General features: G+C 44.2%; 4 protein-coding genes across 4 annotated transcripts; all 4 read left to right on the forward strand.

Annotated features, from left to right (window-relative positions):
* The first annotated feature begins 17,580 nt into the window (after positions 1-17,580).
* Positions 17,581-18,364, forward strand: LOC134987939 (interferon kappa-like). Its single transcript, XM_063950518.1, has 3 exons — positions 17,581-17,722; positions 17,863-17,946; positions 18,169-18,364. The coding sequence occupies exons 1-3, from the start codon at positions 17,606-17,608 to the stop codon at positions 18,277-18,279; spliced, it is 312 nt and encodes a 103-aa protein (XP_063806588.1). The 5' UTR covers positions 17,581-17,605; the 3' UTR covers positions 18,280-18,364.
* Positions 18,365-19,387: 1,023 nt separating this feature from the next.
* Positions 19,388-23,017, forward strand: LOC135029569 (uncharacterized). The gene is made up of 5 exons (XM_063953862.1): positions 19,388-19,576; positions 21,905-22,000; positions 22,240-22,389; positions 22,530-22,613; positions 22,836-23,017. Exons 1-5 carry the CDS (start codon positions 19,388-19,390, stop codon positions 22,944-22,946), a joined length of 630 nt encoding a protein of 209 aa, XP_063809932.1. The 3' UTR covers positions 22,947-23,017.
* A 1,049-nt stretch (positions 23,018-24,066) lies between these two features.
* LOC135029585 (uncharacterized) lies at positions 24,067-27,751 on the forward strand. Its single transcript, XM_063953863.1, has 5 exons — positions 24,067-24,255; positions 26,587-26,682; positions 26,922-27,071; positions 27,212-27,295; positions 27,518-27,751. Exons 1-5 carry the CDS (start codon positions 24,067-24,069, stop codon positions 27,626-27,628), a joined length of 630 nt encoding a protein of 209 aa, XP_063809933.1. The 3' UTR covers positions 27,629-27,751.
* A 997-nt stretch (positions 27,752-28,748) lies between these two features.
* On the forward strand, positions 28,749-32,524 carry LOC135029601 (uncharacterized). The gene is made up of 5 exons (XM_063953865.1): positions 28,749-28,937; positions 31,266-31,361; positions 31,601-31,750; positions 31,891-31,974; positions 32,197-32,524. The coding sequence occupies exons 1-5, from the start codon at positions 28,749-28,751 to the stop codon at positions 32,305-32,307; spliced, it is 630 nt and encodes a 209-aa protein (XP_063809935.1). The 3' UTR covers positions 32,308-32,524.
* The last annotated feature ends 39,565 nt before the right edge of the window (positions 32,525-72,089 follow it).

Raw genomic sequence — 72,089 nt, forward strand, 5'->3', positions numbered from 1 at the left:
CGACGACGAGCGATGCGTGGCCCCACAGGTCATTAATGACCTTCGGTCTCTGCCGTGCATAAAGCTCAATTTGAACGCATAGTCCAAAGCTGCATACTCCAGCCGGCTGCAGCATGACGTCACTGTGCGATATCACTAGCGATATCACACATTGTATATGCCTGATGTCGGGTGGCCCGGCCCGGGAGGGGAAACACTAGGTGATGTCGCTCACCGAGCACATGGCCTAGTGTGTACCCACCTTTAGAGTAATAACATTAGGCGCTAAGGACACACTGTCACTAACATTCTGAGGGGGGTAATGTCATATCTTATACACTTTGCTCATTTATCTTTGTATTTTTCTGTTCAGAGCTCCAGCTGGAAACCTCCACAAACCACTGAGTGCGATACATCCGAGTTTTCTGCTTACAGATCGGACAGAAGATCCCTTTTCAATGTCTCACAGGTGTGTTGTGTTTCATCACCAGTCGTGCTGTGTAAGTTAGGGTGCACAGCTCATTTTGTATAAAACACACAATGATAAATAGATGATTAATGCTATACTTTATGAGTAAGAATCAGATACAGTCTCATTTTTATCTAATCTCTTCATATAATAAAGAGCAGCTAGAGCAGCATGAATGTTCCTGTATGTCACCTACTGTACTATACATTTTATTATATAGATGTACATCTGACTTTCAGGTGGATGATGCAGGAATCATTATTGGAGTCGTTATGATCCAAAGCTTTGGATTCTTTTGCTGCCATAACCAAGGACCTTACAGCAGCCAGCAACAATGTGAGAAGATAAAGAGCCTGTTACATGAGATGACCGGGCTGCTACATGACTGTGTAAGTGTAAACGTCACTTAGCTTCCTCATTGGGTTTCTTACATAAGATATATTTACTCCCTATTAATCTGATTTGCACCAGAACTTAGTGATCACTTCACCGCAATAATCTATGTATATATTTCTTGTACTTTGTATAGAAGCCAGAAAACATCAATAGATATCCTCAAAGAAAGAAGATAGAAGATCACTTCTCCAACCTCTTGATCTTTTTGAAAAATAAGGTAAGTTTTGGGCATGTTATGGGAGTTGTAACTTAACTCAAACACCAGCATAGTACATCTACCTTTATAAGTGGCTTATACTACAGTATAATAAGGTACTAGGCGGAGATGTCAGTCCAAGTGAGCACATCTCCACAGCCACCCAGCATGTGAGAGACTGACACCTATCACAGTTGTTACTTCACTGTTACACTCTAACCTGATTCTTATCCTGTTTACTAGAACTATACAGACTGCGCCTGGGGAATGGTTAACATTGAAATCAGGAGAATCCTTTTTTATATTTCAACATTCTACAAGAACGTGATGATCCACTGCAGCGCCACAAGCTGAACCAAAAACAACATGCCACCAACGAACAACAATCAATGACAAACAACAAGCCACCAACAAACAGCAAGAAGCTGGGAAACAAGAAAATGACAATGTCAAACAAGAAGACAAAAAAGAAGGTGGCTACTACATCATCATCATCATCATCATCATCATCATCATCATCATCATATTCTTCATTGTCTTCATCATCTTCTTTGCCATCTTAATCTTCAACATTTTCTTCTTCACCTTCTTCTTTGTCAATGATGAAGAAACTGACGAAGAAGAAGAATATACTACCACCATTACATTATTTGGTTCCTCTTTAGCCCTTCCCATTGAAGGCTTGGCAAAACATATGAAATAAATAAAAATAATATACTTTCTGCCTTATTTGAGATACATGTTGGTTTCAAGTCTCATTTGTCATAAGTATTTTTCCACACATGATTGCCTCGATATTTTACTTTCATTTATTTCAAATTCAAACACCGACATTTATAGTAGATGCTCTCACGGACATTAGCTTATTGTTTAGCATTGGCTTTTTTCTGCCCATGGCCCAGAGTTGGCATTTTTTCATATAAATATTTCTCCCAAATGTTACAAAGGGTCCTCTTGGGAGGACCCTTTATAAAGAAAATGGGTATCTGTTGGTGCAAACTCAGGGCCATGCTATTATTGGAAGCACCGTTTTAGAATGAGATGCAGAATTGGGAAGTATTCCTTAAATCCCGACTTTACGGGCTTGCTAGTCTATAGTGGAGGGAATGCTTTACTGACGATCCATTATCATTTTCTGGTCTAGCCCCATGCACACTCTCATGGTGATGAAATCAATCAGTAAGGAGGCCAGTGCGTAGCTCTTCTAGCCGACAGTCTCCCTGCAGGTTCATACTCTCCGAAGTTATCACAGTGTGAAATGAAACTTATTGATGACAGAATCCTGCTAAGTATACTTATTCCTACACATTATATTCATTTGGTTGTAGACAGCAAAACCCAGAATAAGAAAGCATTATCATTTTCAAGTACAGATCTGCCCATATTTTTGCCCATATTTTTAAAGCGCCAATCATTTGCAAGGCAAAACTAGGTTGGTTTCGCCTTGTAAATGCCATTTTAAAAATACGGGCAGACTCGCACAATGTCCTGCACCTCCGGCAGCTCGCAGGCTATTACATGTAGCCCAAAGTGTGGATGTTATTCAGCTCATTTTCAAACCCTGAGGTCTTCTACTTCATGGGATTGCTACCAGCAAGCTTCCAAAACTCTGCTCAGTGACATTGTAGCCCCAGCCCAGCTGATTGTGTGCAGGATCTCACCTGCTAGGCAGGTGCAGCGTCACTGTCTGTGTGGGCAGATCAGCGAAGGAAACGTTTTCCCTCCCCTGTATTTCAGCAGAGATACGGAAGGCTTGCTCCCTATACCCATCAGCTGTTGCTAGGTGGCAATCCTTTTCCCTAGGACACAGAAAGCTTTCAGATCATAGATTCCTGCAAACTACACTAAATAACTGCTAAGAAATAAAATGAGACCATAAATTCGCGTGTCATTCATTTACTGAGCTGATTTGTTTTGGGAGTCATGAAGTTTTTCCTATTTAATTACACTCGTGTGGAACGTGCAGCGTATATAAAGAGAGCACCAGTGACTGTCCTCTGATATTGTATTAGGAGTGAGTATTCATTTAATGTGCATGGTTCACAACATAGAGCCTGGGACACTTGTTCTGCATTGCTGCATAAAGACTACACCTGAACATTGTTCTAGGTGCATGCAGCCAGCACTAGTGCTGTGTCAATCACAACCTCATGCTGTATAGTGGGCCACCATTTGATATTTATGTCTCTATATGCAAGAAATCATTCAGCTGATGGAGTGTTATTACACTTTTCTTTTGGCTGACTTGTTTGTTTCTTGCTATGAAAACGTCTTCTCCTTTGCATGGGTTATGGATGTTATTAGTTTAATAGGCAGCAAATGCTTCCAGCAACCTATTGTGTACAGAAGCATGTTTCAGCTATTTGCATAATTATCTTCTTCCACCTTGTGTGGGATTTGCTGCAGACCAGGGAATAGGCGGAGCTCAGGCACATTGGTGAGGCTTTCTTTCTAAAGAAGCCCCAGCTCACCGAGAGCCTCTGTGGCTCATTAGGTTATGCCTCCTACCTTGTGTGTGGGAGTCCCAGGTTCGATTCCCATGTAGGGAAGACAACGTTTTACTTATGACATGGTGACAGCAGACGCTGGAAACAGGTAACGCGCAAGTATTAAGCTCAGAGCAATTGTAAAAAGACATCGCTCTGCACAAAAAAATACACTACTAACGTCCTGCTAGAAAGATGAGTTATAGAAGCCAGGAGAAGCAATTGTATCTTTGCTGTACTAATACAGGGAATCTCTCAGCAACTTAGTTATAATGGCTGATAGGATTTACATAGTCTGTGTATTTCTCATCAGCCTGGGATTACACAATGCCTGCAACCTACCAAAGAGAGATGTCGTGACACAGCTCTCTAAAACTCTCCTGAGCATGGTGGGTTCCTCAGCATATCATTTGATAGAATTTGTCTCTTCTGCACATATTATATTACACAAGTAAAATGATCGTGAAAAAGCAGTTTGCCCACATGTAACAGCAGAACGATTCTACTCACCCATGTAGCCTACAGAATACCCCAATCCTGAATCTGGTCCTTCATCAAAATTCAAACAGGTCTAGTTACAGCCTCCCACCTCTAACCCACCTGAGGCTTCAGCAGCAAGACGTCAGCATTTTCAGATAGTATTTGAAAAAAAGAGAGAACTCTATTTAAATATATGAAAGGACAAAGCTATATAATGTAACTAATATAGGGAGGGGTGATCAGAGTTGAGGGGAGTAAAATGCAGCAGATCTCCCACTTTACGGGGGCTTCCTCCATGCCACGGGCACGCCACACCTGTTCCTAGTGGTGCCATCTTTCTGGTGATGGTTTCAGAAATATAGGCACACACAGAAGATAGCAAAGGCTCTGACACAGTGCTATCTCCTGTGCTGGAGCTATCTTTCCAAAGACAGACTCCCCCCCAACAGCAATATGGAGGGAGCATGCAGAGAGGGTACCGTGGTGAATCTGTCCTGGGTGCACCACACACCCTGCTCACATTATAGATATACCTACAGAACAATAGAATGATGTGTGTAAAACCATCAGCCCATCTACAAAGCTCTCCTCTGACTCTTAAGGTGCCTATACACTTAGCAATATAGTAAACTATGTCACTCACTTTCACACTCCTAGGCGATAGCTTACTATATCGCTCAGTGTGTACGCTGCCGACGACGAGCGATGCGTGGCCCCACAGGTCATTAATGACCTTCGGTCTCTGCCGTGCATAAAGCTCAATTTGAACGCATAGTCCAAAGCTGCATACTCCAGCCGGCTGCAGCATGACGTCACTGTGCGATATCACTAGCGATATCACACATTGTATATGCCTGATGTCGGGTGGCCCGGCCCGGGAGGGGAAACACTAGGTGATGTCGCTCACCGAGCACATGGCCTAGTGTGTACCCACCTTTAGAGTAATAACATTAGGCGCTAAGGACACACTGTCACTAACATTCTGAGGGGGGTAATGTCATATCTTATACACTTTGCTCATTTATCTTTGTATTTTTCTGTTCAGAGCTCCAGCTGGAAACCTCCACAAACCACTGAGTGCGATACATCCGAGTTTTCTGCTTACAGATCGGACAGAAGATCCCTTTTCAATGTCTCACAGGTGTGTTGTGTTTCATCACCAGTCGTGCTGTGTAAGTTAGGGTGCACAGCTCATTTTGTATAAAACACACAATGATAAATAGATGATTAATGCTATACTTTATGAGTAAGAATCAGATACAGTCTCATTTTTATCTAATCTCTTCATATAATAAAGAGCAGCTAGAGCAGCATGAATGTTCCTGTATGTCATAGAGATGAGCGCCTGAAATTTTTCGGGTTTTGTGTTTTGGTTTTGGGTTCGGTTCCGCGGCCGTGTTTTGGGTTCGAACGCGTTTTGGCAAAACCTCACCGAATTTTTTTTGTCGGATTCGGGTGTGTTTTGGATTCGGGTGTTTTTTTCAAAAAACACTAAAAAACAGCTTAAATCATAGAATTTGGGGGTCATTTTGATCCCAAAGTATTATTAACCTCAAAAACCATAATTTACACTCATTTTCAGTCTATTCTGAATACCTCACACCTCACAATATTATTTTTAGTCCTAAAATTTGCACCGAGGTCGCTGTGTGAGTAAGATAAGCGACCCTAGTGGCCGACACAAACACCGGGCCCATCTAGGAGTGGCACTGCAGTGTCACGCAGGATGTCCCTTCCAAAAAACCCTCCCCAAACAGCACATGACGCAAAGAAAAAAAGAGGCGCAATGAGGTAGCTGTGTGAGTAAGATTAGCGACCCTAGTGGCCGACACAAACACCGGGCCCATCTAGGAGTGGCACTGCAGTGTCACGCAGGATGGCCCTTCCAAAAAACCCTCCCCAAACAGCACATGACGCAAAGAAAAAAAGAGGCGCAATGAGGTAGCTGTGTGAGTAAGATTAGCGACCCTAGTGGCCGACACAAACACCGGGCCCATCTAGGAGTGGCACTGCAGTGTCACGCAGGATGTCCCTTCCAAAAAACCCTCCCCAAACAGCACATGACGCAAAGAAAAAAAGAGGCGCAATGAGGTAGCTGTGTGAGTAAGATTAGCGACCCTAGTGGCCGACACAAACACCGGGCCCATCTAGGAGTGTCACTGCAGTGTCACGCAGGATGGCCCTTCCAAAAAACCCTCCCCAAACAGCACATGACGCAAAGAAAAAAAGAGGCGCAATGAGGTAGCTGTGTGAGTAAGATTAGCGACCCTAGTGGCCGACACAAACACCGGGCCCATCTAGGAGTGGCACTGCAGTGTCACGCAGGATGTCCCTTCCAAAAAACCCTCCCCAAACAGCACATGACGCAAAGAAAAAAAGAGGCGCAATGAGGTAGCTGTGTGAGTAAGATTAGCGACCCTAGTGGCCGACACAAACACCGGGCCCATCTAGGAGTGGCACTGCAGTGTCACGCAGGATGTCCCTTCCAAAAAACCCTCCCCAAACAGCACATGACGCAAAGAAAAAAAGAGGCGCAATGAGGTAGCTGACTGTGTGAGTAAGATTAGCGACCCTAGTGGCCGACACAAACACCGGGCCCATCTAGGAGTGGCACTGCAGTGTCACGCAGGATGTCCCTTCCAAAAAACCCTCCCCAATCAGCACATGATGCAAAGAAAAAGAAAAGAAAAAAGAGGTGCAAGATGGAATTGTCCTTGGGCCCTCCCACCCACCCTTATGTTGTATAAACAAAACAGGACATGCACACTTTAACCAACCCATCATTTCAGTGACAGGGTCTGCCACACGACTGTGACTGATATGACGGGTTGGTTTGGACCCCCCCCAAAAAAGAAGCAATTAATCTCTCCTTGCACAAACTGGCTCTACAGAGGCAAGATGTCCACCTCATCTTCACCCTCCGATATATCACCGTGTACATCCCCCTCCTCACAGATTATCAATTCGTCCCCACTGGAATCCACCATCTCAGCTCCCTGTGTACTTTGTGGAGGCAATTGCTGCTGGTCAATGTCTCCGCGGAGGAATTAATTATAATTCATTTTAATGAACATCATCTTCTCCACATTTTCTGGATGTAACCTCGTACGCCGATTGCTGACAAGGTGAGCGGCGGCACTAAACACTCTTTCGGAGTACACACTTGTGGGAGGGCAACTTAGGTAGAATAAAGCCAGTTTGTGCAAGGGCCTCCAAATTGCCTCTTTTTCCTGCCAGTATAAGTACGGACTGTGTGACGTGCCTACTTGGATGCGGTCACTCATATAATCCTCCACCATTCTATCAATGTTGAGAGAATCATATGCAGTGACAGTAGACGACATGTCCGTAATCGTTGTCAGGTCCTTCAGTCCGGACCAGATGTCAGCATCAGCAGTCGCTCCAGACTGCCCTGCATCACCGCCAGCGGGTGGGCTCGGAATTCTGAGCCTTTTCCTCGCACCCCCAGTTGCGGGAGAATGTGAAGGAGGAGATGTTGACAGGTCGCGTTCCGCTTGACTTGACAATTTTGTCACCAGCAGGTCTTTCAACCCCAGCAGACCTGTGTCTGCCGGAAAGAGAGATCCAAGGTAGGCTTTAAATCTAGGATCGAGCACGGTGGCCAAAATGTAGTGCTCTGATTTCAACAGATTGACCACCCGTGAATCCTTGTTAAGCGAATTAAGGGCTGCATCCACAAGTCCCACATGCCTAGCGGAATCGCTCCCTTTTAGCTCCTTCTTCAATGCCTCCAGCTTCTTCTGCAAAAGCCTGATGAGGGGAATGACCTGACTCAGGCTGGCAGTGTCTGAACTGACTTCACGTGTGGCAAGTTCAAAGGGCATCAGAACCTTGCACAACGTTGAAATCATTCTCCACTGCACTTGAGACAGGTGCATTCCACCTCCTATATCGTGCTCAATTGTATAGGCTTGAATGGCCTTTTGCTGCTCCTCCAACCTCTGAAGCATATAGAGGGTTGAATTCCACCTCGTTACCACTTCTTGCTTCAGATGATGGCAGGGCAGGTTCAGTAGTTTTTGGTGGTGCTCCAGTCTTCTGTACGTGGTGCCTGTACGCCGAAAGTGTCCCGCAATTTTTCTGGCCACCGACAGCATCTCTTGCACGCCCCTGTCGTTTTTTAAAAAATTCTGCACCACCAAATTCAAGGTATGTGCAAAACATGGGACGTGCTGGAATTTGCCCATATTTAATGCACACACAATATTGCTGGCGTTGTCCGATGCCACAAATCCACAGGAGAGTCCAATTGGGGTAAGCCATTCCGCGATGATCTTCCTCAGTTGCCGTAAGAGGTTTTCAGCTGTGTGCGTATTCTGGAAAGCGGTGATACAAAGCGTAGCCTGCCTAGGAAAGAGTTGGCGTTTGCGAGATGCTGCTACTGGTGCCGCCGCTGCTGTTCTTGCGGCGGGAGTCCATACATCTACCCAGTGGGCTGTCACAGTCATATAGTCCTGACCCTGCCCTGCTCCACTTGTCCACATGTCCGTGGTTAAGTGGACATTGGGTACAACTGCATTTTTTAGGACACTGGTGAGTCTTTTTCTGACGTCCGTGTACATTCTCGGTATCGCCTGCCTAGAGAAGTGGAACCTAGATGGTATTTGGTAACGGGGGCACACTGCCTCAATAAATTGTCTAGTTCCCTGTGAACTAACGGCGGATACCGGACGCACGTCTAACACCAACATAGTTGTCAAGGCCTCAGTTATCCGCTTTGCAGTAGGATGACTGCTGTGATATTTCATCTTCCTCGCAAAGGACTGTTGAACAGTCAATTGCTTACTGGAAGTAGTACAAGTGGGCTTACGACTTCCCCTCTGGGATGACCATCGACTCCCAGCGGCAACAACAGCAGCGCCAGCAGCAGTAGGCGTTACACGCAAGGATGCATCGGAGGAATCCCAGGCAGGAGAGGACTCGTCAGAATTGCCAGTGACATGGCCTGCAGGACTATTGGCATTCCTGGGGAAGGAGGAAATTGACACTGAGGGAGTTGGTGGGGTGGTTTGCGTGAGCTTGGTTACAAGAGGAAGGGATTTACTGGTCAGTGGACTGCTTCCGCTGTCACCCAAAGTTTTTGAACTTGTCACTGACTTATTATGAATGCGCTGCAGGTGACGTATAAGGGAGGATGTTCCGAGGTGGTTAACGTCCTTACCCCTACTTATTACAGCTTGACAAAGGGAACACACGGCTTGACACCTGTTGTCCGCATTTCTGGTGAAATACCTCCACACCGAAGAGCTGATTTTTTTGGTATTTTCACCTGGCATGTCAACGGCCATATTCCTCCCACGGACAACAGGTGTCTCCCCGGGTGCCTGACTTAAACAAACCACCTCACCATCAGAATCCTCCTGGTCAATTTCCTCCCCAGCGCCAGCAACACCCATATCCTCCTCATCCTGGTGTACTTCAACACTGACATCTTCAATCTGACTATCAGGAACTGGACTGCGGGTGCTCCTTCCAGCACTTGCAGGGGGCGTGCAAATGGTGGAAGGCGCATGCTCTTCACGTCCAGTGTTGGGAAGGTCAGGCATCGCAACCGACACAATTGGACTCTCCTTGTGGATTTGGGATTTCGAAGAATGCACAGTTCTTTGCTGTGCTGCTTTTGCCAGCTTGAGTCTTTTCATTTTTCTAGCGAGAGGCTGAGTGCTTCCATCCTCATGTGAAGCTGAACCACTAGCCATGAACATAGGCCAGGGCCTCAGCCGTTCCTTGCCACTCCGTGTGGTAAATGGCATATTGGCAAGTTTACGCTTCTCCTCCGACAATTTTATTTTAGGTTTTGGAGTCCTTTTTTTTCTGATATTTGATGTTTTGGATTTGACATGCTCTGTACTATGACATTGGGCATCGGCCTTGGCAGACGACGTTGCTGGCATTTCATCGTCTCGGCCATGACTAGTGGCAGCAGCTTCAGCACGAGGTGGAAGTGGATCTTGATCTTTCCCTAATTTTGGAACCTCATCATTTTTGTTCTCCATATTTTAATAGGCACAACTAAAAGGCACCTCAGGTAAACAATGGAGATGGATACTAGTATACAATTATGGACTGCCTGCCGACTGCAGACACAGAGGTAGCCACAGCCGTGAACTACCGTACTGTACTGTGTCTGCAGCTAATATAGACTGGTTGATAAAGAGAAGATGTCTATGTAACTATGTATGTATAAAGAAGACTGAAAAAAATCCACGGTTAGGTGGTATACAATTATGGACGGACTGCCTGCCGAGTGCAGACACAGAGGTAGCCACAGCCGTGAACTACCGTACTGTACTGTGTCTGCAGCTAATATAGACTGGTTGATAAAGAGAAGATGTCTATGTAACTATGTATGTATAAAGAAGAATGAAAAAAATCCACGGTTAGGTGGTATTACAATTATGGACGGACTGCCTGCCGAGTGCAGAGACACAGAGGTAGCCACAGCCGTGAACTACCGTACTGTGTCTGCTGCGACTGGATGATAAATGATATAAAAAATATATATATATCACTACTGCAGCCGGACAGGTATATATTATATATTATATAATGACGGACCTGCTGGACACTGTCTGTCAGCAGAATGAGTTTTATTTTTATAGAATAAAAAAAAAACACACAAGTGAAGTCACACGACGAGTGTTTAACTTTTTCAGGCAATCACAATATAAGTATACTACTAACTATACTGGTGGTCAGTGTGGTCAGGTCACTGGTCAGTCACACTGGCAGTGGCACTCCTGCAGCAAAAGTGTGCACTGTTTAATTTTAATATAATATGTACTCCTGGCTCCTGCTATAACCTATAACTGGCACTGCAGTAGTGCTCCCCAGTCTCCCCCACAATTATAAGCTGTGTGAGCTGAGCAGTCAGACAGATATATAATATATATAGATGATGCAGCACACTGGCCTGAGCCTGAGCAGTGCACACAGATATGGTATGTGACTGACTGAGTCACTGTGTGTATCGCTTTTTTCAGGCAGAGAACGGATATATTAAATAAACTGCACTGTGTGTCTGGTGGTCACTCACTATATAATATATTATGTACTCCTGGCTCCTGCTATAACCTATAACTGGCACTGCAGTAGTGCTCCCCAGTCTCCCCCACAATTATAAGCTGTGTGAGCTGAGCAGTCAGACAGATATATATAATATTATATATAGATAATAGATGATGCAGCACACTGGCCTGAGCCTGAGCAGTGCACACAGATATGGTATGTGACTGACTGAGTCACTGTGTGTATCGCTTTTTTCAGGCAGAGAACGGATATATTAAATAAACTGCACTGTGTGTCTGGTGGTCACTCACTATATAATATATTATGTACTCCTGGCTCCTGCTATAACCTATAACTGGCACTGCAGTAGTGCTCCCCAGTCTCCCCCACAATTATAAGCTGTGTGAGCTGAGCAGTCAGACAGATATATATAATATTATATATAGATAATAGATGATGCAGCACACTGGCCTGAGCCTGAGCAGTGCACACAGATATGGTATGTGACTGACTGAGTCACTGTGTGTATCGCTTTTTTCAGGCAGAGAACGGATATATTAAATAAACTGCACTGTGTGTCTGGTGGTCACTCACTATATAATATATTATGTACTCCTGGCTCCTGCTATAACCTATAACTGGCACTGCAGTAGTGCTCCCCAGTCTCCCCCACAATTATAAGCTGTGTGAGCTGAGCAGTCAGACAGATATATATAATATTATATATAGATAATAGATGATGCAGCACACTGGCCTGAGCCTGAGCAGTGCACACAGATATGGTATGTGACTGACTGAGTCACTGTGTGTATCGCTTTTTTCAGGCAGAGAACGGATATATTAAATAAACTGCACTGTGTGTCTGGTGGTCACTCACTATATAATATATTATGTACTCCTGGCTCCTGCTATAACCTATAACTGGCACTGCAGTAGTGCTCCCCAGTCTCCCCCACAATTATAAGCTGTGTGAGCTGAGCAGTCAGACAGATATATATAATATTATATATAGATAATAGATGATGCAGCACACTGGCCTGAGCCTGAGCAGTGCACACAGATATGGTATGTGACTGACTGAGTCACTGTGTGTATCGCTTTTTTCAGGCAGAGAACGGATATATAAAATAAACTGCACTGTGTGTCTGGTGGTCACTCACTATATAATATATTATGTACTCCTGGCTCCTGCTATAACCTATAGCTGGCACTGCAGTAGTGCTCCCCAGTCTCCCCCACAATTATAAGCTGTGTGAGCTGAGCAGTCAGACAGATATATATAATATTATATATAGATAATAGATGATGCAGCACACTGGCCTGAGCCTGAGCAGTGCACACAGATATGGTATGTGACTGAGTCACTGTGTGCTGTGTATCGCTTTTTTCAGGCAGAGAACGGATTATAAAGTAAACTGCACTGTCCTCACTAGTAAACTCTCTCCACTCAGTCTCTACACTTCTACAGTAACAGTACTCCTCCTAGTCAGCTCCTGTAAATCTCTCTCAGTCTCTTATAATCTAAATGGAGAGGACGCCAGCCACGTCCTCTCCCTATCAATCTCAATGCACGTGTGAAAATGGCGGCGACGCGCGGCTCCTTATATAGAATCCGAGTCTCGCGATAGAATCCGAGCCTCGCGAGAATCCGACAGCGTCATGATGACGTTCGGGCGCGCTCGGGTTAACCGAGCAAGGCGGGAAGATCCGAGTCGCTCGGACCCGTGAAAAAAAACATGAAGTTCTGGCGGGTTCGGATTCAGAGAAACCGAACCCGCTCATCTCTAGTATGTCACCTACTGTACTATACATTTTATTATATAGATGTACATCTGACTTTCAGGTGGATGATGCAGGAATCATTATTGGAGTCGTTATGATCCAAAGCTTTGGATTCTTTTGCTGCCATAACCAAGGACCTTACAGCAGCCAGCAACAATGTGAGAAGATAAAGAGCCTGTTACATGAGATGACCGGGCTGCTACATGACTGTGTAAGTGTAAACGTCACTTATCTTCCTCATTGGGTTTCTTGCATAAGATATATTTACTCCCTATTAATCTGATTTGCACCAGAACTTAGTGATCACTTCACCGCAATAATCTATGTATATATTTCTTGTACTTTGTATAGAAGCCAGAAAACATCAATAGATATCCCCAAAGAAAGAAGATAGAAGATCACTTCTCCAACCTCTTGATCTTTTTGAAAAATAAGGTAAGTTTTGGGCATGTTATGGGAGTTGTAACTTAACTCAAACACCAGCATAGTACATCTACCTTTATAAGTGGCTTATACTACAGTATAATAAGGTACTAGGCGGAGATGTCAGTCCAAGTGAGCACATCTCCACAGCCACCCAGCATGTGAGAGACTGACACCTATCACAGTTGTTACTTCACTGTTACACTCTAACCTGATTCTTATCCTGTTTACTAGAACTATACAGACTGCGCCTGGGGAATGGTTAACATTGAAATCAGGAGAATCCTTTTTTATATTTCAACATTCTACAAGAACGTGATGATCCACTGCAGCGCCACAAGCTGAACCAAAAACAACATGCCACCAACGAACAACAATCAATGACAAACAACAAGCCACCAACAAACAGCAAGAAGCTGGGAAACAAGAAAATGATGATGTCAAACAAGAAGACAAAAAAGAAGGTGGCTACTACATCATCATCATCATCATCATCATCATCATCATCATCATATTCTTCATTGTCTTCATCATCTTCTTTGCCATCTTAATCTTCAACATTTTCTTCTTCACCTTCTTCTTTGTCAATGATGAAGAAACTGACGAAGAAGAAGAATATGCTACCACCATTACATTATTTGGTTCCTCTTTAGCCCTTCCCATTGAAGGCTTGGCAAAACATATGAAATAAATAAAAATAATATACTTTCTGCCTTATTTGAGATACATGTTGGTTTCAAGTCTCATTTGTCGTAAGTATTTTTCCACACATGATTGCCTCGATATTTTACTTTCATTTATTTCAAATTCAAACACCGACATTTATAGTAGATGCTCTCACGGACATTAGCTTATTGTTTAGCATTGGCTTTTTTCTGCCCATGGCCCAGAGTTGGCATTTTTTCATATAAATATTTCTCCCAAATGTTACAAAGGGTCCTCTTGGGAGGACCCTTTATAAAGAAAATGGGTATCTGTTGGTGCAAACTCAGGGCCATGCTATTATTGGAAGCACCGTTTTAGAATGAGATGCAGAATTGGGAAGTATTCCTTAAATCCCGACTTTACGGGCTTGCTAGTCTATAGTGGAGGGAATGCTTTACTGACGATCCATTATCATTTTCTGGTCTAGCCCCATGCACACTCTCATGGTGATGAAATCAATCAGTAAGGAGGCCAGTGCGTAGCTCTTCTAGCCGACAGTCTCCCTGCAGGTTCATACTCTCCGAAGTTATCACAGTGTGAAATGAAACTTATTGATGACAGAATCCTGCTAAGTATACTTATTCCTACACATTGTATTCATTTGGTTGTAGACAGCAAAACCCAGAATAAGAAAGCATTATCATTTTCAAGTACAGATCTGCCCATATTTTTGCCCATATTTTTAAAGCGACAATCATTTGCAAGGCAAAACTAGGTTGGTTTCGCCTTGTAAATGCCATTTTAAAAATACGGGCAGACTCGCACAATGTCCTGCACCTCCGGCAGCTCGCAGGCTATTACATGTAGCCCAAAGTGTGGATGTTATTCAGCTCATTTTCAAACCCTGAGGTCTTCTACTTCATGGGATTGCTACCAGCAAGCTTCCAAAACTCTGCTCAGTGACATTGTAGCCCCAGCCCAGCTGATTGTGTGCAGGATCTCACCTGCTAGGCAGGTGCAGCGTCACTGTCTGTGTGGGCAGATCAGCGAAGGAAACGTTTTCCCTCCCCTGTATTTCAGCAGAGATACGGGAGGCTTGCTCCCTATACCCATCAGCTGTTGCTAGGTGGCAATCCTTTTCCCTAGGACACAGAAAGCTTTCAGATCATAGATTCCTGCAAACTACACTAAATAACTGCTAAGAAATAAAATGAGACCATAAATTCACGTGTCATTCATTTACTGAGCTGATTTGTTTTGGGAGTCATGAAGTTTTTCCTATTTAATTTCACACGTGTGGAATGTGCAGCGTATATAAAGAGAGCACCAGTGACTGTCCTCTGATATTGTATTAGGAGTGAGTATTCATTTAATGTGCATGGTTCACAACATAGAGCCTGGGACACTTGTTCTGCATTGCTGCATAAAGACTACACCTGAACATTGTTCTAGTGCTGTGTCAATCACAACCTCATGCTGTATAGTGAGCCACCATTTGATATTTATGTCTCTATATGCAAGAAATCATTCAGCTGATGGAGTGTTATTACACTTTTCTTTTGGCTGACTTGTTGGTTCTTCATTTTGTTTCTTGCTATGAAAACGTCTTCTCCTTTGCATGGGTTATGGATGTTATTAGTTTAATAGGCAGCAAATGCTTCCAGCAACCTATTGTGTACAGAAGCATGTTTCAGCTATTTGCATAATTATCTTCTTCCACCTTGTGTGGGATTTGCTGCAGACCAGGGAATAGGCGGAGCTCAGGCACATTGGTGAGGCTTTCTTTCTAAAGAAGCCCCTGCTCACCGAGAGCCTCTGTGGCTCATTAGGTTATGCCTCCTACCTTGTGTGTGGGAGTCCCAGGTTCGATTCCCATGTAGGGAAGACAACGTTTTACTTATGACATGGTGACAGCAGACGCTGGGTACAGGTAACGCGCAAGTATTAAGCTTAGAGCAATTGTAAAAAGACATCGCTCTGCACAAAAAAATACACTACTAACGTCCTGCTAGAAAGATGAGTTATAGAAGCCAGGAGAAGCAGTTGTATCTTTGCTGTACTAATACAGGGAATCTCTCAGCAACTTACTTATAATGGCTGATAAGATTTACATAGTCTGTGTATTTCTCATCAGCCTGGGATTACACAATGCCTGCAACCTACCAAAGAGAGATGTCGTGACACAGCTCTCTAAAACTCTCCTGAGCATGGTGGGTTCCTCAGCATATCATTTGATAGAATTTGTCTCTTCTGCACATATTATATTACACAAGTAAAATGATCGTGCAAAAGCAGTTTGCCCACATGTAACAGCAGAACGATTCTACTCACCCATGTAGCCTACAGAATACCCCAATCCTGAATCTGGTCCTTCATCAAAATTCATACAGGTCTAGTTACAGCCGCCCACCCCTAACCCACCTGAGGCTTCAGCAGCAAGACGTCAGCATTTTCAGATAAGTTTTTAAAAAAAGAGAGAACTCTATTTAAATATATGAAAGGACAAAGCTATATAATGTAACTAATATAGGGAGGGGTGATCAGAGTTGAGGGGAGTAAAATGCAGCAGATCTCCCACTTTACGGGGGCTTCCTCCATGCCACGGGCACGCCACACCTGTTCCTAGTGGTGCCATCTTTCTGGTGATGGTTTCAGAAATATAGGCACACACAGAAGATAGCATAGGCTCTGACACAGTGCTATCTCCTGTGCTGGAGCTATCTTTCCAAAGACAGACTCCCCCCAACAGCAATATGGAGGGAGCATGCAGAGAGGGTACCGTGGTGAATCTGTCCTGGGTGCACCACACACCCTGCTCACATTATAGATATACCTACAGAACAATAGAATGATGTGTGTAAAACCATCAGCCCATCTACAAAGCTCTCCTCTGACTCTTAAGGAGCCTACACACTTAGCAATATAGTAAACTATGTCACTCACTTTCACACTCCTAGGCGATAGCTTACTATATCGCTCAGTGTGTACGCTGCCGACGACGAGCGATGCGTGGCCCCACAGGTCATTAATGACCTTCGGTCTCTGACGTGCATAAAGCTCAATTTGAACGCATAGTCCAAAGCTGCATACTCCAGCCGGCTGCAGCATGATGTCACTGTGCGATATCACTAGCGATATCACACATTGTATATGCCTGATGTCAGGTGGCCCGGCCCGGGAGGGGAAACACTAGGTGATGTCGCTCACCGAGCACATGGCCTAGTGTGTACCCACTACCCACCTTTAGAGTAATAACATTAGGCGCTAAGGACACACTGTCACTAACATTCTGAGGGGGGTAATGTCATATCTTATACACTTTGCTCATTTATCTTTGTATTTTTCTGTTCAGAGCTCCAGCTGGAAACCTCCACAAACCACTGAGTGCGATACATCCGAGTTTTCTGCTTACAGATCGGACAGAAGATCCCTTTTCAATGTCTCACAGGTGTGTTGTGTTTCATCACCAGTCGTGCTGTGTAAGTTAGGGTGCACAGCTCATTTTGTATAAAACACACAATGATAAATAGATGATTAATGCTATACTTTATGAGTAAGAATCAGATACAGTCTCATTTTTATCTAATCTCTTCATATAATAAAGAGCAGCTAGAGCAGCATGAATGTTCCTGTATGTCACATACTGTTCTATACATTTTATTATATAGATGTACATCTGACTTTCAGGTGGATGATGCAGGAATCATTATTGGAGTCGTTATGATCCAAAGCTTTGGATTCTTTTGCTGCCATAACCAAGGACCTTACAGCAGCCAGCAACAATGTGAGAAGATAAAGAGCCTGTTACATGAGATGACCGGGCTGCTACATGACTGTGTAAGTGTAAATGTCACTTATCTTCCTCATTGGGTTTCTTGCATAAGATATATTTACTCCCTATTAATCTGATTTGCACCAGAACTTAGTGATCACTTCACCACAATCATTTATGTATATATTTCTTGTACTTTGTATAGAAGCCAGAAAACATCAATAGATATCCCCAAAGAAAGAAGATAGAAGATCACTTCTCCAACCTCTTGATCTTTTTGAAAAATAAGGTAAGTTTTGGGCATGTTATGGGAGTTGTAACTTAACTCAAACACCAGCATAGTACATCTACCTTTATAAGTGGCTTATACTACAGTATAATAAGGTACTAGGCGGAGATGTCAGTCCAAGTGAGCACATCTCCACAGCCACCCAGCATGTGAGAGACTGACACCTATCACAGTTGTTACTTCACTGTTACACTCTAACCTGATTCTTATCCTGTTTACTAGAACTATACAGACTGCGCCTGGGGAATGGTTAACATTGAAATCAGGAGAATCCTTTTTTATATTTCAACATTCTACAAGAACGTGATGATCCACTGCAGCGCCACAAGCTGAACCAAAAACAACATGCCACCAACGAACAACAATCAATGACAAACAACAAGCCACCAACAAACAGCAAGAAGCTGGGAAACAAGAAAATGACGATGTCAAACAAGAAGACAAAAAAGAAGGTGGCTACTACATCATCATCATCATCATCATATTCTTCATTGTCTTCATCATCTTCTTTGCCATCTTAATCTTCAACATTTTCTTCTTCACCTTCTTCTTTGTCAATGATGAAGAAACTGACGAAGAAGAAGAATATGCTACCACCATTACATTATTTGGTTCCTCTTTAGCCCTTCCCATTGAAGGCTTGGCAAAACATATGAAATAAATAAAAAGAATATACTTTCTGCCTTATTTGAGATACATGTTGGTTTCAAGTCTCATTTGTCATAAGTATTTTTCCACACATGATTGCCTCGATATTTTACTTTCATTTATTTCAAATTCAAACACCGACATTTATAGTAGATGCTCTCACGGACATTAGCTTATTGTTTAGCATTGGCTTTTTTCTGCCCATGGCCCAGAGTTGGCATTTTTTCATATAAATATTTCTCCCAAATGTTACAAAGGGTCCTCTTGGGAGGACCCTTTATAAAGAAAATGGGTATCTGTTGGTGCAAACTCAGGGCCATGCTATTATTGGAAGCACCGTTTTAGAATGAGATGCAGAATTGGGAAGTATTCCTTAAATCCCGACTTTACGGGCTTGCTAGTCTATAGTGGAGGGAATGCTTTACTGACGATCCATTATCATTTTCTGGTCTAGCCCCATGCACACTCTCATGGTGATGAAATCAATCAGTAAGGAGGCCAGTGCGTAGCTCTTCTAGCCGACAGTCTCCCTGCAGGTTCATACTCTCCGAAGTTATCACAGTGTGAAATGAAACTTATTGATGACAGAATCCTGCTAAGTATACTTATTCCTACACATTGTATTCATTTGGTTGTAGACAGCAAAACCCAGAATAAGAAAGCATTATCATTTTCAAGTACAGATCTGCCCATATTTTTGCCCATATTTTTAAAGCGCCAATCATTTGCAAGGCAAAACTAGGTTGGTTTCGCCTTGTAAATGCCATTTTAAAAATACGGGCAGACTCGCACAATGTCCTGCACCTCCGGCAGCTCGCAGGCTATTACATGTAGCCCAAAGTGTGGATGTTATTCAGCTCATTTTCAAACCCTGAGGTCTTCTACTTCATGGGATTGCTACCAGCAAGCTTCCAAAACTCTGCTCAGTGACATTGTAGCCCCAGCCCAGCTGATTGTGTGCAGGATCTCACCTGCTAGGCAGGTGCAGCGTCACTGTCTGTGTGGGCAGATCAGCGAAGGAAACGTTTTCCCTCCCCTGTATTTCAGCAGAGATACGGGAGGCTTGCTCCCTATACCCATCAGCTGTTGCTAGGTGGCAATCCTTTTCCCTAGGACACAGAAAGCTTTCAGATCATAGATTCCTGCAAACTACACTAAATAACTGCTAAGAAATAAAATGAGACCATAAATTCGCGTGTCATTCATTTACTGAGCTGATTTGTTTTGGGAGTCATGAAGTTTTTCCTATTTAATTACACTCGTGTGGAATGTGCAGCATATATAAAGAGAGCACCAGTGACTGTCCTCTTATATTGTATTAGGAGTGAGTATTCATTTAATGTGCATGGTTCACAACATAGAGCCTGGGACACTTGTTCTGCATTGCTGCATAAAGACTACACCTGAACATTGATCTAGGTGCATGCAGCCAGCACTAGTGCTGTGTCAATCACAACCTCATGTTATATAGTAAGCCACCATTGATGTCTCTATATGCAAGAAATCATTCAGATGATGGAGTGTTATTACACTTTTCTTTTGGCTGACTTGTTTGTTTCTTGCTATGAAAACGTCTTCTCCTTTGCATGGGTTATGGATGTTATTAGTTTAATAGGCAGCAAATGCTTCCAGCAACCTATTGTGTACAGAAGCATGTTTCAGCTATTTGCATAATTATCTTCCGTCTTGTGTGGGATTTGCTGCAGACCAGGGAATAGGCGGAGCTCAGGCACATTGGTGAGGCTTTCTTTCTAAAGAAGCCCCAGCTCACCGAGAGCCTCTGTGGCTCATTAGGTTATGCCTCCTACCTTGTGTGTGGGAGTCCCAGGTTCGATTCCCATGTAGGGAAGACAACGTTTTACTTATGACATGGTGACAGCAGACGCTGGATACAGGTAACGCGCAAGTATTAAGCTTAGAGCAATTGTAAAAAGACATCGCTCTGCACAAAAAAATACACTACTAACGTCCTGCTAGAAAGATGAGTTATAGAAGCCAGGAGAAGCAATTGTATCTTTGCTGTACTAATACAGGGAATCTCTCAGCAACTTAGTTATAATGGCTGATAGGATTTACATAGTCTGTGTATTTCTCATCAGCCTGGGATTAGACAATGCCTGCAACCTACCAAAGAGAGATGTCGTGACACAGCTCTCTAAAACTCTCCTGAGCATGGTGGGTTCCTCAGCATATCATTTGATAGAATTTATCTCTTCTGCACATATTATATTACACAAGTAAAATGATCGTGCAAAAGCAGTTTGCCCACATGTAACAGCAGAACGATTCTACTCACCCATGTAGCCTACAGAATACCCCAATCCTGAATCTGGTCCTTCATCAAAATTCATACAGGTCTAGTTACAGCCGCCCACCCCTAACCCACCTGAGGCTTCAGCAGCAAGACGTCAGCATTTTCAGATAAGATTTGAAAAAAAGAGAGAACTCTATTTAAATATATGAAAGGACAAAGCTATATAATGTAACTAATATAAGGAGGGGTGATCAGAGTTGAGGGGAGTAAAATGCAGCAGATCTCCCACTTTACGGGGGCTTCCTCCATGCCACGGGCACGCCACACCTGTTCCTAGTGGTGCCATCTTTCTGGTGATGGTTTCAGAAATATAGGCACACACAGAAGATAGCAAAGGCTCTGACACAGTGCTATCTCCTGTGCTGGAGCTATCTTTCCAAAGACAGACTCCCCCCAACAGCAATATGGAGGGAGCATGCAGAGAGGGTACCGTGGTGAATCTGTCCTGGGTGCACCACACACCCTGCTCACATTATAGATATACCTACAGAACAATAGAATGATGTGTGTAAAACCATCAGCCCATCTACAAAGCTCTCCTCTGACTCTTAAGGTGCCTACACACTTAGCAATATAGTAAACTATGTCACTCACTTTCACACTCCTAGGCGATAGCTTACTATATCGCTCAGTGTGTATGCTGCCGACGACGAGCGATGCGTGGCCCCACAGGTCATTAATGACCTTCGGTCTCTGACGTGCATAAAGCTCAATTTGAACGCATAGTCCAAAGCTGCATACTCCAGCCGGCTGCAGCATGACGTCACTGTGCGATATCACTAGCGATATCACACATTGTATATGCCTGATGTCGGGTGGCCCGGCCCGAGAGGGGAAACACTAGGCGATGTCGCTCACCGAGCACATGACCTAGTGTGTACCCACCTTTAGAGTAATAGCATTAGGCGCTAAGGACACACTGTCACTAACATTCTGAGGGGGGTAATGTCATATCTTATACACTTTGCTCATTTATCTTTGTATTTTTCTGTTCAGAGCTCCAGCTGGAAACCTCCACAAACCACTGAGTGCGATACATCCGAGTTTTCTGCTTACAGATCGGACAGAAGATCCCTTTTCAATGTCTCACAGGTGTGTTGTGTTTCATCACCAGTCGTGCTGTGTAAGTTAGGGTGCACAGCTCATTTTGTATAAAACACACAATGATAAATAGATGATTAATGCTATTCTTTATGAGTAAGAATCAGATACAGTCTCATTTCTATCTAATCTCTTCATATAATAAAGAGCAGCTAGAGCAGCATGAATGTTCCTGTATGTCACATACTGTTCTATACATTTTATTATATAGATGTACATCTGACTTTCAGGTGGATGATGCAGGAATCATTATTGGAGTCGTTATGATCCAAAGCTTTGGATTCTTTTGCTGCCATAACCAAGGACCTTACAGCAGCCAGCAACAATGTGAGAAGATAAAGAGCCTGTTACATGAGATGACCGGGCTGCTACATGACTGTGTAAGTGTAAACGTCACTTAGCTTCCTCATTGGGTTTCTTGCACAAGCTATATTTACTCCCTATTAATCTGATTTGCACCAGAACTTAGTGATCACTTCACCGCAATTATTTATGTATATATTTCTTGTACTTTGTATAGAAGCCAGAAAACATCAATAGATATCCCCAAAGAAAGAAGATAGAAGATCACTTCTCCAACCTCTTGATCTTTTTGAAAAATAAGGTAAGTTTTGTGCATGTTATGGGAGTTGTAACTTAACTCAAACACTAGCATAGTACATCTACCTTTATAAGTGGCTTATACTACAGTATAATAAGGTACTAGGCGGAGATGTCAGTCCAAGTGAGCACATCTCCACAGCCACCCAGCATCTGAGAGACTGACACCTATCACAGTTGTTACTTCACTTTTACACTCTAACCTGATTCTTATCCTGTTTACTAGAACTATACAGACTGCGCCTGGGGAATGGTTAACATTGAAATCAGGAGAATCCTTTTTTATATTTCAACATTCTACAAGAACGTGATGATCCACTGCAGCGCCACAAGCTGAACCAAAAACAACATGCCACCAACGAACAACAATCAATGACAAACAACAAGCCACCAACAAACAGCAAGAAGCTGGGAAACAAGAAAATTACGATGTCAAACAAGAAGACAAAAAAGAAGGTGGCTACTACATCATCATCATCATCATCATCATCATCATCATATTCTTCATTGTCTTCATCATCTTCTTTGCCATCTTAATCTTCAACATTTTCTCCTTCACCTTCTTCTTTGTCAATGATGAAGAAACTGACGAAGAAGAAGAATATGCTACCACCATTACATTATTTGGTTCCTCTTTAGCCCTTCCCATTGAAGGCTTGGCAAAACATATGAAATAAATAAAAATAATATACTTTCTGCCTTATTTGAGATACATGTTGGTTTCAAGTCTCATTTGTCATAAGTATTTTTCCACACATGATTGCCTCGATATTTTACTTTCATTTATTTCAAATTCAAACACAGACATTTATAGTAGATGCTCTCACGGGCATTAGCTTATTGTTTAGCATTGGCTTTTTTCTGCCCATGGCCCAGAGTTGGCATTTTTTCATATAAATATTTCTCCCAAGTGTTACAAAGGGTCCTCTTGGGAGGACCCTTTATAAAGAAAATGGGTATCTGTTGGTGCAAACCCAGGGCCATGCTATTATTGGAAGCACCGTTTTAGAATGAGATGCAGAATTGGGAAGTATTCCTTAAATCCCGACTTTACGGGCTTGCTAGTCTATAGTGGAGGGAATGCTTTACTGACGATCCATTATCATTTTCTGTTCTAGCCCCATGCACACTCTCATGGTGATGAAAGCTATCAGTAAGGAGGCCAGTGCGTAGCTCTTCTAGCCGACAGTCTCCCTGCAGGTTCATACTCTCCGAAGTTATCACAGTGTGAAATGAAACTTATTGATGACAGAATCCTGCTAAGTATACTTATTCCTACACATTGTATTCATTTGGTTGTAGACAGCAAAACCCAGAATAAGAAAGCATTATCATTTTCAAGTAGAGATCTGCCCATATTTTTGCCCATATTTTTAAAGCGCCAATCATTTGCAAGGCAAAACTAGGTTGGTTTCGCCTTGTAAATGCCATTTTAAAAATACGGGCAGACTCGCACAATGTCCTGCACCTCCGGCAGCTCGCAGGCTGTTACATGTAGCCCAAAGTGTGGATGTTATTCAGCTCATTTTCAAACCCTGAGGTCTTCTACTTCATGGGATTGCTACCAGCAAGCTTCCAAAACTCTGCTCAGTGACATTGTAGCCCCAGCCCAGCTGATTGTGTGCAGGATCTCACCTGCTAGGCAGGTGCAGCGTCACTGTCTGTGTGGGCAGATCAGTGAAGGAAACGTTTTCCCTCCCCTGTATTTCAGCGGAGATACGGGAGGCTTGCTCCCTATACCCATCAGCTTTTGCTAGGTGGCAATCCTTTTCCCTAGGACACAGAAAGCTTTCAGATCATAGATTCCTGCAAACTACACTAAATAACTGCTAAGAAATAAAATGAGACCATAAATTCGCGTGTCATTCATTTACTGAGCTGATTTGTTTTGGGAGTCATGAAGTTTTTCCTATTTAATTACACTCGTGTGGAATGTGCAGCATATATAAAGAGAGCACCAGTGACTGTCCTCTTATATTGTATTAGGAGTGAGTATTCATTTAATGTGCATGGTTCACAACATAGAGCCTGGGACACTTGTTCTGCATTGCTGCATAAAGACTACACCTGAACATTGATCTAGGTGCATGCAGCCAGCACTAGTGCTGTGTCAATCACAACCTCATGTTATATAGTAAGCCACCATTGATGTCTCTATATGCAAGAAATCATTCAGCTGATGGAGTGTTATTACACTTTTCTTTTGGCTGACTTGTTTGTTTCTTGCTATGAAAACGTCTTCTCCTTTGCATGGGTTATGGATGTTATTAGTTTAATAGGCAGCAAATGCTTCCAGCAACCTATTGTGTACAGAAGCATGTTTCAGCTATTTGCATAATTATCTTCTTCCACCTTGTGTGGGATTTGCTGCAGACCAGGGAATAGGCGGAGCTCAGGCACATTGGTGAGGCTTTCTTTCTAAAGAAGCCCCAGCTCACCGAGAGCCTCTGTGGCTCATTAGGTTATGCCTCCTACCTTGTGTGTGGGAGTCCCAGGTTCGATTCCCATGTAGGGAAGACAACGTTTTACTTATGACATGGTGACAGCAGACGCTGGATACAGGTAACGCGCAAGTATTAAGCTTAGAGCAATTGTAAAAAGACATCGCTCTGCACAAAAAAATACACTACTAACGTCCTGCTAGAAAGATGAGTTATAGAAGCCAGGAGAAGCAATTGTATCTTTGCTGTACTAATACAGGGAATCTCTCAGCAACTTAGTTATAATGGCTGATAGGATTTACATAGTCTGTGTATTTCTCATCAGCCTGGGATTAGACAATGCCTGCAACCTACCAAAGAGAGATGTCGTGACACAGCTCTCTAAAACTCTCCTGAGCATGGTGGGTTCCTCAGCATATCATTTGATAGAATTTATCTCTTCTGCACATATTATATTACACAAGTAAAATGATCGTGCAAAAGCAGTTTGCCCACATGTAACAGCAGAACGATTCTACTCACCCATGTAGCCTACAGAATACCCCAATCCTGAATCTGGTCCTTCATCAAAATTCATACAGGTCTAGTTACAGCCGCCCACCCCTAACCCACCTGAGGCTTCAGCAGCAAGACGTCAGCATTTTCAGATAAGATTTGAAAAAAAGAGAGAACTCTATTTAAATATATGAAAGGACAAAGCTATATAATGTAACTAATATAAGGAGGGGTGATCAGAGTTGAGGGGAGTAAAATGCAGCAGATCTCCCACTTTACGGGGGCTTCCTCCATGCCACGGGCACGCCACACCTGTTCCTAGTGGTGCCATCTTTCTGGTGATGGTTTCAGAAATATAGGCACACACAGAAGATAGCAAAGGCTCTGACACAGTGCTATCTCCTGTGCTGGAGCTATCTTTCCAAAGACAGACTCCCCCCAACAGCAATATGGAGGGAGCATGCAGAGAGGGTACCGTGGTGAATCTGTCCTGGGTGCACCACACACCCTGCTCACATTATAGATATACCTACAGAACAATAGAATGATGTGTGTAAAACCATCAGCCCATCTACAAAGCTCTCCTCTGACTCTTAAGGTGCCTACACACTTAGCAATATAGTAAACTATGTCACTCACTTTCACACTCCTAGGCGATAGCTTACTATATCGCTCAGTGTGTATGCTGCCGACGACGAGCGATGCGTGGCCCCACAGGTCATTAATGACCTTCGGTCTCTGACGTGCATAAAGCTCAATTTGAACGCATAGTCCAAAGCTGCATACTCCAGCCGGCTGCAGCATGACGTCACTGTGCGATATCACTAGCGATATCACACATTGTATATGCCTGATGTCGGGTGGCCCGGCCCGAGAGGGGAAACACTAGGCGATGTCGCTCACCGAGCACATGACCTAGTGTGTACCCACCTTTAGAGTAATAGCATTAGGCGCTAAGGACACACTGTCACTAACATTCTGAGGGGGGTAATGTCATATCTTATACACTTTGCTCATTTATCTTTGTATTTTTCTGTTCAGAGCTCCAGCTGGAAACCTCCACAAACCACTGAGTGCGATACATCCGAGTTTTCTGCTTACAGATCGGACAGAAGATCCCTTTTCAATGTCTCACAGGTGTGTTGTGTTTCATCACCAGTCGTGCTGTGTAAGTTAGGGTGCACAGCTCATTTTGTATAAAACACACAATGATAAATAGATGATTAATGCTATTCTTTATGAGTAAGAATCAGATACAGTCTCATTTCTATCTAATCTCTTCATATAATAAAGAGCAGCTAGAGCAGCATGAATGTTCCTGTATGTCACATACTGTTCTATACATTTTATTATATAGATGTACATCTGACTTTCAGGTGGATGATGCAGGAATCATTATTGGAGTCGTTATGATCCAAAGCTTTGGATTCTTTTGCTGCCATAACCAAGGACCTTACAGCAGCCAGCAACAATGTGAGAAGATAAAGAGCCTGTTACATGAGATGACCGGGCTGCTACATGACTGTGTAAGTGTAAACGTCACTTAGCTTCCTCATTGGGTTTCTTGCACAAGATATATTTACTCCCTATTAATCTGATTTGCACCAGAACTTAGTGATCACTTCACCGCAATAATTTATGTATATATTTCTTGTACTTTGTATAGAAGCCAGAAAACATCAATAGATATCCCCAAAGAAAGAAGATAGAAGATCACTTCTCCAACCTCTTGATCTTTTTGAAAAATAAGGTAAGTTTTGTGCATGTTATGGGAGTTGTAACTTAACTCAAACACTAGCATAGTACATCTACCTTTATAAGTGGCTTATACTACAGTATAATAAGGTACTAGGCGGAGATGTCAGTCCAAGTGAGCACATCTCCACAGCCACCCAGCATCTGAGAGACTGACACCTATCACAGTTGTTACTTCACTTTTACACTCTAACCTGATTCTTATCCTGTTTACTAGAACTATACAGACTGCGCCTGGGGAATGGTTAACATTGAAATCAGGAGAATCCTTTTTTATATTTCAACATTCTACAAGAACGTGATGATCCACTGCAGCGCCACAAGCTGAACCAAAAACAACATGCCACCAACGAACAACAATCAATGACAAACAACAAGCCACCAACAAACAGCAAGAAGCTGGGAAACAAGAAAATGACGATGTCAAACAAGAAGACAAAAAAGAAGGTGGCTACTACATCATCATCATCATCATCATCATCATCATCATATTCTTCATTGTCTTCATCATCTTCTTTGCCATCTTAATCTTCAACATTTTCTCCTTCACCTTCTTCTTTGTCAATGATGAAGAAACTGACGAAGAAGAAGAATATGCTACCACCATTACATTATTTGGTTCCTCTTTAGCCCTTCCCATTGAAGGCTTGGCAAAACATATGAAATAAATAAAAATAATATACTTTCTGCCTTATTTGAGATACATGTTGGTTTCAAGTCTCATTTGTCATAAGTATTTTTCCACACATGATTGCCTCGATATTTTACTTTCATTTATTTCAAATTCAAACACAGACATTTATAGTAGATGCTCTCACGGGCATTAGCTTATTGTTTAGCATTGGCTTTTTTCTGCCCATGGCCCAGAGTTGGCATTTTTTCATATAAATATTTCTCCCAAGTGTTACAAAGGGTCCTCTTGGGAGGACCCTTTATAAAGAAAATGGGTATCTGTTGGTGCAAACCCAGGGCCATGCTATTATTGGAAGCACCGTTTTAGAATGAGATGCAGAATTGGGAAGTATTCCTTAAATCCCGACTTTACGGGCTTGCTAGTCTATAGTGGAGGGAATGCTTTACTGACGATCCATTATCATTTTCTGTTCTAGCCCCATGCACACTCTCATGGTGATGAAAGCTATCAGTAAGGAGGCCAGTGCGTAGCTCTTCTAGCCGACAGTCTCCCTGCAGGTTCATACTCTCCGAAGTTATCACAGTGTGAAATGAAACTTATTGATGACAGAATCCTGCTAAGTATACTTATTCCTACACATTGTATTCATTTGGTTGTAGACAGCAAAACCCAGAATAAGAAAGCATTATCATTTTCAAGTAGAGATCTGCCCATATTTTTGCCCATATTTTTAAAGCGCCAATCATTTGCAAGGCAAAACTAGGTTGGTTTCGCCTTGTAAATGCCATTTTAAAAATACGGGCAGACTCGCACAATGTCCTGCACCTCCGGCAGCTCGCAGGCTGTTACATGTAGCCCAAAGTGTGGATGTTATTCAGCTCATTTTCAAACCCTGAGGTCTTCTACTTCATGGGATTGCTACCAGCAAGCTTCCAAAACTCTGCTCAGTGACATTGTAGCCCCAGCCCAGCTGATTGTGTGCAGGATCTCACCTGCTAGGCAGGTGCAGCGTCACTGTCTGTGTGGGCAGATCAGTGAAGGAAACGTTTTCCCTCCCCTGTATTTCAGCGGAGATACGGGAGGCTTGCTCCCTATACCCATCAGCTTTTGCTAGGTGGCAATCCTTTTCCCTAGGACACAGAAAGCTTTCAGATCATAGATTCCTGCAAACTACACTAAATAACTGCTAAGAAATAAAATGAGACCATAAATTCGCGTGTCATTCATTTACTGAGCTGATTTGTTTTGGGAGTCATGAAGTTTTTCCTATTTAATTACACTCGTGTGGAATGTGCAGCATATATAAAGAGAGCACCAGTGACTGTCCTCTTATATTGTATTAGGAGTGAGTATTCATTTAATGTGCATGGTTCACAACATAGAGCCTGGGACACTTGTTCTGCATTGCTGCATAAAGACTACACCTGAACATTGATCTAGGTGCATGCAGCCAGCACTAGTGCTGTGTCAATCACAACCTCATGTTATATAGTAAGCCACCATTGATGTCTCTATATGCAAGAAATCATTCAGATGATGGAGTGTTATTACACTTTTCTTTTGGCTGACTTGTTTGTTTCTTGCTATGAAAACGTCTTCTCCTTTGCATGGGTTATGGATGTTATTAGTTTAATAGGCAGCAAATGCTTCCAGCAACCTATTGTGTACAGAAGCATGTTTCAGCTATTTGCATAATTATCTTCCGTCTTGTGTGGGATTTGCTGCAGACCAGGGAATAGGCGGAGCTCAGGCACATTGGTGAGGCTTTCTTTCTAAAGAAGCCCCAGCTCACCGAGAGCCTCTGTGGCTCATTAGGTTATGCCTCCTACCTTGTGTGTGGGAGTCCCAGGTTCGATTCCCATGTAGGGAAGACAACGTTTTACTTATGACATGGTGACAGCAGACGCTGGATACAGGTAACGCGCAAGTATTAAGCTTAGAGCAATTGTAAAAAGACATCGCTCTGCACAAAAAAATACACTACTAACGTCCTGCTAGAAAGATGAGTTATAGAAGCCAGGAGAAGCAATTGTATCTTTGCTGTACTAATACAGGGAATCTCTCAGCAACTTAGTTATAATGGCTGATAGGATTTACATAGTCTGTGTATTTCTCATCAGCCTGGGATTAGACAATGCCTGCAACCTACCAAAGAGAGATGTCGTGACACAGCTCTCTAAAACTCTCCTGAGCATGGTGGGTTCCTCAGCATATCATTTGATAGAATTTATCTCTTCTGCACATATTATATTACACAAGTAAAATGATCGTGCAAAAGCAGTTTGCCCACATGTAACAGCAGAACGATTCTACTCACCCATGTAGCCTACAGAATACCCCAATCCTGAATCTGGTCCTTCATCAAAATTCATACAGGTCTAGTTACAGCCGCCCACCCCTAACCCACCTGAGGCTTCAGCAGCAAGACGTCAGCATTTTCAGATAAGATTTGAAAAAAAGAGAGAACTCTATTTAAATATATGAAAGGACAAAGCTATATAATGTAACTAATATAAGGAGGGGTGATCAGAGTTGAGGGGAGTAAAATGCAGCAGATCTCCCACTTTACGGGGGCTTCCTCCATGCCACGGGCACGCCACACCTGTTCCTAGTGGTGCCATCTTTCTGGTGATGGTTTCAGAAATATAGGCACACACAGAAGATAGCAAAGGCTCTGACACAGTGCTATCTCCTGTGCTGGAGCTATCTTTCCAAAGACAGACTCCCCCCAACAGCAATATGGAGGGAGCATGCAGAGAGGGTACCGTGGTGAATCTGTCCTGGGTGCACCACACACCCTGCTCACATTATAGATATACCTACAGAACAATAGAATGATGTGTGTAAAACCATCAGCCCATCTACAAAGCTCTCCTCTGATTCTTAAGGTGCCTACACACTTAGCAATATAGTAAACTATGTCACTCACTTTCACACTCCTAGGCGATAGCTTACTATATCGCTCAGTGTGTATGCTGCCGACGACGAGCGATGCGTGGCCCCACAGGTCATTAATGACCTTCGGTCTCTGACGTGCATAAAGCTCAATTTGAACGCATAGTCCAAAGCTGCATACTCCAGCCGGCTGCAGCATGACGTCACTGTGCGATATCACTAGCGATATCACACATTGTATATGCCTGATGTCGGGTGGCCCGGCCCGAGAGGGGAAACACTAGGCGATGTCGCTCACCGAGCACATGACCTAGTGTGTACCCACCTTTAGAGTAATAGCATTAGGCGCTAAGGACACACTGTCACTAACATTCTGAGGGGGGTAATGTCATATCTTATACACTTTGCTCATTTATCTTTGTATTTTTCTGTTCAGAGCTCCAGCTGGAAACCTCCACAAACCACTGAGTGCGATACATCCGAGTTTTCTGCTTACAGATCGGACAGAAGATCCCTTTTCAATGTCTCACAGGTGTGTTGTGTTTCATCACCAGTCGTGCTGTGTAAGTTAGGGTGCACAGCTCATTTTGTATAAAACACACAATGATAAATAGATGATTAATGCTATTCTTTATGAGTAAGAATCAGATACAGTCTCATTTCTATCTAATCTCTTCATATAATAAAGAGCAGCTAGAGCAGCATGAATGTTCCTGTATGTCACATACTGTTCTATACATTTTATTATATAGATGTACATCTGACTTTCAGGTGGATGATGCAGGAATCATTATTGGAGTCGTTATGATCCAAAGCTTTGGATTCTTTTGCTGCCATAACCAAGGACCTTACAGCAGCCAGCAACAATGTGAGAAGATAAAGAGCCTGTTACATGAGATGACCGGGCTGCTACATGACTGTGTAAGTGTAAACGTCACTTAGCTTCCTCATTGGGTTTCTTGCACAAGATATATTTACTCCCTATTAATCTGATTTGCACCAGAACTTAGTGATCACTTCACCGCAATAATTTATGTATATATTTCTTGTACTTTGTATAGAAGCCAGAAAACATCAATAGATATCCCCAAAGAAAGAAGATAGAAGATCACTTCTCCAACCTCTTGATCTTTTTGAAAAATAAGGTAAGTTTTGTGCATGTTATGGGAGTTGTAACTTAACTCAAACACTAGCATAGTACATCTACCTTTATAAGTGGCTTATACTACAGTATAATAAGGTACTAGGCAGAGATGTCAGTCCAAGTGAGCACATCTCCACAGCCACCCAGCATCTGAGAGACTGACACCTATCACAGTTGTTACTTCACTTTTACACTCTAACCTGATTCTTATCCTGTTTACTAGAACTATACAGACTGCGCCTGGGGAATGGTTAACATTGAAATCAGGAGAATCCTTTTTTATATTTCAACATTCTACAAGAACGTGATGATCCACTGCAGCGCCACAAGCTGAACCAAAAACAACATGCCACCAACGAACAACAATCAATGACAAACAACAAGCCACCAACAAACAGCAAGAAGCTGGGAAACAAGAAAATGACGATGTCAAACAAGAAGACAAAAAAGAAGGTGGCTACTACATCATCATCATCATCATCATCATCATCATCATCATCATCATCATCATATTCTTCATTGTCTTCATCATCTTCTTTGCCATCTTAATCTTCAACATTTTCTCCTTCACCTTCTTCTTTGTCAATGATGAAGAAACTGACGAAGAATAAGAATATGCTACCACCATTACATTATTTGGTTCCTCTTTAGCCCTTCCCATTGAAGGCTTGGCAAAACATATGAAATAAATAAAAATAATATACTTTCTGCCTTATTTGAGATACATGTTGGTTTCAAGTCTCATTTGTCATAAGTATTTTTCCACACATGATTGCCTCGATATTTTACTTTCATTTATTTCAAATTCAAACACAGACATTTATAGTAGATGCTCTCACGGGCATTAGCTTATTGTTTAGCATTGGCTTTTTTCTGCCCATGGCCCAGAGTTGGCATTTTTTCATATAAATATTTCTCCCAAGTGTTACAAAGGGTCCTCTTGGGAGGACCCTTTATAAAGAAAATGGGCATCTGTTGGTGCAAACCCAGGGCCATGCTATTATTGGAAGCACCGTTTTAGAATGAGATGCAGAATTGGGAAGTATTCCTTAAATCCCGACTTTACGGGCTTGCTAGTCTATAGTGGAGGGAATGCTTTACTGACGATCCATTATCATTTTCTGTTCTAGCCCCATGCACACTCTCATGGTGATGAAAGCTATCAGTAAGGAGGCCAGTGCGTAGCTCTTCTAGCCGACAGTCTCCCTGCAGGTTCATACTCTCCGAAGTTATCACAGTGTGAAATGAAACTTATTGATGACAGAATCCTGCTAAGTATACTTATTCCTACACATTGTATTCATTTGGTTGTAGACAGCAAAACCCAGAATAAGAAAGCATTATCATTTTCAAGTAGAGATCTGCCCATATTTTTGCCCATATTTTTAAAGCGCCAATCATTTGCAAGGCAAAACTAGGTTGGTTTCGCCTTGTAAATGCCATTTTAAAAATACGGGCAGACTCGCACAATGTCCTGCACCTCCGGCAGCTCGCAGGCTGTTACATGTAGCCCAAAGTGTGGATGTTATTCAGCTCATTTTCAAACCCTGAGGTCTTCTACTTCATGGGATTGCTACCAGCAAGCTTCCAAAACTCTGCTCAGTGACATTGTAGCCCCAGCCCAGCTGATTGTGTGCAGGATCTCACCTGCTAGGCAGGTGCAGCGTCACTGTCTGTGTGGGCAGATCAGTGAAGGAAACGTTTTCCCTCCCCTGTATTTCAGCGGAGATACGGGAGGCTTGCTCCCTATACCCATCAGCTTTTGCTAGGTGGCAATCCTTTTCCCTAGGACACAGAAAGCTTTCAGATCATAGATTCCTGCAAACTACACTAAATAACTGCTAAGAAATAAAATGAGACCATAAATTCGCGTGTCATTCATTTACTGAGCTGATTTGTTTTGGGAGTCATGAAGTTTTTCCTATTTAATTACACTCGTGTGGAATGTGCAGCATATATAAAGAGAGCACCAGTGACTGTCCTCTTATATTGTATTAGGAGTGAGTATTCATTTAATGTGCATGGTTCACAACATAGAGCCTGGGACACTTGTTCTGCATTGCTGCATAAAGACTACACCTGAACATTGATCTAGGTGCATGCAGCCAGCACTAGTGCTGTGTCAATCACAACCTCATGTTATATAGTAAGCCACCATTGATGTCTCTATATGCAAGAAATCATTCAGATGATGGAGTGTTATTACACTTTTCTTTTGGCTGACTTGTTTGTTTCTTGCTATGAAAACGTCTTCTCCTTTGCATGGGTTATGGATGTTATTAGTTTAATAGGCAGCAAATGCTTCCAGCAACCTATTGTGTACAGAAGCATGTTTCAGCTATTTGCATAATTATCTTCCGTCTTGTGTGGGATTTGCTGCAGACCAGGGAATAGGCGGAGCTCAGGCACATTGGTGAGGCTTTCTTTCTAAAGAAGCCCCAGCTCACCGAGAGCCTCTGTGGCTCATTAGGTTATGCCTCCTACCTTGTGTGTGGGAGTCCCAGGTTCGATTCCCATGTAGGGAAGACAACGTTTTACTTATGACATGGTGACAGCAGACGCTGGATACAGGTAACGCGCAAGTATTAAGCTTAGAGCAATTGTAAAAAGACATCGCTCTGCACAAAAAAATACACTACTAACGTCCTGCTAGAAAGATGAGTTATAGAAGCCAGGAGAAGCAATTGTATCTTTGCTGTACTAATACAGGGAATCTCTCAGCAACTTAGTTATAATGGCTGATAAGATTTACATAGTCTGTGTATTTCTCATCAGCCTGGGATTAGACAATGCCTGCAACCTACCAAAGAGAGATGTCGTGACACAGCTCTCTAAGACTCTCCTGAGCATGGTGGGTTCCTCAGCATATCATTTGATAGAATTTATCTCTTCTGCACATATTATATTACACAAGTAAAATGATCGTGCAAAAGCAGTTTGCCCACATGTAACAGCAGAACGATTCTACTCACCCATGTAGCCTACAGAATACCCCAATCCTGAATCTGGTCCTTCATCAAAATTCATACAGGTCTAGTTACAGCCGCCCACCCCTAACCCACCTGAGGCTTCAGCAGCAAGACGTCAGCATTTTCAGATAGGATTTGAAAAAAAGAGAGAACTCTGTTTAAATATATGAAAGGACAATGCTATATAATGTAACTAATATAGGGAGGGGTGATCAGAGTTGAGGGGAGTAAAATGCAGCAGATCTCCCACTTTACGGGGGCTTCCTCCATGCCACGGGCACGCCACACCTGTTCCTAGTGGTGCCATCTTTCTGGTGATGGTTTCAGAAATATAGGCACACACAGAAGATAGCAAAGGCTCTGACACAGTGCTATCTCCTGTGCTGGAGCTATCTTTCCAAAGACAGACTCCCCCCAACAGCAATATGGAGGGAGCATGCAGAGAGGGTACCGTGGTGAATCTGTCCTGGGTGCACCACACACCCTGCTCACATTATAGATATACCTACAGAACAATAGAATGATGTGTGTAAAACCATCAGCCCATCTACAAAGCTCTCCTCTGACTCTTAAGGTGCCTACACACTTAGCAATATAGTAAACTATGTCACTCACTTTCACACTCCTAGGCGATAGCTTACTATATCGCTCAGTGTGTACGCTGCCGACGACGAGCGATGCGTGGCCCCACAGGTCATTAATGACCTTCGGTCTCTGATGTGCATAAAGCTCAATTTGAACGCATAGTCCAAAGCTGCATACTCCAGCCGGCTGCAGCATGACGTCACTGTGCGATATCACTAGCGATATCACACATTGTATATGCCTGATGTCAGGTGGCCCGGCCCGGGAGGGGAAACACTAGGTGATGTCGCTCACCGAGCACATGGCCTAGTGTGTACCCACCTTTAGAGTAATAACATTAGGCGCTAAGGACACACTGTCACTAACATTCTGAGGGGGGTAATGTCATATCTTATACACTTTGCTCATTTATCTTTGTATTTTTCTGTTCAGAGCTCCAGCTGGAAACCTCCACAAACCACTGAGTGCGATACATCCGAGTTTTCTGCTTACAGATCGGACAGAAGATCCCTTTTCAATGTCTCACAGGTGTGTTGTGTTTCATCACCAGTCGCGCTGTGTAAGTTAGGGTGCACAGCTCATTTTGTATAAAACACACAATGATAAATAGATGATTAATGCTATACTTTATGAGTAAGAATCAGATACAGTCTCATTTCTATCTAATCTCTTCATATAATAAAGAGCAGCTAGAGCAGCATGAATGTTCCTGTATGTCACATACTGTTCTATACATTTTATTATATAGATGTACATCTGACTTTCAGGTGGATGATGCAGGAATCATTATTGGAGTCGTTATGATCCAAAGCTTTGGATTCTTTTGCTGCCACAACCAAGGACCTTACAGCAGCCAGCAACAATGTGAGAAGATAAAGAGCCTGTTACATGAGATGACCGGGCTGCTACATGACTGTGTAAGTGTAAACGTCACTTAGCTTCCTCATTGGGTTTCTTGCATAAGATATATTTACTCCCTATTAATCTGTTTTGCACCAGAACTTAGTGATCACTTCACCACAATAATTTATGTATATATTTCTTGTACTTTGTATAGAAGCCAGAAAACATCAATAGATATCCTCAAAGAAAGAAGATAGAAGATCACTTCTCCAACCTCTTGAACTTTTTGAAAAATAAGGTAAGTTTTGTGCATGTTATGGGAGTTGTAACTTAACTCAAACACCAGCATAGTACATCTACCGTTATAAGTGGCTTATACTACAGTATAATAAGGTACTAGGCGGAGATGTCAGTCCAAGTGAGCACATCTCCACAGCCACCCAGCATGTGAGAGACTGACACCTATCACAGTTGTTACTTCACTTTTACACTCTAACCTGATTCTTATCCTGTTTACTAGAACTATACAGACTGCGCCTGGGGAATGGTTAACATTGAAATCAGGAGAATCCTTTTTTATATTTCAACATTCTACAAGAACGTGATGATCCACTGCAGCGCCACAAGCTGAACCAAAAACAACATGCCACCAACGAACAACAATCAATGACAAACAACAAGCCACCAACTAACAGCAAGAAGCTGGGAAACAAGAAAATGATGATGTCAAACAAGAAGACAAAAAAGAAGGTGGCTACTACATCATCATCATATTCTTCATTGTCTTCATCATCTTCTTTGCCATCTTACTCTTCACCATTTTCTTCTTTACCTTCTTCTTTGTCAATGATGAAGAAACTGACGAAGAAGAATACGCTACCACCATTACATTATTTGGTTCCTCTTTAGCCCTTCCCATTGAAGGCTTGGCAAAACATATGAAATAAATAAAAAGAATATACTTTATGCCTTATTTGAGATACATTTTGGTTTCAAGTCTCATTTGTCATAAGTATTTTTCCACACATGATTGCCTCGATATTTTACTTTCATTTATTTCAAATTCAAACACAGACATTTATAGTAGATGCTCTCACGGACATTAGCTTATTGTTTAGCATTGGCTTTTTTCTGCCCATGGCCCAGAGTTGGCATTTTTTCATATAAATATTTCTCCCAAGTGTTACAAAGGGTCCTCTTGGAAGGACCCTTTATAAATAAAATGGGTATCTGTTGGTGCAAACTCAGGGCCATGCTATTATTGGAAGCACCGTTTTAGAATGAGATGCAGAATTGGGAAGTATTCCTTAAATCCCGACTTTACGGGCTTGCTAGTCTATAGTGGAGGGAATGCTTTACTGACGATCCGTTATCATTTTCTGGTCTAGCCCCATGCACACTCTCATGGTGATGAAAGCTATCAGTAAGGATGCCAGTGCGTAGCTCTTCTAGCCGACAGTCTCCCTGCAGGTTCATACTCTCCGAAGTTATCACAGTGTGAAATTAAACTTGTAGATGACAGAATCCTGCTAAGTATACTTATTCCTACATATTGTATTCATTTGGTTGAAGACAGCAAAACCCAGAATAAGAAAGCATTATCATTTTCAAGTACAGATCTGCCCATATTTTTGCCCATATTTTTAAAGCGCCAATCATTTACAAGGCAAAACTAGGTTGGTTTTGCCTTGTAAATGCCATTTTAAAAATACGGGCACACTCGCACACAGAGCTGGATTAAGGCATTGGGGGGCACGGGGTTCTTAAGATGGGGGGCCCCTAAGGTCTAAAATTATATATATATATACATGCATATACACACACAACCCAGAGCCTACGTTTAAATTTAATACATAACTTTAAAAAAAAATTAAACAACCCATCCTGACCGTACATCAAGGATGGAGCCTGTCTCTAGTCTTCACCTGGCCAGTACACACGCGCTGGCAGGGAGCTTCCTTCTTTCCTGCATCCTGTGTGCTCAGCCAGTCGCTGAGCAGCAGGCTTGCAGGGTGACACACTATTGGGCAGCTGAGTCGTCACTCAGCAAGCAGCCCAGGAAGCGCTCAGCGGCGCCGGTGGCTCTGTGAGCGACGGATGCTGCTGGGCTGATAGTGGGGAGGGGAGCGCAGTGCAGTGCCGCGGATCGGATCGGATTACAGATCCGATCTGTGGCGCGCGAAGGGGGGCACTTTCAGACAGGGGGGCCCGGGTTACTTAACCCCGGAGCCCCCCCCCCTTAATCCGGCTCTGCTAGCACAATGTCCTGCACCTCCGGCAGCTCGCAGGCTATTACATTTAGCCCAAAGTGTGGATGTTATTCAGCTCATTTTCAAACCCTGAGGTCTTCTACTTCATGGGATTGCTACCAGCAAGCTTCCAAACCTCTGCTCAGTGACATTGTAGCCCCAGCCCAGCTGATTGTGTGCAGGATCTCACCTGCTAGGCAGGTGCAGCGTCACTGTCTGTGTGGGCAGATCAGTGAAGGAAACGTTTTCCCTCCCCTGTATTTCAGCGGAGATACGGGAGGCTTGCTCACTATACCCATCAGCTGTTGCTAGGTGGCAATCCTTCTCCCTAGGACACAGAAAGCTTTCAGATCATAGATTCCTGCAAACTACACTAAATAACTGCTAAGAAATAAAATGAGACCATAAATTATCCTGTCATTTATTTACTGAGCTGATTTGTTTTGGGAGTCATGAAGTTTTTCCTATTTAATTTCGCACATGTGGAATGTGCAGCGTATATAAAGAGAGCACCAGTGACTGTCCTCTTATATTGTATTAGGATTGAACATTCATATAATGTGCATGGTTCACAACATAGAGCCTGGGACACTTGTTCTGCATTGCTGCATAAAGACTACACCAGAACACTATTATAGGTGCATGCAGCCAGCACTAGTGCTGTGTCAATCACAACCTCATGTTATGTAGTGAGCCACCATTTGATATTTATGTCTCTATATGCAAGAAATCATTCAGATGATGGAGTGTTATTACACTTTTATTTTGGCTGACTTGTTTGTTCTTCACTTTGTTTCTTGCTATGAAAACGTCTTCTCCTTTGCATGGGTTATGGATGTTATTAGTTTAATAGGCAGTAAATGCTTCCAGCAACCTATTGTGTACAGAAGCATGTTTCACCTATTTGCATAATTATCTTCCGCCTTGTGTGGGATTTGCTGCAGACCAGGGAATAGGCGGAGCTCAGGCAAATTGGTGAGGCTTTCTTTCTAAAGAAGCCACGGCTCACCAAGAGCCTCTGTGGCTCATTATGTTATGCCTCTTACCTTGTGTGTGGGAGTCACAGGTTCGATTCCCATGTAGGGAAGACAATGTTTTACTTATGACATGGTGACAGCAGACGCTGGGTACAGGTAACGCGCAAGTATTAAGCTTAGAGCAATTGTAAAAAAAAGACGTCGCTCTGCACAAAAAAATACACTACTAACGTCCTGCTAGAAAGATGAGTTATAGAAGCCAGGAGAAGCAATTGTATCTTTGCTGTACTAATACAGGTTGAGTCTCCCTTATCCAAAATGCTTGGGACCAGAGGTATTTTGGATATGGGATTTTTCCGTATTTTGGAATAATTGAATACCATAATGAGATATCATGGTGATGGGACCTAAATCTAAGCACAGAATACATTTATGTTACATATACACCTTATACACACAGCCTGATGGTAATTTTAGCCAATATTTTTTTATAACTTTGTGCATTAAACAAAGTGTGTCTACATTCACACAATTCATTTATGTTTCATATATACCTTATACACACAGCCTGAAGGTCATTTAATACAATATTTTTAATAACTTTGTGTATTAAACAAAGTTTGTGTACATTGAGCCATCAAAAAACAAAGGTTTCACTATCTCACTCTCACTCAAAAAAGTCTGTATTTCGGAATATTCCGTATTTCGGAATATTTGGATATGGGATACTCAACCTGTACAGGGAATCTCTCAGCAACTTAGTTATAATGGCTGATAAGATTTACATAGTCTGTGTATTTCTCATCAGCCTGGGATTAGACAATGCCTGCAACCTACCAAAGAGAGATGTCGTGACACAGCTCTCTAAAACTCTCCTGAGCATGGTGGGTTCCTCAGCATATCATTTGATAGAATTTATCACTTCTGCACATATTATTACACAAGTAAAATGATCGTGCAAAAGCAGTTTGCCCACATGTAACAGCAGAACGATTCTACTCACCCATGTAGCCTACAGAATACCCCAATCCTGAATCTGGTCCTTCATCAAAATTCATACAGGTCTAGTTACAGCCGCCCACCCCTAACCCACCTGAGGCTTCAGCAGCAAGACGTCAGCATTTTCAGATAAGATTTGAAAAAAAGAGAGAACTCTATTTAAATATATGAAAGGACAAAGCTATATAATGTAACTAATATAAGGAGGGGTGATCAGAGTTGAGGGGAGTAAAATGCAGCAGATCTCCCACTTTACGGGGGCTTCCTCCATGCCACGGGCACGCCACACCTGTTCCTAGTGGTGCCATCTTTCTGGTGATGGTTTCAGAAATATAGGCACACACAGAAGATAGCAAAGGCTCTGACACAGTGCTATCTCCTGTGCTGGAACTATCTTTCCAAAAACAGACTCCCCCCAACAGCAAGTATGGAGGGAGCATGCAGAGAGGGTACCGTGGTGAATCTGTCCTGGGTGCACCACACACCCTGCTCACATTATAGATATACCTACAGAACAATAGAATGATGTGTGTAATACCATCAGCCCATCTACAAAGCTCTCCTCTGACTCTTAAGGTGCCTACACACTTAGCAATATAGTAAACTATGTCACTCATTTTCACACTCCTGGGCGATAGCTTACTATATCGCCCAGTGTGTACGCAGCTGACGATGAGCGATGCGTGGCCCCACAGGTCATTAATGACCTTCGGTCTCTGCTGTGCATAAAGCTCAATTTGAACGCATAGTCCAAAGCTGCATACTCCAGCCGGCTGCAGCATGACGTCACTGTGCGATATCACTAGCGATATCACACATTGTGTATGCCTGATGTCGGGGGGCCCGGCCCGGGAGGAGAAACACTAGGCAATGTCGCTCACCGAGCACATGGCCTAGTGTGTACCCACCTTTAGAGTAATAGCATTAGGCGCTAAGGACACACTGTCACTAACATTCTGAGGGGGGTAATGTCATATCTTATACACTTTGCTCATTTATCTTTGTATTTTTCTGTTCAGAGCTCCAGCTGGAAACCTCCACAAACCACTGAGTGCGATACATCCGAGTTTTCTGCTTACAGATCGGACAGAAGATCCCTTTTCAATGTCTCACAGGTGTGTTGTGTTTCATCACCAGTCGTGCTGTGTAAGTTAGGGTGCACAGCTCATTTTGTATAAAACACACAATGATAAATAGATGATTAATGCTATACTTTATGAGTAAGAATCAGATACAGTCTCATTTCTATCTAATCTCTTCATATAATAAAGAGCAGCTAGAGCAGCATGAATGTTCCTGTATGTCACATACTGTTCTATACATTTTATTATATAGATGTACATCTGACTTTCAGGTGGATGATGCAGGAATCATTATTGGAGTCGTTATGATCCAAAGCTTTGGATTCTTTTGCTGCCATAACCAAGGACCTTACAGCAGCCAGCAACAATGTGAGAAGGTAAAGAGCCTGTTACATGAGATGACCGGGCTGCTACATGACTGTGTAAGTGTAAACGTCACTTAGCTTCCTCATTGGGTTTCTTGCATAAGATATATTTACTCCCTATTAATCTGTTTTGCACCAGAACTTAGTGATCACTTCACCACAATAATTTATGTATATATTTCTTGTACTTTGTATAGAAGCCAGAAAACATCAATAGATATCCTCAAAGAAAGAAGATAGAAGATCACTTCTCCAACCTCTTGAACTTTTTGAAAAATAAGGTAAGTTTTGTGCATGTTATGGGAGTTGTAACTTAACTCAAACACCAGCATAGTACATCTACCTTTATAAGTGGCTTATACTACAGTATAATAAGGTACTAGGCGGAGATGTCAGTCCAAGTGAGCACATCTCCACACACACCCAGCATGTGAGAGACTGACACCTATCACAGTTGTTACTTTACTTTTACACCCTAACTGTTGTTCAATAAAATGGCATGTGTTTCCCCTGTATTTTCCCCATATACACAGTACCAGACTAAACCGGCCAGGCGTATAATACAATAGCAGGGAAACAAAGAGCATGGGGTTCCACTACAAAAAGGGTTAATTATGCCAAAACTAACCAGCCAAGGGTTAAAATACAGTACCAACAGAATGAGATCCCTACTGCCAAGGGACTATGCTTTAGGGGTACATTTACTAAGCAGTGATAAGAGCAGAGAAGTGAGCCAGTGGATAAGTTACCCATGGCAACCAATCAGCACTGAAGAAACATCTATAATTTGCATACTATAAAATGATTCAGAGCTGCTGATGGGTTGATGGGGAAATTTCTCCACTGGCTCACTTCTCTGCTCTTATCACTGTTTAGTAAATGTTCCCCTTAGTCTGAAAGTCAAAAGTTCTTCCCCACTTTCGATGTGGAAATAATGGTCATTATAGTGTAATTACTATTGTTCTTTTCAGGAGGACTACAAGTTCCAGCATGCCTGCTCTAAGAGAGAGAGAGATAGAAATTACTGCAAAATAATAATAATAATAATATATAAAAACAAACAAACAAGGTAAGTATACTGTATTACTGTAGGTGACCTTGAACACAAAGATGAAACCTTGGCAAAAGCTTCCATTTAAACCACAGAACAGTCCCTAATTAAGAAAGTGCAAAGGACAGATGATGTAAGTATCCAAATTGGAGGAGAGTGTGTCAGTAAGAATGTGAAGGGGAGTCATGTGACACACCAGAGGTAGTGAGCCGCACTCACAAATGGGCCGCAGACACAGACACCTGACCACCTTTACATTAAGCTAAAACTGTACGTCACTAATGATGAATACTTAAAACCACTGATAACATAACAATGTCCACACAGCACCAGCCAATACTGTACATGTCCTCACAACTGAATTGCGTGTCCACAAGCCGCCAGGGGAGCAGAGGAATCATGCTACAACAATCAGCTACGGCAGAAGCACAGTGCGCTTATCTTCCATTCTAGCACAATGGTAATCTGAGATGTAAATGACACTTTGGGGAAATATCTTGGCCAAACAGCGTACCACAGTTAAGGGGGGTACACACGGAGAGATCCGTGCTTAAAATCTAAGCAATCTTGCTAGATTGCTTAGATTTTAAGCACGGATCTGCCGTGTGTATGCCCCCCAGCGATAGCGATGCGCGGCCCCGCGCATCGCTATCGCCGGTGCTAGATTGAGCCTGCATGCAGGCTCAATCTAGCAGGTCGCTCACTTCACCGTTGTGTGAAGTGAGCGGCCCCCCGTCGGCTTTCCCCCTCGCTCAGCACATCGCGCTGTGCTGAGCGGGGTGAGAGATGTGTGCTGAGCGGTCTGTGTTAAGATCGCTCAGCACACATCTCTCCCGTGAGTACCCACCATTAGAAGTGAAAGAAGGATCCAGTTGGGGTGAGAGAGAAAATGTTGGATAATAAGATGTGGTGAAAGATGGATAACTGTGAGGGGAATTGAGACTGTGGGGCCTAAAATGGCAGCACTCCTGCTGTGATAAACAATGCATTTTGCTGTGGATATTTGCACCTTTAATGACCCACCGAAACAGTGACAGAGGTAATGTTATCCGATGTCCCTATGAGTTTCTTTCACGACATTTTGGAGTAGTTTTTTATGTTTGAGAAAAACTCCTCCAAGGAAATCTCACACTGCGCATGCCCAGTGCCAGTTTACAGAATTGGAGCCAGTGCTGGGCGGAGATTGCAGGAGAGGGATAGGAAGATCTATCTCTTGCTATTATACTACCATAGGCTTAAAGCAGTTTACACCATCTGAAGTGTAAAGTATCATCGCCAAACTCTGAAAAACTTTGCTTTTCAGAGTTTGGTACATAGGCATCAGATAGTAAATATAGACAGATATAACAATGAGTATATATATATATATATATATATATATATATATATATATATATATATGTGTACCAGGTCTGGATCTCACAAGGAGTTATGATCCAAACCAAGATCTTCCGTGGTTTGGAATTCATATTTTAAATACAAATTTTGGGTTTTGGATTGCAAAAATTTAATGGTTTTAGCTATCGATTTCTATTGAATTTTTTTTATCAATGATTATCACTTTGTTTTATTTATTTTTAATCAAACCAAAAACCAAATCCGAATAGAAGCACTTGAGGGTGGTTATGCCAAAACCAAATCACGATGATGCATAAGAACCAAAACCATATGTGTATATATAAATGAGAAATTATCTTGAGATTAAAAATTAAAAAAAAAGAACAAAAATATATTTTATTTGAGATTATCGATGATATAATAAAAGCACCCAATATACATGACTAAATAATAGGTTTTTTTTTTAACACATTTCTAAATACAAAATGTAAACAGTATTGGCTATCTAAACAAACAAAAAATATTTCAATGCAAGTGGGAAAAATAAACAACACCTTCAACAGCTACCGTGAATTGTAAAACCCATGTCCCGTTAAAAAATCTGCCTGTAGTTTTTGATGCATACAATTTATTTATTTATTTATTAACAGTTTCTTATATAGCGCAGCATATTCCGTTGCGCTTTACAATTAGAACAACAGTAATAGAACAAAACTGGGTAAAAACAGACAGACAGAGGTAGGAAGGCCCTGCTCGCAAGCTTACAATCTATAAAAATCTACAATTTAATTTGCAATGGTTCCAGAATGCATTGTAATACATAAGATAACACAAAAAACTCACCATAATTAATGTGAAATTAATTGTATGCGATAAACAGGTTTATGGAGATTATTTATAGCAAAGTAACCTTAGTGCGTTATCACTTACAGGCTGACAATTCTAATACTGCATCTTTTTTCTTTTTACTCTTAAAAAAGTTTATCTCTTTGTCTCTTAATGCTTTCACATTAGTTTTACACTTCCTGGGGTCCATTAGTGACTCTGTTTCTCACTATTTTGACTCTGCTGCCATCCAGTGGTGTTTTATGTAATGACAGATCTTTGCTAGACACCTATTATTTTTAAAGTTAATTTTTCTCTATCACTCTACTCTATAATGCAGTAGCAAGTGGGAAATTTATAAAAGTGTTATAGTGATTTATCACTATAACAAGTCATTGTTTGATTAAACATATGGTATTTCACTATTTGCGGATCCTTACTTTCGTTGTTTTTTTCTCCATATATATGGACATTTGCCATACAGGAGAATAAGGAAATCCAGAAATCCCAGTTGGAAGGTGGAAATTGTCTTTTTCAAGATGTTCACATTAAAAAAACTAGCACCATAAAGGGACACATTTTACCTAAGAGTGATCCATTTTCGGGGACATTGGATTACCCCTGAGTGGTGTTTGTATCTTTATCTTTAATATGAGAACATAACACTGTCATTGGATCTACGTTTTCATATACTTTTGAAAAAAAATCTCATACCTAGTCTGTAGTACGCTTAGTGATCATTGTTTGCTCTTATGAAGTTATGTGGGTAGTTGTACGGACTCAGGCTTGGACTGGCCCACAGGGGTAAGGGCAAACCACCGGTGGGCCCCACTGCCTGGGGTCCACTTCCTGTTTTAAGGATCAGGTTCCAGACTGTGCACTTAAATTATACATTAAACATATGTTACCTTATACTGGACTATGGTGTATTAACTACAGTGCAACGCTGTTATTAATCCGGTACATTATCATGCATGCCCAAAACGTTGCACTCTCTAATGGTTAGTCAAACCAGTGAGGTGGCAGGCCACACCCCCTCTGCAGATTGGCCACACTCCTAACATGGGCCCCTTCTACTGCCTTTCCCCAGTGGGCCCTACATCCCCAGTCCGACACTGTAGGGACTACCCTTGTTATCACTATGTAGTGAAGATCAGGATCCTACTTCGTATGTTTTTAAGCAGGGAAAAGGTCTAAAGTTGATTTCAAGAGATAAATTTAGTAGGAATCATGTTTTCTCCAAGTTTAAACATGATCAGCATCGCTGTGATACATGAGAGTGTTCCAAGATTTGACACTCAAATTTACTAAGAATCATTTTTGAAAGAATCATGTTTTCCGATGGTGTATGCCAGTGGTTCTCAACCTCGGTCCTCAAGTACCACCAACAGTTCATGTTTTCCAGGTCACCTAGCAGTTGAACAGGTATATTTATTACTCACTGACACATTTTAAAAGACCCACAGGTGGAGATAATTATTTCAATTGCAATCCTGTGAGGAGACCTGGAAAACATGAACTGTTGGGGGTACTTGAGGACCGAGGTTGTGAACCACTGGTGTATGCAATTGTATTTAGCAGTGTGAGTCTTCAGTCATGTTTGTGGCTGAGCTGTAAAGTCCTTCCTGTGATCAGCATGTTCTGCAGAAGCCTACATGGATCAGTGTAATTTGTGCAGTGCTTCTATGTGTGTAACAGTAAATAAAGTGTTAAAAATAAAAAAGAAAATATGTGCAGTCCACCCCCCAAGTATTACCAGCCATAGGCTCTTTGAGCCAGCCCTAGTTCACAAAATACAGGAAGCAAAATGCGTAGTGGCCCCCATATTTTTAGAACCAGCACCAGGCTCCACTAGCAGGGGTGTAATGCCACAGACAGGAGACACACTTGACAGGGTCACCCCAGCCAAAGCATTAAAAAAAATAAAGGGGTCACCCATCTCCAGTGTACCCCTGGCCTGGGCTGAAGCCCAGGGCTCTCCCACATACCCCTGGACTGTGAGTGGGGAGCTATAGCATTGAGATAAATATATATTTAAGTAATATTATCCTTTGCAGGAGGACTACAGGTCCCAGCAAGCCCTCCCCACATGAGAAACCAAAGTACCAGTAGCTGCTGATGAAGCTGGGTATCTTTTGCCCAAAAACACATTAAGAAAATTGCCATTCCGCATACCTTGACATCTGATGTGAGAAAGCATCTATTTAAACCATTGCTGGACTCGCTATATACTCCACTGGACCAGCTTATGGATGCAGGGCCATCTTTTCATATGGGCTCAATGCGCAATTTCCTAAGGGCCCCAAGAGTATATGAGTGGATAGCTGAAGGTCCCCTTTTTCCAGGGGCACCATTTTTTTTAAATGAGCCCTGTTGAACAGGAGATATCCAACTTCAAAGCAGTGGTCCCCATCCGATATCTAGGGTTCTTTATGACTTTTTCTAAGGGTATGCTCCAAAAGCTGGGACTCTCCCCTTTCAGCAGATACTGGCAGCTTCTCTCTACTATGCCCAGAACCAGAGATATCAGCCTTCCAGCAGCTGGTCCCTGCTCCAGCACCACACGCCTGATATGCAGTTTTACATGTTCGTCGGTGGCTTACTCTGGCTCCTGAACTCTGATCCCCAAGTCCCCAGTACCTCCTGAAAGGTATTCGCTATAGTCTTTTTATCCCATTAAAAGCAAATAACTCTGTATCCAACAAATGGAGATATCTGCAGTCAAGCAAGCTGCCCTCCCACCGGAAAATGATAAATACTAAGCCCACTCCACTATCCACCCCTCCACTGCATATAAACACCCCCTACCACCCTGGAAGTCATGTACCGGGGCCCTTTCATTCTGCCCAATGCTGCCTTCTACAGTTTAGTGTTCTTCCTTCAGCCCCATCTCCCACCATCCCTGCAGTAAAGGAGTAATTAGCAGAAATTACTAGTCTAGGTCCTACAGATGGAGCCACGGTCATTGAGCGTGGCTGGATCACAGGCTGGGGTGAGTGGCGTCTTGGGCGCACCTGCACCTCAGCCCACCACTGAGTGTACAGAGATGCTCCCATTTGCGCACCTAGTCGCAGACAGAGCCACGATGGCTCCATCTATACTTGTTGAGCGGAAGATAGAACACCTCCTACTGCCCACGGGACATCAAAGCTGCCACTGATAGCACCCCCTACCCCTACTGCTGAAGTAGGGGTAGGGACCCCAGTGTATTGCTTTGCCCAGGGGCCTACATTGCTGTTAAGACGGCCCTGTATGGATACCTAGTGGACAACCTTCTACAGCCCAAATACATCTGCAATTTGACTGTTTGGAAACATCCTTCAACAATTCTGGTAATACCTTGCTGCTCAAACTGGACTTATATTGTAAAGACTATCGTGGAAGTCCTAATAGAGGGGTGGTCTTCAGTATGCCTACTGACGAGATCCCGGCGCACAGTATACCGGCGCCAGGATCCCGACAGCCGGCATACTGACACTTATTCTCCCTCGTGGGGGTCCACGACCCCCCTGGAGGGAGAATAAAATAGCGTGGCGCGCCACCATGCCCATAGTGTGGCGAGCGTAGCGAGCCCGCAAGGGGCTCATTTGCGCTCGCCACACTGTCGGTAAGCCGGCGGTCGGGCTCCCGGCGCCGGTATGCTGGTCAACGGGAGCCCGACCGCCGGCATACCATACTGAACCCCTAATAGAGACTAATGCTTGACCCAGAAGCTGGTAGAGTGGCTTATATTAATGAATCTCCTATATAATAGCCCAGATCTGTGACTTTGTGACTCATTTGCTAACGCTGGGCGGAGTCACAACACTGGGCGAAGTTAGTCAAATGAGTCACAGATCTGGGCAAATCTATAGGAGACTAGGAGCAGAAGCAGATGGTATGGGCATGGCACAGGCAGGGGTGCATACCTCCCAGCTTTCTTCAGGCAGAAGGAGGGACACACAGGCAGCGAAAAGGGGGCATGGCCAACGAAAAGGGGAGTGGCTTCACGGTAGGGCCCCTGTTTTCGTCAGTGAGGGGGCATGCCCAGCGCTCTGTGAGCTGCTGGCATGCCCCCAGGGGCGGATTATGAGTCCGGGGGGCCCAGGGCACTTGAGACGGGGGGCCCTATCTCATTGCTGTGACTGCTGGGAGTTTGGGGGCGTGGCCTGATCGCGGCCTTCGTGGCCACGCCTCCTTATGCATATTCCGGATATTTTTTTTATATGGGATTTTGGCCCCTCAGCTAGGGTAAATCCAAAGGGGCTGGTCACTCCCCCCTACACACCCGCACAGGCAGAAGAAAGCAGGGAGGCTGCTGCCTCCCTGCATCACCACAGACCTGCCAACACGCAGCTGACTGTAGCACAATGCTGCTGCTGGCAGGACGGGGAGCTTCAGAGCTGGGACAGAGCTACTCCCTAAAACTGTGGGGCCCACGGTACATACCCCCTGTCCCCCCCCCTTAATCCGGCTCTGCTGCCGGAATCCCCCTTAATCCGTACCCCCTGATGCACCCTCTCCCACTGTCTCCACTAAATAGACGCTGTGCGCATGCGCACAGCGTCTATTCACCGCAGCTCTGCTAAGCAGGACAGCGAGTTCAGGAGCTTCCCAACTGCCCCCCCACCAGGGGACACTGCGGCCCACGGGTGGGACAGCGGGACAGACCCCAAAAAATGGAACTGTCCCGCGAAAATCAGGACAGTTGGGAGGTATGGGGGTGTGTGAGGGGGTATGCCATACAGACAGATTGGGCACTTGCTCACTATGTGCTTGACCCCCCACATCAGCATACTAAGCAGGGGCTCTCTGGCGCGGAGGAGCGTCACTTTCTGGCACACTCCACGCTTCTTAGCTGCAGTTTTGTGGGGCACATGCCGCTGTGCAGGTTCCGTACTGCCTCTGTTATCTCCAGCCCCGGCAACCCCACCGCTAGCTGCAGCGCTGCCACCCGCAGTGAGGTGCGCCCAGATCCTTCACACACTTTAGCCGGCGGGTAGCGCTGCAGAAGTCAGCACTGTTTGCAGGCTCCGACCCCCTCCTGCCTCCAGCCGCAGCGTCTCCTGGGAGCTAACCAGTCACTCCCAGTCTCCCCTTTCCACAGTGCCCGGCAGCCGCGAGGTCCGCGCCGCGTGCATGCTATGACCCCCTCCTCCCTCCAGCCGCAGCGTCTCCTGGGGGATAACCAGTCACTCCCAGTCTCCCCTTACCACAGTGCCCGGCAGCTGCGCGAGGTCTGCGGTGTGTGACTGAGGAGGGGGGGAGGGATGCGGATGGGCAGAGGAAGCAGGACTCCAGCCTGAGAGAGTCAGCCATGCCAAGTCTCCACCAGCAGCAGATCCCAACAGGTTGGAGCGGAACAGCAGCAGCCAGCAGCAGTGACTCCGGTAAGACACATCTGTCTGTCACCACTGTTCTGTCCCTAATACCAATCTCTCCCGTGCCCTGTGTTCTGTCATGTCCCTGTCACCCCTGGCCTTGCCCTGTCACCCTTATCCTGGCCCTTTCACCCTTATCCTGGCCCTTTCACCCTTATCCTGGCCCTGTCACCCTTATCCTGGCCCTGTCACCCTTATGCTGGCCCTGTTACCCCTATCCTGGCCCTGTCAACCCTATACTGGCCCTGTCACCCCTGTCCTGGTCCTGCCGCCCCTACCCGGGCCATGTCACCCCTATCATGTCCCTGTCATTTCTGTCCTGGCCCCGTCGCCCCTGTCCTGGCCCCGTCACCCATGTCCTTGCCCCGTTACCCCTGTCCTGACCCTGTCATCCCTCACCTGGCCCTGTCACCCCTGTCCTGGCCCTGTCACCCCTGTTCTGACCCTGTCACCCCTGTCCTGGCCCTGTTACTGCATACCCTCCAACTACCTTTTTGGCAGGTACAGTACCCGTAGCACCTCCAGACCCCTCCCCAATGCACCACACCTCCGTACCTTCCCCTCCACCACATGCAGCACTCCACCCCTCCCCCACACGCTGTGCCTCCAGACCCCCTACATTACCCGCGCCTCCCACTCCCCCGCCCCTCCACCACCCACAGCACCTCCAGGCCCCCTCCACCATCCACCCCCCATATATGTCTCCCCCCACAACTGCCCCCCCTCCACCTGCAGCATCTGCAGACACCCTCCTCAATCCGTGGTCCCCCCCTCCCCCACCCCTCCCCCACCCACGCCACCCCCACACCTGCCCCTCCACCACCTGCAGCGCCTCAAGACCCCCTTCCCCATCCGCCGCACCACCTGTACCTGCCCCTCCCCCACCCATGGTGCCTCCGGACCCCCTACCCCACCCCCGGCACCCCCGCCCCTACCCATCCCACAGCACCTCTGGAACCCTTCACCCATCCGCAACATCCCCGCACCTGCCCCTCTCCCTCCCATGGCACCCCTGCCCCTCCCCCACCTGCAGTGCCTCCGGACCCCTCCCCCATCTGCAGCCCCCACTCCTCTGCCCCTCCCCCATCCGCAGCACCTCCCGACCCTTCCCCATCAGGGCCTCTCCCGCTTCTGCCCCCCTCCACCCGCAGCATCTACAGACACCCTCCCCCATCCTCAGTCCCCCCCGCACCCGCTACATTCTGTACATCATGCCCTGCAGGTGCTGTTCACGCTGTCGCAAGGGGCTGCACCTCCTTCACCATCGCACGCACTTTCATTGTGCAATATTTAACCACTAACAAAGGAATGCAGGTAATACTCCATATAATACAAATATTGAACCCCAGAAAGGCATGCAAGGGTTAAGGGGGCGTAGCCCCTTGCGACGATGTGAAGAGCGCCCGTAGGGCACGATGAAGCACCTAGTTATTGATATTTGGTTGCACAAACTAGTGGCAAATTTTTATATTTTTTACTATGTTGTTTTAATAAATGTGTGTTTTTGTTATCTAACCTGTCTGTCAGTATATTATTAGTGGTTTACTAGAGCGCTGGTTGCCTTTGTTTTTCTAGTCATTTTATTCGTTTTATATTGATATTGTATTTTACGTCATTTTGAATATTAAAACTTTTTTTAAAGTGCACGATCTTTAAAGGATATTTATATCAGTTCTAAAACATCATTCTTTGGACAGATGCAACTAAGATCAACCTGTACCAGAATGATGGAAAGAAAAAATATGGAGAGGGCTTGCAATGGCTCATGATCTGAAACATACCACATCTTCTGTAACACATGGTGGAGGCAGAGTGATAACAGAAGCAGCTGGAATGGATGAATTCTGAAGTGTATAGGGATATGCTGCCTGTTTAGATTCTGTTCTGCAAAGTTGATTGGACGGTGCATCACGGAACAATGACCCTAAACAAACAGCAAAGGCAACCCAGGAGTTTTTTTAAGGCAAAGAAATGGAATATTCTGCAATGGCCACGTCCATCACCTGATCTTAACCTGACCTAGCATGCATTTCACTTGCTAAAGACAATACTAAAGCCAGAAAGACTCACAAATACACAAATGAAGACATCTGCAGTAAAGGTCTGACAAAGCATAACAAAGGAGGAAACCAAGCGTTTTGTGGTGTCCATGGGTTCCAGATTTTGAGCAGTCATTGCCTGCAAAGGATTCTTAACAAAATATTAAAAATTGATATACATTTTATTTATGATTATGTTAATTTGTTCTGAGAACCATAAAGCAGGAGACTGTGTATAAAAATGACTGCCGTTCCTAAATGTTTCATACAATATTTTTGCTTAACCGCTTGAATAAAATAGGAAAATTTGCACTTCAATTGTATATCCATTGTTTAATTTCAAATAATTTGTGGTGGATTACAGAGATAAAATTATGAAAATTGTGTCAGTGTCCCCAGTGCACCTAACGGTATACTGTGTGATACAGGGAAATGTCCGCTAAATACATGTGGACAGCACTGGAGACAGCATAGCAAGATGAGTCACATGAGAAGGATAATTTTAAGGTGTGCCTTATACAACACCAAGTTATGTGAATGCAGCAGTACAAGTGACTACACTGCTAAAATTATTTCTGTTTCTCAGCAACTAGCATCTGTAGGACTACAAGAAGATGATGAAGAGACCACTACTGTGAGGTTACAGAAACTGATGCTAGAGTTCGACTTCCTAGTTGTGGGGTTGTAAGCAAACACAGCAAAATTAACTAAAGACACAGTCAGAGCAAAGATACTGCTGTTCCAAGAACATGTACCGTGTGAGTTAAGTGCTGAAAGTCACAAGGCACTTGAGGGCAAGCAATAGAATATGTTTACGATGCAAAGTAAGAAATGCAACAGCAAAGTGGAGTCAGCCATGAGTGCTACAGATAGCCACAAAAAAGATTGCTGGTACATTGATTCAGGTGTAAAAAGGCATTTTTTAGCTGCAATGAGGAATTTTTTTACAATGTTAAACATATGTTACCCTATAATAATTAAAGTGATTGGCAATTATGTCCATACAGCTGCAAAAGTTGTAACAATTAATGCTCGTCTACAGAGGAGGATAGTCACAGGAATGTCAGTGACTGACACATAGAAACTCATATGTGAGAGCTGTTTAGTGGGGAGACAAAGGTGTTAGCCATTCCTAAGTCAGCAAATTGAGCTAAAGCACCAATTTAGGTAGTCATTTAGATGTGTTGTCCAATCATAGTCAATTAGTGGATACAGATACTTTGTGACATTCATAGATGACCATAAGAATGACACAAGTGTACTCTATCAGAGAGAAATCTGAAGTACCACAGAAGAATGCAGACTGCAAGAGATTTGCAGAGAATCAAACTGATCACTCAAGACCCTGAGATCTGATAATAGTGGAGAATATCTAAACAAAGATGTGGAATTCTTCTTGAGAAAATATGGAATAGAGCATCAGTTTACCATTGCTTATGCTCCTGAGCAAAATGGTGTAAGTAAATAAGTGAATCATACACTAGTGGACAGAGAACGATGTATGTTAAAGGGTGCAGGCATAGACAGTGTCCACAGCAGTTTATCTAATAAACCAGTCTCCAGCAGTTCCCCTAAAGGACATAACTCCTATTGAAGCATGGTCATAGAGACTCTTATTAGGTACAGTAGAATAATTTACACATACTGTATTAAGACGCTTAGTATGGAGTAAGACACTTTAGGTTGTACTTGGCATACATCGTACTGTCACACATTGTCATAGGAGCCAACTTATAAAAACTATTTGAGGTTCTCTTGTTACCCCACTACAACCCCCACGCCCATTTGATTTAAAAATGTAATGCAATGATACTATAAGTTTAAGAAGCAGCACAAATATTGGAGGTGACTCCTATGCATGCTGGTATACGTAAAATGAGGTGGCACAGCCCTGGTGTATTTGGATATGTGTTTAGTTGTGGAACAATTGACCTTATACTCCAATATTGCTTATCAAGAGTAAATATATTATTTAGCCATTAAGTGTGAATGCATGCGTCAGTGTACATGACTTTTCCTCAGCCACTAAATTCCACCTCCTTCTGCAAATTCCTATAGGAAGGTTGGTCAACACCGAATGATTTCTAAGATGACTAATTTTCCATTTCTCATTGAACCTTGTTTTTATTTGACATACTTGTGTCCCAGTATTCACAGCTCACTCTTCCACCTGTACAAATACAAGACAACTAAATAGTGCTGTGGAATCTATGGACAATTGATGCTGTTTTGAAGGCTAAATATTGACACCAAAATACTGATTTTGACACCAAATATTGATTTGATTTAGATTTCTCTTCTGTTCATTCACTTTTCATTTTGTTAATTGATAAAAAAAAAACTATTAAGACTTCTATTTTTGAAAGCGTTCTTATTTTGCAGCACTTTTTCCACACTTGCCTAAAACTTTTGCACAGTACTGTAAATATATAATGTTAAGTATGTAGCCCTCACAGTGCTTTACATTTGCCTTCACAGAGCAAAATACAGAACAAGATTAACAGTAGATATTAGTGAAACGCGTGAGAAATAAGTAATTCTTGAGGCTGTTTTTGAAGGATTCTAGAGTGGAGGCTTCTGACACTGTGCATGGAAGAGAGTTTTATGTAGATCGAGCTACACAGCGGAAAGATCGACCCCCATACTTATTACGGGATAATAAATCCTATAAACCACACACAAAAGGGGAAAAATAATTTGGTGAGTGCACTTGGTTCAAATAACATTATAAAAGTCAAATCTTTATTGGTATGTACAGGGGTGTAGCAAGGGTAGCTCCAGTGGAGCGTGAGCTCCGGGCGCCAAAAAAGTTAGAGGGTGCAGATGGGGTACACACTGACTCAGTCTCAAAGACTAGGTGGTGAACAGGGCAGACCAGTGGTGACAGCAAGAGACACTGACATCCAGCACATGCCAGAGCTCTTCCCACCCTCTTTATATGTCTCACTATCTGCTAGTAGCTATGCAGCCGGGTTACTTTTGTCCTGCTACACCACTCTGCCCTCACTGCTGCGGCACTACTTTCTGCCTCGGCTGCTGCTGACCTCTCTCTGCTCCGGCTGCTACAGCACCTGTCTCTGCGACAGCTGCTGCAACACCTCTCTCTCAAGGACATGCGGTGAGCTAGCCTCACCCCACCGCACGTCACTGCTCTCTCTGCCCAAGCTGCTGCAACACCTCTCTCTCTCTGCCCCAGCTGTTGCAGCACCCCTTTCTGCCCCAGCTGCTATAGAACCTCTCTCTACATTGATGCTTCAGCACCTCTCTATGCCCCAGCTGCTGCTGCAGCGCCTCTCTCTGCATTAGAAGTTGCAACATAACATGTATAAATGGCTCTTCTGTGGTGTAACGTGTATAAGCGTCTCTACTGTGTGCTGTAATGTGATTAATAGAAACTACTGTGCAGTGTAATTTGAATTGGTACTATTCTGTGGTCACATCCCATGGAAGCCACGACCCTGTTTTAAACTTGGGGCGGGGGGGGGGGGGGAGAACTTTCACCTTGAGTTCACAAGGTCTAGAACTAGCCCTGTCACCAGTTTAGAATTTTATATAGGTTAATTATCCTTGTTAGAAATGTATATAACGTGTTTTATAATGCAGAGCGTTATCGATCAATCCTCTTATCAGTGCTCTCTCATTGCTTTAAGTGTCTCTTTTATTTGGTGAGATTAGATATCTCACTTCCACAAGTAATGCGTATCTCCTCTGTTATACAATGTCACAGGTATTTATCACTGTATTGGCATTCAGCTGTTCCCTCTGTCATAATTATAGAGGTTGAATCCTACTATGCAGCATTGTTATTAAGCAATGAATCTAATAATTCCCTTAATGAGTGATAGTAAATGTTCTAGTGATCTTATAAGGGAGGAGCATAGGTGGTCTCCAAATTGCTCATACTGCTAATTTCCCTGTTATTGGATTCCCTTTAGTAGACACAGGTCTGGTTGATACAGATTTATATTATTTTCATCAATGATAGATCACATCAGAGCCGTAAGTACAGTTTTTGGTACCCTGTGCCTCTAGCGGGGAAGGGTCATGACAAAATTAATAATACAGTATCTATATATATATATGTATATATATATACACACAGACAGACAGACAGATAGACAGACAGACAGACAGGCAGACAGACAGACAGACAGACAGACAGACAGACAGACAGACAGACAGACAGACAGACAGATAGATAGATAGATAGATAGATAGATAGATAGATAGATAGATAGATAGATAGAGATTGTACACACATTTATAGAACACTGCAAGAAAATAGATTTGGACACAAATCCTCTTTATACCACATTCATTCACTCTATCCAGGGCCAGATTATGGCTTCGGGGGGCCCAGGGCACTTAAGAGAGGGGTCCCTCCCCCCCCCCTTTGCCAGTGACTAGCACACATAACTGAAAGTTTCAGGGGTGTGGCCTATTCGTGGATGGTGTGGCCACGCCTGTATGCAAATTATGGGAAACTACATTTATTTCATAGACAAATCAGAGGCGGGGTGCGATCAGTGTGATCACTGCCCCCTGCACAGGCAGAAGAGGTTGATACTGCTAAGCGGCAGCAGCCTTCCTGCACCATCACAGACCAGCCAGCACACAGCAGCGTGTGCTGGCTGGAGCACAATACTGTTGCTGGCAGAACGAGGAGGGGGAGGGGGGTATAGGAGTTGCCAGTGAACCCGGGTAATTAGTACCCGCTCCATCCCATCTCGGCTGCGCTGCAGTGTGTGCGGCATTTCCCCTCCCCTCCTCTCAGGCAGCACGGAGATTCACTGATTCTGTAATCTCCAGCCTCTACTGCCGCTGGAGATTACAGAATCTGTGAGTCCCCGCACTGTGGCATAGCTGCTCTGTTGGGGGGCCCCTAAAACAGTACTTACCCCCTGGGCCCCCCTCCCTTAATCCAGCTCTGACTCAACCTGAGAGCTTGCCGTTATTCAGCCACAATACCCCACACATTTCAAGATACTGCGACACCCAGGACTCAAACCCGCAACCTGCTGCATCCCAGCCAAACACTCCACCCACTGAGCCACTTGATCCGACATAAAAACTACGAGATTTCTAACTATATGAAGCTTCCTGTACCCTGCAGAAAAATAACCGGCACCATAATTGAGCAGATCCATAACCTGATAGAGTACAAAGCGATTCTAATAGATATATTCTTATTTTAATCCAGATCCATCCTAAATAACCAATGATTTTTAAAAACTCAAAAATATACAGTTAAATATGGTCTAAATGTAAGAAAATAATTTAGAGTATATATCTTGATAATCATGTATGCATTCTGATAGAGTCCATAATAATTCTAGTGGGAATATACAGTACTTACCTTTTTAATCCAGGTCCATCCTAAATAATCAAGGATTTTAAAAAACAAACCTCAAAAATATACAGATAAGTATAGTCTAAATAAAAGAAAGATATTTTGCGTATATATCATATTAATTATGTATACAGCCTAATAAGCCTCTATCTGGAATGATCAAGTTGAAGATTTTAAGTCCTGGAGGATCCATACCCATATTTTATTATATAAAGTAATACATGTCAAATAATAATACTAGTAAATATACAGAATATTCCGAACAATGATTTATTACTACCACCCTTATAATTCTGTGCATATAATCTATTCGGACTAAATGTATATGACTTCTTCTCCTCTCCAACTATTAAAACGTGAATTATTAGGATTGTCATGGCTTGTTAAAGGTTACATTGTGCTCCCATAATTAAAAATTGGTTTGTACCATAGTATTAATAAAAATTTACAACGCAAACAAAAAAAGGGGAGAATATTTGTGATATGTAATATAAAAAGTGATAGACGCAGTGCTGTAACTAGACATTTTAGCACTGTGTGCAAGAAACAGCATCGGCACCCCCCACAACCACCACCAAATACAAAACAGGGCTAATGCGCACCATAGGTGCACCACAAAAATATAGGGGTATGGCTTCATGGGGAAGGGGCATGGCCACATAGCTCCCTTTTACATAGTATGGCAGACAGAGCTCCCTTTTACACAGTACGGCAGGTAGAGTCCCCTTTTACACAGTACGGCACATAGAGTCTCCCTTCTACACAGTATGGCAAGTAGAGTCCCATTTTACACATTACGGCAGGCAGAGTCCCCCATTTAAACAGTACATCAGGTAGAGTCTATTAATAAACTTAATTAAAGTATTAGTGTCAATACACTTTTGAAATAGTTATATGTTTTTGCCAAAAATGATAGTCACATGCTGAAGCAATGGCATATAAGACGCTTCATCATTAACTATATTAACTACCAATCATTGGCTATGATTCATAAATACTAGATTTTATGAATATTCTGTTGTTATCACTTTAATTAAGTTTATTAATATATTCACCACATACAATCTATTGTTCTAATTAAAGATCCTGATATCTATAGTTCATAGGGGGTGCAATAGAGTGAATGCACTTATTGAGTGGCATGTACATATAGGTACTGCCCCTTAACTACCCCACTTATTTTATGGAAGTATATTAAAGGTTACGTTTTAAATTACTACAATCATATCAAATTCATATACATTAATTTTCTTTTTGAAAGAGTGCTCCAAAAAGCAATCTACTTCTTTTGTTGTTTCTTTTCAACAAATATTTTGTTACAATGTCTGGTCCATGATTGCAGGAGCACCTCCAGCTTTTTTAATTCAAATCTAAGTGGAGACGTATAACGACTAGCTGGTTCTAAATCTGATGTGTTAACATTTTAATAAAATATTACTGTATGTCCGGTGCAGGATATTAACACGATACTGTACATCAGGTAGAGTCCCCCTTTTACACATTACGGCAGCAGAGTCCCCCTTTTTTTTACACATAAGGCAGGCAGAGTCCCCCTTTTTTACACATTAGGCAGCAGAGTCCTCCTTTGTTACATATTACAACGAGAGAGAGAGAGAGAGTGAGTGAATGTGAGAGAGTGTGTGAGAGAGAGAGTGTTAGAGTGTGTGAGAGTGTGAGAGAGAGTGTGAGTGTGAGAGAGTGTGAAAGTGTTAGAGAGAGAGAGAGTGTGGAGAGTGTGAGAGAGAGTGTGAGAGAGAGAAAGAGAGAGATAGAAAGAGAGTGTGTGTGTGTGTGTGTGTGTGTTTTTCACCTGTGTGGGCGATGCAGCATCCAGAACTAACAGGCACAGACACTCATTTACAGCTGCTCCCTGCTGAGGCGGTGGCGGGTCTCACTGGTGGCATCAGTACAGGCTGCGACTACTCACAGACGGGAGCACGTGGCTGAATGAGCGCTCTCACTCCCTCTCCAGTTCAGTGGCGGAGCTCGCAGACCGCATCAGTAGAGGCTGCAACGGCAGCACGCGGCAGACGGAGTGCTCCCACTCGCTCTCCATTCAGTGGCAGCGGCGGGGCTCACAGGCAGAATTACCACAGGAGGGACTGTTTAGCACCAAATGCCGCCTGCAGCACTGCTCCCCGGTCCTTACAAAGGTGGTGGCTGGAGACAGGTGCCAGCGGACAGTGGAAACTGCACTACTCCCTCACTAGATCAAACGGCCGTACATGGGGGTGTGCTGCCAGATGGTGCGCCTTCAGTTCAGTTGCACAGTTGTGCAGTTGCACCATCGGCACACACCAAGTTACGGCCCTGGATAGAAGTGTTTACAGATGGGAGTGAATTTACAAACCTAATACATTAAGGGCAGTATCCTGGTTCCCGCAAAATTGTGGCAAATTTTTGTGCAAACTTTTTCAGCATCTATCGTGTGAAAAATTGCAATAAAAATGGTTTTCTCGGGTATGCACGCTCCTGTTTTTCACCCTGTCCTATTCCAAATGTGCAAAAACAGGACTTGGGTGAAAAAAAAAAAAAAAAGTAAAAAATCAGGGTGAAAATGAGGAAATCACCCTGTACATCAAAAAATGCTAAACTAACATAGGACAATAGCATAAAAGTGTATTATAGGTCAATACATATATTTGGGGTGCTTATATTGGGTCAACTGGCTTTTAAATGCATTTTTAAAAAATAATTTCAGCAAAATAAGCGCTCAAATTGAATATGGGATACATAAAAATGCCCAGATCTGTGACTTTGTGACTCATTTGCTGACGCTGGGCGGAGTCTCAACACTGGACGGAGTTAGTCAAATGAGTCACAGATCTGGGCAAATCTATAGGAGACTAGGAGCAGAAGCAGATGGTATGGGCATGGCACAGGCAGGGGTGCATACCTCCCAGCTTTCTTCAGGCAGAAGGAGGGACACACAGGCGGCGAAAAGGGGACGTGCCCAACAAAAAGGGGCGTGGCTTCACGGGAGGGCCCCCATTTTCGTCAGTGAGGGGTCATGCCCAGCGCTCTGTGAGCTGCTGGCATGCCCCCATGGGCAGATTATGAGTCCGGGGGGCCCAGGGCACTTGAAACAGGGGGGCCCTATCTCATTGCTGTGCCTGCTGTGGGTATGGGGGCGTGGCTTAATCGCGGGACGCAATTTTTTAATGGGATTTTGGCCTCTCAGCTAGGGGTAAATCCAGAGGGGGTGGTCGCTCCCCCCTACACACCCGCACAGGCAGAAGAAAGCAGGGAGGCTGCTGCCTCCCTGCAATACCACAGACCTGCCAACACGTGCACTGACTGTAGCACAATGCTGCTGCTGGCAGGACGGGGAGCTTCAGAGCTGGGACAGAGCTACTCCAGCCGGGGAGGCCCCTAAAACTGTGGGGCCCACGGTACGTACCCCCTGCCCCCCCCTTAATCCAGCTCTGCTGCCGGAACCCCCCTTTAATCCGTACCCCCTGATGCCCCCTCTCCTCCTGTCTCCACTAAATAGATGCTGTGCGCATCTATTCACCGCTGCTCTGCTAAGCAGAACAGCGAGTTCAGGAGCTTCCCAACTGCCCCCCCTCCCCACCGGGGGACACTGTGGCCCACGGGTGGGACAGTGGGACAGACTCAAAAAAATGGGATTGTCCCGCGAAAATCGGGACAGTGGGGAGGTATGGGGGTGTGTGCTTGACCCCCCACATCAGCAAACTGAGTAGGGGCTCTCTGGCGCGGAGGAGCGTCACTTTCTGGCACACTCCACTCTTCTTAGCTGCAATTTTGTGGGGCACCTGCCGCTGTGCAGGTTCTGTACTGCCTCTGTTGTCTCCAGTCCCGGCAACCCCACCGCTAGCGGCAGCGCTGCCGCCCACAGTGAGTTGCGCCCAGCTCCTTCTCACACTTTAGCCGGTGGATAGCTCTGCAGAAGTCTGTGCTGTTTGCAGGCTCCGACCCCCTCCTCCCTCCAGCCGCAGCGTCTCCTGGGAGCTAACCAGTCACTCCCAGTATCCCCTTTCTACACTGCCCGGCAGCCGCGAGGTCGGCGCCGCGTGCATGCTCCGACCCCCGCCTCCCTCCAGCCGCAGCGTCTCCTGCGAACTAACCAGTCACTCCCAGTCTCCCCTTACCACAGTGCCCGGCAGCCGCGAGGTCCACGCTGCGTGCATGCTATGACCTTCTCCTCCCTCCAGCTGCAGTGTCTCCTGGGGGCTAACCAGTCACTCCCAGTCTCCCTTTACCACAGTGCCCGGCAGCTGCGCGAGGTCCGCGGTGTGTGACTGAGGAGGGGGGGAAGGATGCGGACGGGCAGAGGAAGCAGGACTCCAGCCTGAGAGAGTCAGCCATGCCAAGTCTCCACCAGCAGCAGATCCCAACAGGTTGGAGTGGAACAGCAGCAGCCAGCAGCAGTGACTCTGGTAATTCACATCTGTCTGTCACCACTGTTCTGTCCCTAATACCAATCTCTCCCGTGCCCTGTGTTCTGTCATGTCCCTGTCACCCCTGGCCTTGCCCTGTCACCCTTATCCTGGCCCTTTCACCCTTATGCTGGCCCTGTCACCCCTGTCCTGGTCCTGCCGCCCCTACCCTGGCCATGTCACCCCTATCCTGTCCCTGTCACCCCTGTCCTGGTACTGTCGCCCCTACTCTGGCCCTGTCACCCCTGTCCTGGCCCTGTCACCCCTGTTCTGACCCTGTCACCCCTGTCCAGGTCATGCCGCCCCTACCCTGGCCATGTCACCCCTATCCTGTCTCTATCATTTCTGTCCTGGCCCCGTCACCCCAGTCCTGGCCCCATCACCCCTGTTCTGACCCTGTCACCCCTGTCCTGACCCTGTCACCTCTGTCCTGACCCTGTCACCCCTGTTCTGACCCTGTCACCCCTGTCCTGGCCCTCTTACTGCATACCCTCCAACTACCTTTTTGGCAGGTACAGTACCCACAGCGCCTCCAGACCCCTCCCCAATGCACCACACCTCCGTACCTTCCCCTCCCCCACACGCTGTGCCTCCAGACCCCCTACACCACCCGCGGCTCCCACTCCCCCGCCCCTCCGCCACCCACAGCACCTCCAGGCCCCCTCCACCAACCACCCCCCATATATGTCTCCCCCACACCTGCCCCCCCTCCACCCGCAGCATCTGCAGACACCCTCCTCAATCCATGGTCCCCCCCCTCACCCACCCCTCCCCCACCCACGGCACCCCCACACCTGCCCCTCCACCACCTGCAGCGCCTCGAGACCCTCTTCCCCATCCGCCGCACCACCTGTACCTGCTCCTCCCCCACCCATGGTGCCTCCAGACCCCCTACCCCACCCCCGGCACCCCCGCCCCTTCCCATCCCACAGCACCTCCGGAACTTTTCACCCATCCGCAACATCCCCGCACCTGCCCCTCTCACACCCGTGGCACCCCGCCCCTCCCCCACCTGCAGTGCCTCCGGACCCCTCCCCCATCTGCAGCCCCCACTCCTCTGCCCCTCCCCCATCCCATCCGCTGCACCTCCCGACCCTTCCCCTCCGGGGCCCCCCCCCGCTTCTGCCCCCCTCCACCCGCAGCATCTACAGACACCCTCCCCCATCCGCAGTCCCCCCCGCACCCGCTACATTCAGTACATCATGCGCTGCAGGTGCTGTTCACGCCGTCGCAAGGGGCTGCGCCTCCTTCACCATCGCACGCACTTTTATTGTGCAATATTTAACCACTAACAAAGGAATGCAGGTAATACTCCATATAATACAAATATTGAACCCCAGAAAGGCATGCAAGGGTTAAGGGGGCGTAGCTCCTTTTTGACGGTGTGAAGAGCTTGGGTAATTTTATGGTATTTTAAAAAAAGTGTACAAAGACCGACTACTCCCACCTGCAAGCCTAAAAACACTTGTCCCACTCATTAAACACCCAAATATTCCTATCCTATACCTTGAACCCCAAATTTCATTACTTTGCACTTTTTCACCCAAAAACTGACATGTCCTTATTGGCCAATTAAAAATAACTAAAAACTTCTAAGTGCCTAATTAGTCATTCATAGTCAAAATGTCTGATGTAATAAATCCGTAATATATGATGTCACAGATGACACAATCTTTAGTCTGATTATGACGATCAGGAAAGTTGATCCAGTGGATTTCATGTTGAAGAGGTTTGTATTTGCAGAAACAGATGCAGAACTCTGGGAGGCAACGGAGTCATCTGCCACCGGGCTCCTGCTCTGAAGGGGGGCACCTCTCCTCCCATTCTGTGACACCATTGTATTAAGTTAATAGATAGCTGTCGCTGTCTTTTCAGTGGCCGACTTCCTCACTGGTCCCTGCACCTTACAAATCACACCCTCTTTATTATACTGAATATACACATTTTACAAGTGTCACACCCAGGATTAGAAACCACAACCTATTACACTGGATGCAGCACCTTACTGATAAAGCTATTTGCTCCCGTATAGGAAATATGAGAATTTTAACTATATGAAGATACTTAAGTATCTCACTACACTAGTGATATTTTTTAATTGTTGTTGGTCCACCTCTACATTATGTATATATTTCTAGCATGTTCCATGACTCTCATCCTTACAGTAGTTGTCTTTTCGTCATTTCTATTTATCATTTACCACAGGGGAACAGTAGACAGTAAATAACACCTGTAGTTTTACAATTAATGTAGTCTGAAATCCCATTTTTTCCATAGTGGTCATCAATTTCATTCATAGTACTAATATAGCCACATGTCCTGCAACTGGGTGTAGTATCGTTTGCCGGCGGTCGGGGTCCCGGCGACCAGCATACCGGCGCCGGAATCCCGACCGCCAGCATACCGACAGCTGGGCGAGCGCAAATGAGCCCCTTGCGGGCTCGCTGCACGCGCCGCGCTATTCTCCCTCCTGGTAATGTATGATTGCCATCACCTATGGTGAGCTAGTTAATTGATAAGAAAGGTGTTTCACCACAGGTGATGGCAATCATACATTACCAGGAAAGTCCAGGAACAGAGCATTTTCTCCCTCATGGAGAGGGTCAGGTAGGCAAGTATGATTATAATATGAACAGCTAACACAGAATACAGGTTGAACCCGACAGGCATTTTGGCTCTTTTCAACCTCACTGACTATGTAACTATGTAACTCCAGGCCAGTATTGTTAATGCAGATAAGTGTCGCCAGTTGCCCCAGTGATATTTTATTCAGAAATTGTGGCCACAGATGACTTTGATGTAAGTTTGAAAAGTAACAAACTTTAGATAGAGGCAGGGCCATTATTCTGGCCGGGCAAGCAGTGCAATTGCATGGGCGCCTGTGGCCAGTGTTTGCACAGTATTCCATGCAGTTTAGCTGTCCTCATGGAATACTGTTAAAAATGTCTAGTCCAAAATGGCCTCCTCCACAGAGGAGACAATTATGAAGGATGCTAGAGGAGGCGGCAGCCATTTTGGGAGTGACCTTTACTAGAGGCAGGTGCAAACAGTGAATCCCATAAGTGCCTGGACTGCAGGACCGCTGTCATGTGGTGGTGGTGGTGGTGGTGGTGGGAGGTTTGCGTGTGAATCACAGCCGCAGTGAGAGGAAGGTGGTGACAGCATGAAACTCCTTGACAATGAGCAGGTAGTAGTGGGGCATTATTATGTGAGGCATGTATTAAAGTGACAGGACAGGGCGTAAGTGTGGGGTATAATATGATGCAAGGGGCATTACTGTGTGGAGCATATGGAACAAGGGGCATTAATGTGGTGCATATGGTGCAAAGGGCATTACTGTGTTGGGCATTACTGTGTGGGGCATAATATAGTGCAAAGGGCATTACTGTGCAGGACTTAATATGGTGCAAGAGGCATTACAATGTGGGCATAATATAGTGCAAAGGGCATTACTGTGTGGGCATATTATGGTGCAAGGGGCATTACAGTGTGGGCATAATATGGTGCAAAGGGCATTACAGTGTGGGCATAATATGGTGCAAGGGGCATTACAGTGTGGGCATAATATGGTGCAAAGGGCATTACAGTGTGGGCATAATATGGTGCAAAGGGCATTACTGTGTGGGCATAATATGGTGCAAGGGGCATTACAGTGTGGGGCATAACATGGTGGAATTTTGTTTTTCCAGGGGTGGCCAATGTCTGGGGGTGCAGGACCAAAACCTGAGGTGTAAGTTAGTCCTTACCTGCAAGGCCATGCCCATTGTAGTTAGGCCACACCCATTGTATAGAGACCACACCCCCTCTTAGGGCGTGTGCTACAGTTTACATTTCACAATGTCTATGGGGGGGGCACTTTTTTTTGTACACTGGGAGCCACATTGTCTAGAAACAGCCCTGGATAGAGGAAACTTGTAGCAAGGAAACAAAACAAAAAAGTGATAGGTAGAAGCATCTTAAGATAAATAACGACTGAGATCAAAGTTACAGAGATTAGAGTAAGGACAGACGTCAGTAACAGAGAGTGCAGCATCTATAGTGGGGCACAGACTAGTCAGATAAGATTACTGAGGGAATGACCACAATCACACTCTATAGAAAAAGGATCCCAGGCAACAACAATACACATGAATGCTAGAATTCCCTTTATGAAGATAAATAAACTTGTGTTTGCAATGGTGACAAAAAAGTATAATAGGAATTATCTACTGATAAGCAAGTTATTTTTATTATACTGCAAATTGTCTGTATAAAGATCTAGTCAGTAGCCCTTTATACTGCTGAATAATGGTGGCGTTGTGTCACTCCACGAAGACAACACCACCTCTCCCAGGAGATTATCACCACATAACCAATTAACTGTACATTTATTATGTTCTGTAAAGTAGCAGTCTGCTAGAATGCACTGGGTGTAGTAACAATAAGGACACAGAGTATCCCACCCTCAGTAAATGTTTCCTACACAAGTTACACAACGCAGTCCCTATATATAACAGCATCCTATGAACTGGGTCCAAACTGCCATTTGGAGCACCGACCGATAGACGAAATGAGCCCAAAAATCCTCCTCCTGCTGTCAGTCATCCTTCTTCTGGGGCAACACAGCTTGGTAAAAGGTTACAAAAAGGGAAGCCACAGCGATGGTCCCAGCAGCAGCAGGGAAGACATAGGTGAGTAGAAATGAGTAGATACAATACTAGTGTTTCTCTTATACCAAAACAACTTCTATGTTCAGATAAATGGCATATGTATCACTATTTTAAGAGGTTTAATGAAATACATATTTTTACTCATATGTATTAAAATGGTCTGATATCTGCTGCAGACCGCCAGCACTGCAAACTCCATAGAATTCTACGGGGCTACAATGTGTCCATCAAGCCCCGGAAAGGTGAAATTTTCCAGAGCTTGTGCTCGGTGGGCTTCTCACCACAACAAGTTCCAGGAGAGGGAACTGAAGGAATCCTTTCCTTCCCCCATGGCTTGTGCATGTGCTGGCTAACAGCCACACATGCGCAATAGGATTACCAGGTCATAAACCCAGAAGACAGTTGGGAGGTATGCAGATGAATCCATGGGTAGAAGTCTTGCTGCTGGTCCATGAGTAGAAGTCTTGCTTCTGGGGGTTCACTTCAGGGGGTTGCAAAGCAACAATGTCAGTATGCAAGTGATGAGATGCACTTGTAAAACGTGAGAGGGAGAGGAAACCATGGACAGAATGTGATAGGGAAGCAACCACCCCCTTCCTGGATCCAGCACTGGTAACTGCGTGTAGTAAACTGAGACCTTAAAGGACCTAGAGCCATATCTCATCCCTTGAGTTGCTGCGCCATGGCTCCAGACTATTGCGCTCGAGGTGCCTCCTCCAATATCCTGGCTGCTTGCAAGTCTATTATTGGTGGCCTCTCCGCACTCACTGTGCTGATTTAAACTCCCCACACGTGCCGCCTGCTCATAACCCATAAATGAAAAATTATATTTAAAAAAAATGGATTGAAAATGTATTCCCAGGCTGGGTGGCAGTCTGACCCCTGGTCCTTGTGGGTAATCTGGCACTGGTTGCAGCATCTCATCAAATGCCCTGACCTTGTATAAATTTTGAATATATAGGCAGCGTAATCACGTTATAAATGATTATACCAGCCATAATGAGGATTGTTAATACAGATGCTCCTCACTCAATGACCTACCTGTTTAACAACTGCTTAGACTTACGACCAGCTCTCTGACCAACTGGAAACGGCAATTTAATCATTTTTATAATTCTTGCTGATGGTATTTTTAGGTTATGTAATACTGTATATTATGTCAGACTTATGCCAAGTAAAACAAAGTTATCAAGATATAGTTCAATTTACACTTTTTCTTTTTTCAGAAAAATTAAAACAATTACCTGTATTAAGTATGCGGTTCCTCACTTAACAACCAATTTGTTTAAAACCTAGTAATTAGGAACGAAACTCGTTCGTTAAGTGAGGAGAATCTGTATTCAGAGCACTGCCACGATTATTAATACTGTTACTGCACATAGGCCCATAGAGAGAATAAGATTGCTCCAGCTAATTCTACTTTCAGGGGCATCAAGTCCCTTTTTCCTTTTTCCATATGGAAATGGCAGTTTGGACGTGTTTTAAATATTGGGGCTGTCTATCGGCAGCAGCCTAATGTAGGAGATATCATAGGAGTCCACTGCATAATTCTCATCAATGGGGACTGCAGTGTTACACCTATAGACAGAGCTCTAAAACTTTTGCTTTGTGAAGTATGGCCCAAAGACTGACACCATCCTCATATGCCTGCAGCTGCTTTGTGCCTATGGAGACATTTTTGCAGGAGATCCCTCACCAGCTGAACTGCCATCAGAAATTGTAGGGCTCTGGACTGACAAAATAGGTGCCCCCCCCCCCTACTGTTGCTACAGCCAGCCACCCTTCTGTCTCTCCAGCCAGACTCCCTTCTGTCTCACCAGCCAGCCCTCCTTCTGCCTCCCCAGTTAGTTCCCCTTCTGTCTCATTAGCCAGCCTCACTCAATTTAACCAGCCAGCCCCCATCTGTCTCAGCAGATAGTCTTGCTTTTCTCTCACCAGTCAGACCCCTTTCTGTCTCTCCAGTCATCTCCCTTCTATCTCTGCAACCATTCCCACTTCTCTCACATCAGCCAGCACCCGCCTCAGTCCCTCCAGCAAGCCCCGTTTTATGTCTCCACACAATCCCCTTATGTATCTCCAGACATCCCTCTTCTGTATCTCAAACAGTTCCCCTACTGTGTCTCCAGCCATCACCCCAATCTGTCTTACAAGCCTGCCCCTTTCCATCTCTCCAGCCAGAAACCCTTTCCAGCTCAACAGCCAACCCCTTTATGTATCATCAGTCAGCACCCCTTCTGTCTCTCCAGCCAAACTCCCGTCTTTCCCCCTTGACAGTCCCCATTATCTCTCACCAGCCAGCCTCCCATCTGTTTCTCCACCCAGCCCCTTCTGTCTTACCAGCCAGCCCCCTCTGCCTCTCAAGACACTCCCTTCTGTCTCTCTAATCAGTTTCCCTTCTGTCAGACCAGCCAGCCTCCCTTCTGTCTTTCAGGCCACCTTCTGTCTCTCCAGCCAGCCTCCCTTCTGTCTCATCAGCCACCCCCCATCTCTCCAGTCATCCTCCTTCTTTATCTCCAGCAAAGCCTCCTTTCTGACTATCCAGCCAGTCCAACTTCTGTCTCTCCAGTCAGTTCCCCTTGTCTCACCAGCCAGCCCCACATCTATCTCTTCAGCCAGCTCCCTGTTATGCTCACCAAGTAAGCATGCTCCTGCAGCAGAGACTAGATTTGCTTCACCTTTAATGGTCGCCGTTCCTAGTTAAAGTAAGTGCACCTGGTACTAGGAGGCCACCAGGACTTAAATGCTGGTACAAGGAAATAACATGGGACTACGGGAGCAAGGAGCGAGCTTAAGTGGTAAATGGAATCTGACAACACAAGAGCAAGACAGAGTTCAGGGTCTGGAAATAGTAACAAGAATGGCAGATAACTTGACATACTGGGATACAACCTCGGAGCAGAAAGGACAATAACAGAATGGAAAACTTGATAAATTAACAGGACTGGAACCAGGCAGAATGCTTGCAGTAATCATATTACAGCTGAGTAGCTGCACAAACAGAGACAGGCACCTTAATTATACTGCAGCTGAGTAGCTACACAAACTGAGACAGGCTCGTTAATTATACTACAGATAAGTAGCTGCAGGTGCAGAGGATTTGTCCTGGCTGCCTAGTAATAGCCAGGACCAACAGGCAGTGCAGTCATAGAGAGTCTCAGTTGCCTATCAGTGGCCAGGACCCACAGAAATTGTGAGCCACAGCAGTGGCTCATAACTGAACCCCCCTTGAGGAGGGGTTAAAGAACTCCTAGATCCATGTTTACCTGGAAATGACTTGAAAAAAGCCTTTTTCAGATTATCTGTATGAAGATGTCTTTCAGAAACCCAAGATGTTTCTTCCGGTCCATTTCCCTTGCAATGGATAAGTAAGTGAACTTGACTACGAACCTTTTTGCAATGCACATTTTTTTTTAACCATATATTCTTGGTGACCATCCACCACAAATTGAGATAGTTTTCAAGGATGATAGAACCTGAATTTTCTTGAAATACAAACTGGTGTAAAAAGAGAAAAATGAAATGTAGTAGGGATTCTCTAAGACCTTGGAACCCTCAATTGGAAAGCAACAGGGTTCACTTGCTTTATATCCAGAAATGGACCAATATATTTAGGACCAAATATTCTGGAGGGCTGACAGAGTTTTATATTCTTGGTGGACAGCCAAACCCTATCTCCAACATTTAAAGTGCAGGCCTTATGATGACGGCCTGCAAAAGACATAGATCGCAATAAAGCCTTGATCAGAGCAGAATATATTTTCTTCATGAACATTTGAGCCGGGAAGCCATGTTGTGAACCTCAGGCAGTTTGGTGGTTTGAGGGCTGAGAAAGAATTAGCTCTAGGGTAATGTCCAAAATAATAAAACAATAGAGACATCTTGGTAGAAGAATGGGAAGTATTATTTTAGGCCAAAAGCAGATGTTCAACCCAATTGTGGAATTTGGAAATGTAGCAATAAAGGTATTGTTTCTATGATGGATTAACTTTTTCAGGCTGCCTATTAGACTGTGGGTTGTATGTATAGGACAGACTGATACTAATTCTGAGCAATTGATAAAATTGCGCAATAAATTGGATACCCCTGTAAGAAACAATATCCAGAGGCAGGCCATGTAGTCTTAAAATGTGTTGAATAAACAGAGAAGCTAATGACCTGACACTGGGTAGCTTTGTGAGTAGAATGAAAGGGGCTAATTTACTGAAATGGTCAACCATGATCCAAATGGTATGATAACCTGCAGCCACAGGTAGGTCAAAAATAAAATCCATACAGTAGATATATGGGTCCAGGGTCTTCTAGGAATGGTGATAATGTCGATATTATCTTAAACCATAAAGCTATACCTTTAAACACACTTTTACCATGGAGCCGCTGCGGCCGCTAGACTTAATATGCACTCTACGTACTTTGTACGCTATTTGCGTACAGAGTCCCGTACCGTGTACGGACTTAGCGTACAAACGCCGCGCTGGGGGTACAAAGTACACACAGCGCGCACACACTCTTGATATACTTTAAACCTTATTAGTAATGCAATGCAATGATATTATTACACTCTAAACCTTATGCAGCAAAGCACTGCAATGATGTTACACCTTAAACCTTATGCAGCGCTGACGGTACAAAGTACCCACAGCGCGTACACAACTTATCAATACACTTTTAAACCTTATACAGTTAGGTAATGTAATACGCTTTAAACCCTAGCAGGGAAAAGAGGACACAACACCGATTTGTAGTTAAACACTGGGCTTCGACACCTCAGCGTATATATCTGGAAGGGGATAACAATACAATTTATACACTACAATGCAACAGAGTAAATGGCTACAGTCAATGTACATACGTGAGAATATTTGAATGCGCTTCCTGGTTCAGTCCTCCGCTAATCAGGTAGATAGCGTTAAGAGTCTTCTGACCGGCCAGGCAGCAACAGGCTTTTTATACACTACTTCCAAAAGCAATACAATGGATACTGTAATCCCTTTGTCCATTGGACACAGAGATGCATCTTTACATTACAGGAGCGGTC

Source organism: Pseudophryne corroboree, chromosome 2 (genome assembly GCF_028390025.1).
Source record: "Pseudophryne corroboree isolate aPseCor3 chromosome 2, aPseCor3.hap2, whole genome shotgun sequence".
Lineage (NCBI taxonomy): Eukaryota > Metazoa > Chordata > Amphibia > Anura > Myobatrachidae > Pseudophryne > Pseudophryne corroboree.

Bases quoted from the DNA above. Each gene is read 5' to 3' on its own strand.
- LOC135029569 (XM_063953862.1), top strand. From the start codon at position 19,388: ATGTCCTGCACCTCCGGCAGCTCGCAGGCTATTACATGTAGCCCAAAG. The intron at 22,390-22,529 runs GTAAGTGTAAAC...TACTTTGTATAG, and splicing joins CCGGGCTGCTACATGACTGT to AAGCCAGAAAACATCAATAG. The intron at 22,614-22,835 runs GTAAGTTTTGTG...CCTGTTTACTAG, and splicing joins TGATCTTTTTGAAAAATAAG to AACTATACAGACTGCGCCTG.
- LOC135029585 (XM_063953863.1), top strand. From the start codon at position 24,067: ATGTCCTGCACCTCCGGCAGCTCGCAGGCTGTTACATGTAGCCCAAAG. The intron at 24,256-26,586 runs GTGCAGCGTCAC...TTTTCTGTTCAG, and splicing joins GGATCTCACCTGCTAGGCAG to AGCTCCAGCTGGAAACCTCC. The intron at 27,296-27,517 runs GTAAGTTTTGTG...CCTGTTTACTAG, and splicing joins TGATCTTTTTGAAAAATAAG to AACTATACAGACTGCGCCTG.
- LOC134987939 (XM_063950518.1), top strand. From the start codon at position 17,606: ATGATCCAAAGCTTTGGATTCTTTTGCTGCCATAACCAAGGACCTTAC. The intron at 17,723-17,862 runs GTAAGTGTAAAT...TACTTTGTATAG, and splicing joins CCGGGCTGCTACATGACTGT to AAGCCAGAAAACATCAATAG. The intron at 17,947-18,168 runs GTAAGTTTTGGG...CCTGTTTACTAG, and splicing joins TGATCTTTTTGAAAAATAAG to AACTATACAGACTGCGCCTG.
- LOC135029601 (XM_063953865.1), top strand. From the start codon at position 28,749: ATGTCCTGCACCTCCGGCAGCTCGCAGGCTGTTACATGTAGCCCAAAG. The intron at 28,938-31,265 runs GTGCAGCGTCAC...TTTTCTGTTCAG, and splicing joins GGATCTCACCTGCTAGGCAG to AGCTCCAGCTGGAAACCTCC. The intron at 31,751-31,890 runs GTAAGTGTAAAC...TACTTTGTATAG, and splicing joins CCGGGCTGCTACATGACTGT to AAGCCAGAAAACATCAATAG.